We start from the raw sequence: 72,089 nt of genomic DNA, 5'->3' as shown, positions 1-72,089 counted from the left end.
TCGCCGTCAGCTCAGTTTGTCTTTGAGCTCGAACCTTTCAGATGAACTCGACACTGACGTTTCAGCTCTGTCCTCTCTGGCGTCTGTTACACCTGCGTGCTCTGAAGATTACACATCACTGCAGCGAACTGACATGGCACCCTTGAGGTTGGTGGAAGAAAAGGTGCCAAGTTGCTCTTTAAATATACGGCGAGTCGTCAGTGTGCTGGCATGGATGAAAGAGTCCAAGCGTCTGAAAATGCCAGCGAATAAACAGACAAACATTTTTTCTAAGGCAATAGAAATAGAAAAAAAGAGTTGTCTTGAAAAAGAGTTGTCTTGAAAAAGAGTTGTCTTGAAAAAGCCTTGTAGGAACGTCCGTGGAAGAGACGTGGGTATGAGGAAATGCTTGTTCGATATATGAACTTTTGCACTGAGCTCAGCTTTGGATTTCTCCTGTATGTCATTAGCCGCTCTCATGAGCATCTCAGCTTTGTCTTTTTATAGATAAAAAAAAAAAAAAAACAACAACTACCACGCGTGAAAGCTCCATAATGATGTAAAGAGCACGCGTGTAGTCATGCCTGCATCAAGATGGAGTTACTTGTTACCAGGAGACGAACCTGATCATTATTGGTGCCCACGCATATTACTGTCTCTCTACATAACTTTGTTTTTCCACGTATTTCATTTGTGCTCATGTGCCAGGGGAACACACACACACACACACACACACACACACACCCCACACACACACACACAACGGGCATGGAACGCAAGTAATTAAGTCTGAAAATCTGAAATTAAATCACAAACAGGCTAATTTCTCTGGCAGTGGCACGGTGAACACATCTCTCCACATAACTGGTCATTTAGTGTGGGCCTGTGTCATTGTCTTTGCAGAAAAAGTAATCAGCGTGAGTGAGATAAAGCCTGAATTAAAACAGAAAAGTGAGTGGAGGGAATAAAAAAAAAAAAAAAAAAGGTTGATAGGATGGGATGCTCATAGAAAAAAAATAAAGACAAAGTCTTTGTGTGCACGGGATGTATACATTTATAATCTTCTTAATTGTACATGCTGATTAAACTGCCAATCCATTTTTTTTTTTAATACTTGCTGTTTCCCTTGGCAAAGCACTTTTTGTACTGAGGGAGAAGAAGTTCCTCTTTACAAAACGTTTGCCGTCTGACTGGAGAACCGTGACACCGAGTGAAGGACTGGAGCCATTTATGTGACGACGCGTCACTCACAAACACATCTGCACCGCAAAATACTCCAATGAAAACAGACGTTTCTGGAGTTTAAAACAAATAAATCCCAGATGTACCAGATGTGGGTAGTGATGTAATAATGACCAATTATGTGGCATCTGCAAATAACATCATAATTCTGACCATTTTAAATGCATTAAAGCCACTGGTGTAATAACAAGTTGAGCCAGTATCATAACATTTTGCCAATGATATATACCAAATTATTTAACTATTAAAGTAGTACTTTTCACAGTTTTTGTAGTGTGCTGAGCCAAAATCGGTATAGAGGCTGGCGCAGTGTCCATGAGGACGCACACCTCTTTGAATTGTGCACTGTTGTCTTATTAGATTTAAAATGATCAAAATAATTATTACAAGTTATTACATTATTGGCTTTAACCAAGTGGTTGTATAAAAAGAATATCAGGTAAAAGAGCAAGAAATAGATTTGAAATTGATGCTGCCAATAACTGTCATTAATTGATTATGGATCAGCAGTTAAAAACTGATATCCTGCATCCTGAATAGCCCCGTTATCAGGCACATAATCAAAATGCATTATTTGATGTGAGGCTAATGTGTGAGTTTAGAATTAATCTCTTAATACACAAGAGACAAATACTTCCCTTTACTTTAACATTGTAAAATGATTTTTTCTAAAGTGATTTGGAGCGTTTATCCCCTCAGCTAAATGTACCAAGTGAACCACCATTAGTAGTATACCAATCAAGTTAAAAGCACATACTGTTATGCAGCTGAAAACTCCAGCATGAACACACTCGAGGAAAGTCTTATGGAAAATGTAAGAGCAGTGCAACAAGGGGGGGAGAAGAAAATCCAGTAACTCATAAAACCATGTACTTCTTGCAGCCGGCCAGCCCAACGCCTTCACTTCCAATGAAATTGCACATCAGTGTGTTCAGCTAAGTAGACAGACCTGAATGCAATGCTTGTTTTTGCCCCAGGAAATCTCCCCAGCGTGAAATGCGTTTCTGCCCGCGTGACCGCAGCGTCCAGCTCCGGGTGGTTCGACGTCTCTCCCTCTGAGTCGGCCGAGCCGGAGCTCCGCCGGCCCTGCCAGAACCTGACCCTGGCTCCCGGCCTGCCCCGGGGGCGTGTGGGACTTATTCATGAGCCAAGATGGCATTCTGGTGTTGGAGGCTTCCTCGTGACCGTCGAGGCCCGTCTCTGGCTTGTCTGAAAATTTGATTAGAAAAGCCACCAGCTGCAGCTTTACATGCTCCGAGCATGAGGATGGCGAGGAGGAGCCGTGAAAGATGTACAGTTTAAACATTGGCTGACAGGAGCTGTGATACGATGGCAGCTTAAAAAAACCCAAAAAACAAATGTGAGGACACTCCTCCTTTGTTATTTCTCATCAGTTTCCTGAACGTCTGTCAAAAAACACTAACGCTGATTACAAAGAATCTCTGTCCAGCTTTATGGTGAGAACAGAATCTCATCAATAATGCAGCTGAGACTATGAAAAAATTCCACACTGGGGAAGATGAACACAGGAGAAAAGTTACTGTACTTTGCCTTCGTACTTTTTCTTCTTTTAAAGGATGTAAATCAACTAGAAAACGACATCAATTTTCAGAACACTGGTTGAAGATGTGCATGAAATAAAGAAAAAAAAACTACTGTAAAAACTCCCACTATGTTTCATTCTCTGAACCAGTTCATGCCCCATAAAGTTACAGTTTAAAAAACAAAATATCTCACTGTTGTGATAACATCCTCTAAAGCTTCCCTACAAAGACACTCAGAGATTCAAGATTCAAGTCAAATTCATTAAAAAAAAAAAAAAATTAAGTAAAGAAGCTCAGGACTATTTAAAAACATAAAGTAGAAAAGGTCCCGCTCACGTGTTGGTGCCACAACAGCCAACAATCCCTCTCACTTGTGTTCTCGTCCAAGATATTGACGGGATGAGTCAGCAAAGCCTCGGCACTTTACAAATAAGAAAAAGGAGCTTGTGAACACCCAGAGAAGTCTGGTGGTAGAAGCCTTGTTGCTCTGGGTTTGTGTAAAGTCACTCAGTGGGGGGGGGGGGGGTGGGGGGGGGGGGGGCGGTGGTGATTTACACAGCGTGCAGGACCGAGGCTACGCATTGAGCCGACACAACTGAGCCATCAATGGAAGTTATGTCTGCCCAAACAACACAAGGCAAACTCTGAAGGTGGACATAAAGTAGACTTTGGTTATTACCTCTCTCTCTCTCTCTCTCTCTCTCGTTCGTACATTCGTACACACACATAAAAGCCTTCAGGCCGGCCCTCCTTCACTCTCTGTTTGTTCATCTGTTCCTTCTTTGCCCACCAAGAAATCTATGCATTGCCACGGAGCGTAAACAAACAGTGGGGCACACATGCACACAAGCAGAGGCATGGATGCGCACATACACATGCAATGCAAGAGCAAACAAATCCAAGCGCTCTGTAAATAGGCATATTTAAACACATGCACGAAGGCACACGAAAGTAAAATAGAAAAGAAGAAGAAGGAAAACTTATGGGCCGATTGCTGTGAGTAAATAAAGTGCCAGTCATGGTTTGGAGGTGTCGTTTTTCTGCCTCACGTCTGAGTTTCAAGTCAAACGGCTTTAATGCTGCAGCCAAATAATTGCCGAGGCGACATAGAACGACAAAGTCCACCGCAGCAGTGCACACAACAGAGTTGCCATTGGGTTACTTGCTGTGGTTTCTGAGTGTTGCTGCCAATTTGGTAATACGCCATCCAGAACTGGCCACGATTGCTGAGCAGGGGTCTGGCATGCAGCCAACAACCCCCCCCCCCCCCCCCACACCCCCAACGTTATGAACTACACATGCTGACAGAATAATACACAGCTGTGCTCGCGATGCCAGTGTAAAGCTCGATACGATACACAGAAGCATGTTTTGTATGCACTCTAAGCATATGCACACAGAGAGCCGGGCGCACACACCGACCTGCCGGAGCCCGACTGAGAGCTTTGACACAACCTTGGTTTTCTGGGTTTGAGGCGGTCTGGCGCTGACAATCACGCCGGCACAGTGTCCTGAGCGGCAGGTCGGGATGGAGGGAGTGACCTTTCATCATGCCGAGCCAAACAAAGCAGGATGGAGAGAGAGAGAGAGGAGGTGGGCAGGCGGCTGAACACACTCCAGCCTTTGCGTCTTGTCGGAGTGTGTGCTCAGGGCTACACAGGTCTTATTAGGAACGGCTCAGTGGCTCTTTCCGTACCAATAAACCAGCCTTGTCCACACTTCCTCCCTCTCTACGTCTTGTTTTTCCTCCCTTTTTTTTATCCCCCCACCCCCCCCCCCACTGTTTGTGCCACTGCTTCTGAGTACTTCTGAGCGGCGACACGTCCCGGACATCACCGGCGCTCATCAGCATTCGGGGAGGCGCGCAGCGCCGCCATGACGTCGGCGTCCCCGTGGAGACCCGCGGAGGGGATCGGGGTCAGGCTCACATTGTGCCACAATCATATTACTATTCATTCCGCCGAGCTGTCGGGGAGCACACTTCGAATAATTGTCCCGCGTTTGTTTTCGCCGCTCATAATAGCCGTGATTTACAATCAACGACGTTTCTCTGCGCGGCTGTAATGGTAAGCAGCGGCGTCGGCCCCAAACCTCACGTGGGGCCACGGCCAACCGCGGGAGAAATCCAGAGGCAGCAGCTCGAGGAGACGAAACACCTCGCCGACTCACTAATGCGCGTTTAATTGTCCAAACCAGCCCGGTGTCGAGTCGGCGGCGCTGCTAGCTCATGTCAGCGGGAGGGGGAGGAGGGAAATCAGCGCCAGATTAGTCAAACCAGTTCCACGATACGGGAGTGTAGACGTGGGTGTTGTTACTCTGTAATCGCCCCGCTGAAGCGGAGGGGGGGGGACGGGTGATACTATGTTCGGGTGGTTTTCGTCGTCAGCCAGAGGTGCACAACATTATAACCATCTGAAGTGCTGCTCTTGTGCACACGTGTGCCGTTACAGTTCCAATGTCTCGCTGAGGGAGTCATTATGAAAAGAAGCACGATTTAAAGACCGCAATTATATCAATTACACTTTCTTAAGAGGGAAGCTCGTTTCGGGATTAAATTATTGTAATTTCATGTTTTATACCTTGTTAAATGTCAGAACAAACACATTTGCTGTGGTTGGAAGTGTTATATCTCTCTGCTGCTATTACACATCCCTTTACTACGGTATTATTTACTGCTGTTGATATGATGGCACTGGTAGCAATTATTATTTCTACAAGCCTACTTTTGGGTCACAAATCACCATCATCGGCATGTTATTTGTGTGATTTCATCACCTATGCAATAGAAATATCATTTCAGATTCTTTTTGAATTAACAACATTTCCAATTATTTCTACTTATTTACTGTACTTAAAAACATTTCTAGGGTTAGTATCTGTATTTTACTTTAATGCTGTTTGGTGGCTGAATCACCCAAGTTAATGATTCAAACTTCTATATTGAATCTGGAATCAGGAGTCCGAGGTCAAGCTTAACTCCTCTGGGTCCCGCTGTAGGTGAATTTGAACATGACTTAAGTCAACTCAGTGAGAGACTCAGAGTTCCCAGAGTCCATAAAATGAACCGAAGTGACCACCATTACTTTGCCTGAGTACGTATTTTTCTGATTTAGTTCTGTGATTCACCCACTGTCGGCTGAAATCGACACTCGATCGCCGCACATGGCAAAAGGGTATCGTGTACCAACAACGTTAAAAATTCAGTTTTACTTTCCACCTTTTTCACTTTAATCTAAGTAAAGCTATTGAACCATTTCTTTTACTTTGACCATTGACTTCTTTTGTCATCTCACTCAATGCCCATTTTATTGTGAAGCCACAAAGCCTTTATTTTATCTACCGTTCGCCGTGTAATGGTTTGGCTTGTCCTTCACCTCAAGACTGGCCACATTAACCTTGAGTAGAAATAAATTGGGACAGTGTTATTAGCCCTTGTCTGGGTGTTCTGCGAACTTTACTGAAGCTTTATAATAACAGCAATGACTCCTTGGTGATTTAGACAGCGGCAGAATTGTAAAATGTCTGTCTTCCCAATTCATTTTCATGACCGGTCTCGTGGCAGATATACGAGGAGGTGCTCACAGTACAGGAGCCGTTTGACCCACCGACTCAACAGAAGTGAAAAGAAAGTTAATAAAATGTGACATTAAAATTTGCCCACTAAAAACTGAACTGAATCTGTTGTCATTATTCCACATATCCCATTTCAGGCTTGATTATCAGACTTGGTTCTTGGGTTAAAAAAAAATGTTATTAAAAAAATTTTATTAAAAAAATTCCATATATATCACTGCAGTGGTGAGAGTTCAAAAACAGACTTAATATTAACCCACGAGACCGACTTGACACTGCGATTTGATCTGGATTACCATAAAGAGTTAACGGGTTCTTCCTTTGTTTCAAATGCACCTGAGTACCGATTTTCATGAAGAGCCGCTCATTAGTTTTTGAGATATCTTATTAAGAGACAGGTTGACAGTAAGACAAATAAACGTGGGTGATCTAAAACATTTTTTTTAGATATAAATCATGAAACATGACAAAAACAGACAAAGCCTGAAAACACAAAACTACAAACTGACATCAGGGCTTTAACCTGATTAGCTAGTGCCAGAGTCCTGCTGCACGTGACCACAAAGTACTGCCGAAAACCTTTAGCAGACTAAACAGAACAGAGGCAGACAAAGGATTAAAATCACCAAGCACTGGAAGATAGGACGGTAACATGGCGAGATATGAAACATCAATGGAACCATTAGAAAAAAAATCCACTGGAAACAAATTTGTTTTTTACAAAAATGTTTTTGTTTTTTTTCAAAATCCAGAACAATACACCGTCACCGCCACTTTCCATCCACCATTACTTAGCATCCATCACTGCTGACATGCCAAATACCTCCATCCTACATTCAGAAGGAGGAAATTCCCTGGTCCAAGCCCTGGTGGAGTTTCCATGTTCTCTCTGTGCCAATTGGTTTAAAGACATTCTTGTTAGGTGCATTACTCACTGTAAAGTGTAAATAGGAGATGGATGCGTTTACATTTAAGTCTGTTGTGACACTTCTGGAGTCAAGTAAGCCCAAACCTGCTCTTATGTTCATGTCTGCATGCTCTACATGGTCTCACTGAACTATGAAATAACCAAATTTGAACAACTTTACGTAACGTGGCCTCCATTAAAGTACTGACACATGCGACGGTTTCTCTGGAGCTGCTCAGCGGCCGAACAGCAAACAGCGAAAAGAGCGTCTCCCCGACGTGCGACTATGCAAATGGCCGATGCCCGGCAGCAAACATGATAATTCCAGCTCAAGTGGCAGAGGGGGAGTTCAGTTTGATGTTGGGATTTATTGACCCTTTTGAAGAGGCACGGAGCAGACAGGGGGACTGTTCAAACAAGCCATCCACCTGCTACTTTACGGTTTTAATTGCCAAATTACATGCAGCCACATAAAAACAGCAGTTATGGCCACTGATTCAGTTTCTATGGTGATGTTCGACACCCGTATAGCAGATGGATCACCTCTGGTCCTGAAATTGGAGCGACATAAACGTTTAAACTCGCACAATCTCCTGATAATCCCAAAATAGAGAGCAGCTGTTTGCGTGGTGAGAAAGTACTTGAACTGTAACTTGCTGCCGTCGTCAACCGCCACATAATGAGCTGCTCTTTATGTGGTTCGTCTGCCAGCTCCATCACGCACGGCCTTCTTCTTTCATATTCTGCCAGTTTTTTAGGAAATTCCAGCACAAAATGTATATAATTTAACACTCTCAGTGAACTCGAAACCACAAATCTCAGTGTCAAGGTGATGACGGAGAAAATGTGGAAGCGTCCTTTCAAACCTGACGTTGTTGAATAGATGTTGGGATTGTGGACCTCCTGGTGCTGCCGCCACTTTTCTAAACCACATGGACGTCTGCAGAACAGTGAAAAGCGATCCATTAAGTAATTACAGAGGTATGCAGTTTCAGAGGGTTCACACGATCATCAAGCGGTTGGCATTCGTAGTAAAATACCACACAGAACTCCCTGAATGTCCATGTGGAGGATGCGTGTTCTCACAGTGCCTCCAAAACGAGCTTGATTAGGTCTTTGTTGAATTTAAATCTCCACAAAATGGGGCTGATTTCTGTGTCTCCAGTGCACCGTGATGGACTGTCCGCGGTGCACGCTGCCTATCGCTCACTGTCAGCTGGGATCTGACCCCACGTCGGATGTAGGTGAGACAACGCACATGGGTGGATGGGATTTAATTTTGGACTACGCGTTGTGCAACGCCCATCCCCACTGCTGTCCACATGAAGAACAGAAAACTGAGTGCGCTCTGTCAGCTGAGGGCTCGGCTTGCTTCGGAGCAAACTCAGAATCCGGGATAAACACCCCAAATTTGTCTGCCGCAGACACAGATAAAAGTCGGCTTGTTTTCCGTGAACGGCGTCTAAGATGTCTATCAGTATGTGGACTCCATTTAAAAAAAAAAAAAAAAAACTTAAGCAGTGGATGGTGAATATCACCACCAAACTTCTCCATCTTTTTTTTTGTCTTATCAGGCCTGAGTATGTTTAGCTCTCTCTCTCTCTCTCTCTCTCTCTCTCTCTCTCTCTCTCTCTCTCTCTCTCTGTCTCAACTCCTTTGGGAAATATCTGTGCATCCACCTGAAAAGACATGATGGAAAAAGCACTACCTTCTAAAATATCAATAACCCCTATCAGTCAATCTCTCCCCGTCCTATGTTGGCCGCTGAAAGACATAATGTTTTCTCTGTTGTAAGACGCTGCTCGCAGTTGTAAATTCAGACACAGACAAATACAGATAAAGACATATACACACCCACCGGCGGAATATATGAAAGCGTCGCGCTCGCACATTTTTAATTAGCGGCACTTTAGTGCAGAAAGCACTAAACTGTGCTCCAATTAATCTCCACAGTCTGTGTTTTCATAGCTGAACCCCCTCGGGGAGGGGTCCAGGTTGGTCTCCGCTCATCTGCTGGGAAACAGGAAACAATAAAGTTGAAAATCGTAAGCGGCAACCAGGGGGGGGGGGCGTCAGATTGATATGCAGTTGGAGGCATTTGCTTATGCAGTACACTGACGGTCAATTCCCTCACCGTGAATGTGGAATGCCAACGATCTCTGCAGGCTTCCCGCGCACGTGGGTGTGTGTGGGTGTGTGTGTGTGTGCGTGCGCGCACAAGTTCAGCTCGGTCACATACTGCCTCTCATTACCAATCCTCTCATGACTGTATGCAATTTGTGGCTGTGCTCTGTAGCCTTTTGTCGGCAGGCAGGCCAAGTAGCGTTTCTCTCTCTCTCTCTCTCTCTCTCTCTCTCTCTCTCTCTCTCTCTCTCTCTCTCTCTCTGTCTGTCTGTCTGTCTGCCTCGCTCTCCATCACCTCTCCTCAGTGCATCTGTGTCAATCGCCTCCATTCTCCGACTCTCACGCTGCCATTTCCAGGGACGTAACCCCATCTGCGAATAGTAGTAATTAGCCAGGAACGTGGAGGACTGTGCGTTTCCTGTGCCGGCTGACGTCAGCCCTGGCCGGTCGGGGATAAGATGACTGGGCTCTCTGTGCTTGTCGGGGGGCCGCTCGGAACGGCGGCGGAGAGGGGCGAAACTCAAGAATGCAAAATCAGAGCGTGAACCCACAGCGGTGCTTCTAATCCTGCCGGCGTCTCGGCGGTAAAGGGCAAACGTCTGATCAGATTGCTGAAATGGAGGCGAGACATCCTGCGGTAATAAACCTGCCTGTGAGTGGGAGTAGATTGTCGAGATAAACTCCGATGCAAGTCTAATTATACAAACAATCAGAGCCCGAGTCCTCTTTATCTGGCAATGGACACAGCATATGAGCTTGACTGCTTTATTGATGAGGAAATGCCCCCCCACCTCCACCACACACACACACACACACACACACACACACACACACACACACACACACACACACACACACACACTACAAGTGTCAGTCTGGACTGCAGGAGCACAGCATGGCCTTGTGCCCCCACTGTGGGCACTGGCCTGGTTTCCACTGCTCACTTCCTGCCCCGGGTGACACCGTCCTGCAGCGTTCTGCCATTCCCGTGTCCATCCGGAAAAAAAAAAATGTTCCGCCGCTATTTTTCTGCTCTTTTTTTCCCCCGAAAACTTTTGAGAGTAGAATGCCTGCTTCTCGTAGGGTTGAGATTCCTGAAAGTTTGGATGCTGATAACCAGCTCAGGGCCTTGCTGTGTGGAGTTTGCATGTTTTCCTCATGCGTGTGTCGGTTTCCTTGCAAAATTCAATACTAAAGTTTCAGGAAGACAGCTACTTTTTCTAAAACAAAGTTACTTTTTAGCATCATTATTTTTAATAGTCCTCAGCATCTTTTCAGCCAAATTCAATAGTCGCTAACATAAAACCACAGCTGGATGCTTCCAACACAATGTTATGTTTTGTTTTGCTGTGTTTTTTTCTTGCAACAAAGGGAAAAGAAATAAGTGTTGAAACATGTGCATAAAGCTAAACGTGACTTTAAATTATCGTATTGACAGTCTGTAAGTGGCACTACAAACCAACCCCCACATTGTGTTAATTAGTGTCACTTGCACAACAAATTAAAGTACCACCTTCACCTCGCTTGTTGTGAGTCACGTCTGTATGATAGCTACAGAAAATCAGTCGCAGTTTACAAGAGCTTCTTCAAGAAATACGGACGTTTCTTCAATTTTAATAGTCCCCTTTAATTGGGCCTGATTCATTAACATGTATCACAAAAAGAGAGACAGCAGCTCTGCAAAGTCTTTGATTGATTGATTGATTGATTGATTGATTGATTGATTGATTGATTGATTGATTGATTGATTGATTGATTGATTGATTGATTGAAGAAGGGGGTGGGTGAGGGAGAGCTGACTACTGGTTTGGAAATAGTAACCCTTTAGATCACTCATTACTGAAATGACTGGTCATATGAGAGTAACGTGTTACTAATGAACGTGTTACCGGCATCACTGTTCCAACAGTAGTTACAGTTGCTGTATGTGCCTGTATTATTATTTTGTTAAAAATAATATATACTGTAAGTAGGAAGTAATGATTTGTCACTCTTATATACAGTTGTGTTTGATTTTGACAGCCTTTTCAGACAGGATAACGTGAACCATTGAAATTGGATACCAGACACTTCCAGTTGAACAAGTTTCTCACCTGTAAGAAACCAAAGCAGATGTTTATGCCTTGTTATGATGGTTATTTATCTTTAGTTTGTGCGATTGACTATTCAAATGCCTCTCATGACACCAGTCCATTACAAAATTCGCTCATGGCAGATTTGAAACCTTCTGGCTGTTGCAAAGCCTTTTGGTCAGCATACAGCAGCTCGCCAAGAGAAAGCCTTCCTGCTCATGAAGCAGTGTCGGCGGACCGGTGGAGCATTTTAAGAAGGGAAAACAAGCACTGGACTGAACGCTTTGTGCTCTCAGATCTGTCAATTAAGGAATTCACATAATGTCTCCGAGAAAGCTTGTGAAACAGTACGTCAGTCCTCTGCTGCAGCTGCAGTAGAGTTCAGTTGAGTTTTCTCCAGTGGAGAGGTCTGTGTAGTGAGCACATTACCTTGAGGAGACTGACTCACTGCTCACACTGCAGCGCTGTGTGACTTGCAGGACAACACAACAGCACGGAGACGACATTATCACAAGAATAGCTGTAATTCACAGATAAATTGTTTTTGAAGGCTGGAAGAGGAATGGCGGCGGATATTGAAATGTTTGTTTTGGCTGTGCAGACGGGGGAAAGAGAGCAAAGTGAATGATTCATCTGCACTGTCACTCTGAGCATATGAAGTCCGTCAGATACAGTCCAGCATCCATCCATTAGGGCCGTTTGGGGCTGAAGACGACCTCAGCTGAAAGGACAGATGGTGTTTTTATTTCCATTCAATTATTGTGGAAATTGTTTAAGAATTTGACGAGTTTGTTAATTTCAGTTAAATTAGTGGGACAAAACAAGATAAAAAAAAATTAGCATTCTAATTATTGTCTATTTACCATTTTTACTTTATTCTTAAGGGATAATACTCATCAGTTCATTACAGATACAAACACGTGTAATTTGAAGCCCTAAATTATCCTAACAACCATGTTTTTGGACTTTTTTTCGGCATTGTTCACCACCATGAGAACTACACAAAATGGCATGGTACATATGCCAGGCGTATAGGTGGCACTGTAACTCTGCCACAGAAATACACCAAAACTGGACAAGGAGCATGAAGAAATCTTGGTATTGGAGAAATCTGGCTTTCTAAAACCAACTAGCATCAGAAGCTTCTGCAGCTCGACCTGCAACATTCCTCCGTCGTTATTGTTGTTGTTGTTAAGTGACGTCGTGGAAATGGTCGCCAAGCTGTGGCAATGACAAATCATAATTTTCAGCAAATGCCAAAACCGAGGCAGTGTTTTCAAATTTCTGACTCCTAAAACGTTGTGTGGATGATCGGACAAAAACCATGTGGTTAAATGATCAGGGCCAGACGACTGGGAGAAAATCTACCTTGGCACACGAAGAACTTGCAAAACTCCACGAAGTTCCATTTGTCCTTCTTTTATGCCACTTCATCCACATTCATCGCACAAAGAAACTGGTTGCAGACAATCTCACACACACACACACACACACACACACACACACACACACTCACACACACACGCACGCACGCACACACACGCACAGACACACAATCAATCACAAGTGCGGGTAATCTATGGTCACCAACCTACCCAAAACGTATGTTTGTCAAGTGCAAGGGAGAGCGTGGACAGAGGATCCAACACTCAAATAAGTTCTAACCAAAAGTGATCTTTTATTGAACACAGTGAGCAAGTACAATGGGAAAAATCTACAGGGATCAAAATTCATGGGAACACAGCAGACGGGTCGACAAAGACAAACAGAGGGACAGACTGGAGGCCTGAATACACACAGGAGGAGGACGGAACACAGGTGGAGACACTGAAGGAGCAGAGACACAAAGAAAGGGAATAAAACGTGAGCAAGATAAAAGCAGACACAGATTGGAACTAAGACCCTGATATGAATGCATAAAACAAATTGAACCAGACCAACAAAAAACACGAGAAAAGCAGAGACCATAAACACAAGAACCATGATGGACGACATGGAAACGCATGGTAACCAGCACGAACAGGGAGAACATGAAGACTCCGTCAGGAAATGAAACCGGGGAGAAGCTCACTGTGAGGCGAGAGTTCAAACCACAACAGCATTGTTTCTAAATGTCTGATCAAATAAAACATTGAAAGGACGCCTCGGTCAGACATCAAATTCTCTTGTTACAGTCAAACTGTTGCTTTATTTTTATTTATTTTTTTAAGATTTAGTGAAAGTACAACAAAATAGCCCTAACATTTTACCACTTTATTTTCCACAAAGAAAACACCTTTAAAATAGCGACAACAGCATTAATTTCAGTGGATCAAATGAATTACGAGTGGCGATGAGAAAAATGGTGTTAAACGGGCAACAAAATAAAACCAGATACCCTTGTGACTTTGTTCCTTCCTGAAAAGCACTTGTGGTATTAATACTCACGCACACTTTCACGATATCTTCGCACAGTCTCACAAAAAAAAAATCTCTTCTCCGGCTCTCGCCGAGCCACTTTATCGCCGCAATCCCTTTTCCAGCCTCGCTGTACAAACACGTCTTCCTCTACGGCAGCAGGAAGCGAGTCCAGGCCAGACAATTAGTCCTTGTGTCTGCCGAGCATCGCCGCCTTCCAAAACAACACGCTTCATCTTCAGACATCCGGTCCTCAGCGCTACCCTCCATCGCTGGGGCGTCACGCTGCCGCCGCCGCCGCCGCCGTGCCCTTATTAAGAGCCGTTCCAGGAAATGAATTCCACTTTAATTCCCGGGACGAGGCGGCCACGTCCGCCACCGCGGCTTCATCGTGTCGGTGGGACTCATCCCTTTTTTGCAAAACTACACAGATATGTAAACAACTCATGAATTATGCCCACACCCACGCAAACGAAAGCGTTTTTGTTGTTGTTGTTGTTTTCCACGTTGCAGTGTTTTTTTTCTTTTCTCACTGGTCTGCAGTGCAAAACAAACAAACAAAACAAGAAAAGAAAACACAAAGGGGAAAATCTGCAAATAATAAATAGACTTTCTCTTTTATATATTTCTGTGTATGTATATACATATATATATTTATTTATTTATTTATTTATCTCTCCAGACGGGTCCCTACATGAGCACGCAGCTCTTGGCCCGGTCCTTCCTCATGGCCGGGGCTTGGTCCATTTGCTCAGTCCGGCCGGGCAGCGGCGGCAGGGGCAGCTGCGACACTCTCTTCAGGCCTCTGCGGGAGCTGCTGCGCTTCAGCTGGGGCTTGTGCGGCCGCCGCACCGACGCCACCGTGGTGACGTGGAAGACGTCGCGGACGCTGTTCTCGGACACCTTGGAGGTGCACTCCACGTAGGCCACCGCCCCCATCTGCCGAGCTATCGTGCTGCCCTGAGGGGGGACGAGAGTTCCAAGAGAATGAGGCCAGACATCCAATACATCCATCTGATCACAGCCAAATAGCATCACGTCCCCCCCCCCCCCCCCCCCCCCCCCCCCAACATGATTCATCGACGTCTGTCCCCTCCTCCGATGTGCGAAACCATCAGATAAGTGTTGTGTGTAAGCATTCCGTTCAGTGGAGTTGCATTAAGCCTCGTTCGTCACGGGCCAGTGACACTTGTTTTTTTATCTTTGAATCCTCAGGCTTTCTGAAGTTCGCTGTATAGACCTGAGTCTCTGCTGCTGCAGAGAATTAAATCTCACCATACCATCTCTCATTGTGCCTCTGAATAAACAGGCCCGGCAGCAGAAGTCTAAATGTCTGTCCCCCCGAAACAAAAGATGACAGGAGCTTTGAGACAAAGATGGAGACTGAATGTCAATGATCCAAACAAGGGTCGGAGACGAATGAAGCTCCTCCACCTGAGATTTGAATAATGTAGCTCCTGACTGCTTGGTGTGTGGTAAACGGGAGGGATGAGAGGATGAGCCCACTGGGCCAATGTTGACATCGCGCATGCAGCTATTTAGAGACAAGAGACTCCACCAGCACTCCTCCTGCACTGGAGCTCACCCCTGACTGATGTTATAATTGAGACTGTAAGTTGTTTGCTCGCGATTAAATCGGAGGCAAATTTAATTTCAATATCCCCGGGTCCCCTCTCTGGGCTTCCACTGCGTCGTGACCTCGTCTCGGGCTTTCACCGTCGGACTTGAAAACTTGTGCGGCTCACAAAGAATCAACGCAGGCAACGGTTCGTAACAGATGAGACGGGACTGCATTTCCCATGACCCTCAAAAAAATTGCACGCTCTCCAGCACAGAAGGAGCTTTTCATCCCCAGTGGACGTGCTTTGATTTCGATCTGGGCCGAGGACTGAGCCGAACATGAGAAGCAATGAAGTCCTCATTAGGTGGAACAGCGAGATTTGGATTTGGTGGGGGGGGGTGGCAACCGGCGGGTTCGCAAAGGTAGAGATTGTCGTGACATGTCGAGGAGCTTGATCAAATCTCGGCCAGATTAGCGCGGAAAATATCGGAGTTCACCCGGTGGTCATTCTGGCTGGCGACTCCTCCCGCTCTGCCGGAATTCAATTTAAGATCAACGTCAGGATAACGGCGCGTGCCTGTTGGATTAGAGCACCAAAATATTTATTGTGCACAGCGTTGGCGTCTGCTGTGTGACACACATTTCCTGGGCGTATTAGAGAGACAAACAGGAGCTGCCTGGAACCAAAATAGTCTGAGAAGGAGCGAAACAAAAGCTTGATATCGGCTTGGCCACCGACGGTCCGCAGCTATTCTGCATTAGTCTTGTGCTTTGTCACTCTATCTTTTGTTTATGTTTCTTATTTACACGAACTGCCTGGTTCATTTTTTTGTTTGTTTTTGGAGGAAGCAGCATGCTTGTAGCCTCCGGCGGGTTCTCAGACAGTAGTGGGGAAAAAGCTCCTTTGTCCTTTGAGGGCTTTTGTGCGGTGGTGAAAAAGCCCCCGCCGCTTTTTGAATGTCCGACACGTTAGCGCACCAAATGAAGACGGTCAAAGATGATTTAAATCCACACGTTTACAGAAGACTGGAGGTCATGGGCGGCGGGTGATAAAACGGCTCGCTCATTTATCAATGTCCACTTTCTATTCATCCCACATTGAGGAAATCCTGAAATCTGCATGAATATTTCATTTCCTGGGGTAAAAAAAAAAAAACCTAGCTTACAAGGCTTGTCAGCAGATTTTGGTCAAATTGTCAGTCCAAGCAACATGGGGGGGGGGCTTTACACAACCCCTTTATGCCTCTCGTATGCTGTTAGATTGTGTTGACTGAGCCTTCGAGCATCTTTCTGCTCCCGTGGGACTGCAAAAGTGATGCAATGCCACTGCTGATCCAAGACAGAGAGAGAGAAAAAAAAACATGCATAATGGACTGAATTGCCATATAATTTATATTTCCCCGCTGTTGTTCTCCTTCCAACACTGTATCTCACACTCAAGCCCACCGTTTTCCTCCCGGCTCGTCCTCACCTGTTCGTGGGTGACGGGGATGAGGCGCTGCTTGGACAGTTCCCTCAGGGTGTTGACGTCCGTCCTCATGTCCAGTTTACAACCCACCAGCACCACTTTGGCGTTCGGGCAAAACTCTTGCGTCTCCCCTTGCCACTGCGGAGACAGGAAGTGACATAAACACGCATCACTGACCGGGGAAAACATGAGCGCTTGATAATTCTTTATTTCCTCATATAATACAATATATAAGAAGAAGGCCAACTAATTGACTGTATTTGTCAGCCGTTGACTATTAGGATTCTGCACAATACTCACAATATCGCAAAAGACTGATCGAGATCAAGACAGTTGCAGCCCGTTCACAAACGTGGCGGTGGAAATTCAGAAACACAAAAGCATAAAAATGGAGGATAAAAGAATAAAACCAACAAAGGCAACAACTGTTCTGCTTGTGAAAATAATCAAGGAAACCAAACATGGCGCTTGTGAAATTGGGTGCAACAAGAGAAAGAGCAGTTATTTTGTAGTACACAATAGAAAACACGAGGACATTAACATCATACACCCAAGTGTTTATTTATCCCGAGTTAACTGACACTGTGCAGCCCGCGTTCAGGTTTCTTCTCACTGTTTACGTCGAGGATTAAACCACATGGTGCACATGCTTTGATCAATCCAGTCCTAATGTTTGGTTAAATGCTGAACTTCCTAATATTTTTCATATAATAAGTAATTTTTTTAATGCTGTTGGGATCCATAGACTATGAGAAGTACGAGTGGAAAGCCTTTCATTTAAATTATTTGGTAGGTCTGAAACTGTTATATCCATATATGGATATACCATATCCAATAAACGTACAACTTCAAAGCCAAAAGAAAAACGCATGCTGGGTAGAAATCAACCCAGAATTAACCCTGTGACTTTCTCCGGCGCCCCCAGAAGAAACCCACCCACACTCTGAAAGCCACCGCTTCAGGCCAAACAAATACGGCGAGGACAACTTGATGGTGACCACATTTTGAAAACTAAACAGCGACTCTTTCAACTCTTTAAACGGCGGTCAGAAGGGAGTGGGGGTAAAACCATCATTCCCATCGTGACACAGCACTCAGGAAACCAACGACTGCTCAACAAGCCTGGAGTTTACTTCCACACAGGACAAAAGAAAGAAAAGCCACAGAAAGATCAAGACAGTTTGAAACGATCGGAATAGATTGTTCAGCCGAAGAGTTGCTGATCAACCAGCTGTGAAGATGCTCGATATTTATTCATAGTCTAATTCGGGGGTGAAAACGTCAATATTTGTACATAAATAATTTGATATGGCTTTTATTTGATCGTTGCTTGAAATTCTTCATCTCCAAAGTTAAATCTTTTCAAATATTGCACTAGTGGCAGGTTGAGGAAATGTCTGACTTGACTTCCTGTTCTCTTCTTTCCCCATAAGAAAGAGCTGTTACGAGGCAGGAGCGAGTCGCAGGGGGGAATGTGTGATTCTCCTTCATTGTCAGCTGAGTGTTTGCTGATTGAGCCACTTGTGTGAGTAACAATGGTACAGTTTGACTCAACTTCCTGTTTGCTGCACTTTATCTAACTCGCACCTGAAGGAATCTGGATTTTTGTTGTTTTTGGAGAAATGAGAACAAATCCATACATTTTATTATCGCAATACAACTTTTGATCAAACATCGTGTGGATTTTTGCCTGATAGCTGAATTTCGATGATTTAACAAACATGCTTCCTCTCTCTTTGTTACAAATGTCTGAGAAGAGATTACAGCGCTGTCGTCAAGCAGCCAAACTATAATGAATCAAACTCCATGTATTGCAATTTGTGTCACGTTGCCAGATGGTTGCCCTGCTTACAGTCTCTCTTCAAAAGCTCCAGCAAAGTGGCAATATGTCATTTTTACATGTGTTGGATTGGTTCAGGTGTGTTATTTTTTTACTCACACAAGCCTCCGTCAACAAATCTATTTCAGCTTCTTCACACAGAAAGGTTGAGCAAGTCTTCTCCCTGAAATCACCCTGATATTAAATGTCACTCCTGAACCGGCTGCAGCCTCGCCGCACGGCAGCCCTGCAATGTTCCACATGCCGTGTGCAGAATGTCAGGGCGTCCATTCAACCTTCACAGCACAGAGTCCACCTTTGACCTTTCCGGCTCGTCTCCATTCTTCCCAAAAAGACTCATCCAATCAAACGCTTTGATTGTTTAACCCTCTCTCTTCCCCCAGCTGTCATCTGGCACCCCCGGTGACCTCCCCGTTCGTGGAGGTCAAGAGTCTAATTTGGGATGGCGACTGGACAGCAGGTTTTCCGTGCGCCCCTCACTGTCGGGGATTAGCGGGATGACAACCAGAGAGCAGGGGTCAAGGCAACCCCCTGCTGAGTGATGCATGGGAAAGACTAATGCTGGTTGGCAAGGCGCAGCCCCCCCCCCCTCCCAAAAAAAAAAGAAAAAGGTCCTGTGAGGCTTGTAGGACTTTTATGGGTTAAAAAATGGGTGTTAGATCTACAAAGTCTGCAAGGACATCTTGGCAACTCCCCTCAGACCACTAAACACGTCAACAGCCCCGCCGTGGGAACCGCCTTCAGCCAGTGCAGCCAAACACACACACACACACACACACACACACACACACACACACACACACACACACACACACACACACACACACACACACACACACACACACACACGGTGTCAAGATGAGAGAGCAGGCCTGTTTTACATGACACACATGCTTGCATAAAAAGCCATTAAGTCGGGCACACAACGCACCGCAGGTATTTCAGTGTGCGCCTGTAAAAACACATCCAAAACCACAGGATTGGCAACTCCACCCCGTTCTCCAATCCTGCATGACGACTCCTCAACCATCAACCACCTGACAAACATTAACTGCCGACATCTGGTCAAAGAGTCTGCATTAAAGCCATACTTTTACATTTTAAATGGTTACGGGGCGCCTGTCTTCAGTATTCACGATCAGGAACTGCAGAGGCTCTTTTGATAGGGCTGCTGTGGCTAATTTGCGTATCTGATGTTCCTCTTGATCCCGCCTGGCCGTGAAGCCTCTCCTCTTATTCTTCTTCCTGACCTCCAATTCCTCACAGCAATGTGGGTCAAGTATCCATGGAGGATTTTATGAGATAAAGAAATGGGGGAGGCTTTAACCTCAGTGCTGATTTGCGCTATTGTTGAGCCATGAAAAGCTGCTGGCACGGAAATCTGAGTCGATACAAGATGCTGATGGTGGAGAAAAAAAAAGAAAGAAAGGAAAAAAAAGAATTGTTCACAGCAGATTTTAAAAGCTGATCCAAAGCGTGGAAACGGGGGACATGGAACAGTAGAAGAGGAAATAAAAACACTGACCTTCTTGATGACACTGTCCAAAGTCTCTGGGCGGCTGATGTCAAAACAGATCAGAACCGCATCTGAATCGGGGTACGCCAGCGGCCTCACGTTGTCGTAATAAGAGGAACCTGCGGACACACAACCACAGATGGCATAAGGTCACGGCGTCTTCAAAGAAATTCCTGCGAGTACCTGTTTTTAACCGTACCCCCCCCCCACGAGAGCCTGCGTCCAAACCATATGGCTCCTTCTGTCAATTATAACACGCCGCACGTCACACCGGAAGGTGGTCTAAAGGTCATTAATACATGAATAACATATTACTACAGGCACTGTGACATGCACTTGGACACGCTTCAGCTTGATTGCACTCGGCTGATGCAAATGAGGGTTGATCCAAACAGTAATGTGCACATATTTGTGTATCCTGCTCTCTCGGGCTTCCACACAGCTGTGGCCTCCCGTTATCACAGCGCTTCACCAGGAATGTCGAGGGGTTACTCAGCAGTGTGCGCAAACACACACATACACACACAGACACATACACACAAGTGAATTATAGTGGGTTGAGAACCAGAGGACTTGAGCACGCAATCCATAATCATCCTCAAACGACAGCGACTGCCAGCACAAAGGGCAAAGTAAAGGTTGAACCCCTTAATTCTCTCGTCTCATCCCTCTTTCTGTCTCTCCAGCAAATGGTCCTTGTTTTATTTTTTCCCCCGTTCTTTTAAAGGTTTTTCCATTTGCTGTTGGGTATATAAGACTCACATGCTTCTCTCCCCTCTCGCTTTTCATTCCCGTACCTTGATCAAATTTGAAGGCAGAGTGGCGCCTCTGCAGTCGCACGGTTCCACGGTCCGTGCTCGCTCACAGCTCTCATTAGGGGCCTCGTAAAAAAAATATCTGGGCTCTCTGCTAAAACGTGTGGCTGTGTGCCGTCAGCAGGCCTCCTGAAAGCCACCCGGGGAGGACCTGATCTCCTGCACTGAATGAATTAAGAGCCACAATAAAAGCCATGAGCTTTGGTGACAAATAGCCACATTTGTTGTTGTTGGGGGTTTTTTTGTTTCTTTTATTTAAATTGTGCAGGAATCGGTAATAATGGATGGCACATTTTGACAAACTGCTTGTTAAAGAGCTGCGTGGTTTTGTTTGGTGGAGTAAATAGAGTCCACACAATGGCACTACAGCCTATTTTAGCATTACTATGTTCCCTTTGTTGATGGAATGAGACCACGACAATAGCTGCATGTGGCACACAGCGACCCCCCCACCCCGACCCCCCCCGACCCCCCAACACATCATTCAGCTTGCTGTCCGATGGCGACCTGCTTCTTCCCTGCTGAGAACAATGCAACAGGCGTCACAGGCTGGACTTTAATGAATCACACTCTTTGTGCCTCCACGTTTTGTTTACATTTTGATTCTCAAAAAAATCCTCATTTGCCATCAAAGGAACGACAAATATATGCGGCGCCTCTTCAGTCTTCAGAAACCGACGCTGGCAGGCATTGTTCCACGTGACTTTCATGACACTGGTTATTCACTCGGTTGTTGTTTGCGGTCAGAAATACTCCAACTATAGCCACAACGTGACAGTTTATGAAGAGACCCCCATTCATTTCTCATTCAGATATGAATTTGTGAAGATTGATTAAAATAAAACACAAAGATTTAGAAGATATTGTCTGGGGGGGGGTATTATTTCCCCACATGACATCATAAAGGTAAAATCTCTGGTTCGCCTGTACAGGCAGCCTTTTATTAAGAAGTGGAGCAAAACCAGAGAGGGAGATGACAGACTTGCTTCACTTCTGGTGCCTCATACACAGACTATGGGGACACGTTAATGTTAGAAAACCATTATAAAGTGAATTTTGCACCTTTAACGTTGCACAACACTTCAGGAAGCTGAGAATAATCTTTGACAGAAACACATAATGTCATTTTGCCCCTTTTCAATTGCATGTGCAGTAATCACATTTTCCGCTTAACACAGTAGTCTTTTGCACACACTTCACAAGACATTATCAGGAATAATTAGCCTCCTCTACATCTTATTAACAGCAGACTACCACTGTTGTGCCGAGAGCGCAAGACGAGCATGCTCGCAATCCCTCCAAAAGAAAGTACAATCGCGCCGAAGCCAAGTCCAGCAGTCAGCAAAGCTGGCATTGTACAACAGTGAGCTCTGATTGGTAGCGGTCACACATGAGGGGCTGTAGCTGCTGAAGTCAGTCTTTAGTATGTATCACAGTGCAGCAGACCTGTACCGAGGTAAGAGCTGAAGAAGAAAAGAGGCAGAGCACATGGAGGTGGAGGTGGAGCGACGGTGCAAAACAAAAAAAAAAAAAAGATTTAATGGCTTTGAAGGTGAGGCGAGGACAAGGTGCAGAAGCTTTCAGTGATGAGCAAATCAACGGGGGAATTAAAGCAGAGCCTGGATGAGGGGAAAGGGGGCATGTCAGATGAAGGAAAGTTAAGACAATGGTGGTCATTTGACTCCAGATGTAATTAGAAGCTGGAATGAGGCCGTTGGGATCAATTTGTCAATCCCGGAGATCAGAATGATTGGCAGGTCGCGGTCACGACGGCGCCCGGTCCGCAGCGCAACGACTCAGAGCTTTTCCGTCCCTGAGCGACAGCACGGCCGCCTCAGCACTTCTGCAAAGTCAAGGCAGGAGTCCTCTGGGGGAGCGGATAGGCGAGAGAGACGAAAAGGAGCCGAGCAGGCACAAATAAGAGCCAGTCGCCGTAAGAATCAAGCATGTGAAGGGGACGAGGACAAGAAAGTGGAGGGGCGGTTTCTCCTGCCATTTTCTGGCGCTAAAAGGAGGACTGGGCAGAGATAAAAGAAGATATAGCTGTGGAGGAGTGCAGGGGAAGGCGGGAGTGGGTGTTTGGGTTGGTAATGAAAGCGGTGGACTCGGCAGGACAGATCAAATAAAGAGGTATGAGAGCTGCGGGTTGGCTATTGGTGAGGCTGGCCTGTGCCCATTCACTGTGAGGTGGAACAAAAGGTCAATTGAATTTCAGACAGAGGCAGGATGAGATGGATTGGGGGGGTGTGAGGCTGAGGCCGGGGGGGGGGGACTCAGCCTGGCAGGGACCGCGGAAAAACCGTCACACCTGGCAAGGAGCGGGACCGGGCCACGCCGAGCCAAGGGCGGCTGTAAACCATCACTCACAAACTCTCCTTGAGCGCCAGCCTTAACCAGAATTAGCGCCGTCAATCTTCCGCCGCGGAGAGTGGCTTCCCGTCCTTACCGCCGCGGGGCTAATTAGCGGCGGAGCCGCGGCGACGGGCTTCGGCTTCGGCTTCGGCGGGGGCAGAGGTGACGGAGGTGGGAGCAAAGCGCCGCTCAACGGCTTCATCAGAGGCCCCGAAACGTCCTGAAGGACGCCGAGGCGGACAGCAACTTAGCAAAGCACTAATGTGCCGTAATAAGGCCTGAGGGTGGAGTGGTAAGACTTCATTTATGGCTCCTGCCCCCCCCCGACACGATCCGCTTTAAACACGACAGCTCCTTTATCTGCTTGGTCAGACGCTCCTCTGTGAAAAGCTCATTCTGCGAGTAAAGACAATGAAATGCACTTTATGGCGCAGTTCGATAGGCGGCGGTTCTCGGGGAGTCCTGTGTAATTGAGTGTTTATCTCAATGCCTTCCGGTCCTCCACCACATCAATCTGTAGCATCACAGCAGGAATGCTTCGTCTCTCTCACTCTGTTTTGTTGCATGCTCATTGCCGACGCAGCCAAAAAGCAAAACCATTATGAGTGAGGGGAAGAGAATGGTGTTTGCCCCAAGGGGGGGGGGGGGGGGGGGGTGGGGGGGGGGGGGGGGGGGGGGGGGGGGGGGGGGGGGGGGGGGGGGGGGCACTCCGGTGTGTGCATGCACATATGGCAGAGAGTCAACAACAACTAACAGCCTCATTAGGCCATATAGATACTGTGAAAAACACCCAGGCACACAAAGGCAGGGGAACAACAAAAAAGAAAAAGAAAAAAAACCTCACAAATGTCACCACATCAGTAAATTAACAAAAACAGCGAGTTTCCCAATGTTTTCTTGTCTCCTGCAGCTGTTTTCTTCTCGAAAATTCACCTTCAAAGTGAAGGCAAAAACATTTCAAGTCGGGTCGGCGGAGTATCGTAGCAACCCGGAGGGATGCAAATGGCTTCATTGTGAGGAGCTGAAAGACGTAAGAAAGGGGAGAGAGGCAGAGCGGCAGAGCGGGGATTGTGGAGGCACTCCTGCTATATTGATGATGACGGGAGAGACGAAGACGGTTTGCGCTCCGTCCTTTAAGGGGTCAAGCAGACATTTCATTGCTGCAATTTCAGGTCCTGTGATGTGAACTGCACTGACTTCGTCTCAATCAGGGATGTGCTCAGACAAGGAGTAAACAGAGCTGCAGCTGCTCCGACCCCATGTACCACTCCAGTGTAACGCAATGAAAACTTCTGAAAACACTGACCTTGCTCTCAATACCGAAGGAGTGTTGATGGAGTCTGAACGCCTCAATGTTTGTTTCCTTGCTCGGGGTGGGAACAGAACACTGGTTCTTGTTGGGAACCGGTTCCCAGGGTTTCGTCTGCCAATTTTGCGAATGACTCCTTTATCGATTCCAGAACGAATCTCAACCCAGTCACGGGGGTCACATCCTCTGCTGTTACCGTACTTTACGGACGATAAGCCGATACTTTGTTTTTTATACATGCTTTGAACCCTGACTCAGCTTTTTAAGGGTTAACGAGCTTAATGTTGCTGATACGGCGATGCGTTCAGGCGCATCACGTAACACCGACATTTCTTTTTCTTTTTTAAATTTGGTGGGTGTGGGCTTACATTCCAGTTCGCTCAATAGTCTGGAAATCATGGTGATAATGCAGGTGACTGGAGGTCCTTTTTTTCAAATGAGAATCCGTAAGAAAATCAATAAAGTACTTGATGAGTACTTGATGTATATTTCCAAGACTTTTTAACACTTCTTCTTATTCATCAATGACAAATCATGTGACCATTTTCAAATTCATTCATTCATTCGCTGAACCGACGAATGATGTCACAAGCGACGCAACGTGTATGGTGACGAGATAAACCATCCAAACTACCAGCTGATGTGAAGCGGATGTTTATGTAATACCAGGAGGACTGAGAGACAGCAGCTGTGCAACTGATTTCACCAAGGTCACATAACCAAGCTTTTCCTTGATTTTCCCTCCATTAGAATACTTGATCATAGGAGCTGCATTCAGAATCTGCTGTGTCTATGTGAGCTGGACTGGCTCCGCCCACACACGCCCATCTATGGGAAGAGGAGGAAGTACTTCCTCTCGTGGTGCCATGTGCCAGAGCAGAGCTGCCTGATTGTGGGAGGAGTCAAAAAGGAAGGAGCCTACCTTGATTGTTATTGGCTGAACCCCTGATGACACTATAGAGGGTTTGATTTCTGATTGGCTGGTTGGAGCAACACACTTTTTAAAACCTGGGAGAGAGAGGACACTCTTTCTTCACTTCTGGGGCGTCATTGCAAGTATGAGGACGATTAGTACTGTTGGAAAACCATTAGAATGGGAATTTTGCATAATATGACCCCTTCAATAAGGAGATATTTCAGCAACTTCACAACGGCATGATGATCTATACATAAAGAGCTAGAATCAGAGACGGGAAGAAGACGTGGAGTAAGAAATCGTGTGACTCCCACACAGCCACCACTAAGTACACTGTATTACTATTGTGGCCTCATTTTTAAAAAAAAACACGATTAACTTTCTGTCACTTGTCCGGTGCAGTTTAATGATTTCTTTCATCAATGCCAAAAAGACCTTTTCACATGAGGTTGTGCATTATTGTATTTATATGAGTGCAGCAGCCTCCGCTTGGTTGCATCACCGCTGTGACTTTTCCCGGGGAGACGAGTTAACTCAATTTCACTTTTTCCAAAGGAGCGACTCAAAATCCGAGGCCAGACACGGCACAGTTTCCCGGAGTCACATACTTAAAAAAAAAGAAAATGTAATCCATACATTTTTAATCACCTCATTAACATGCTGAGAGAAAGTTGTCGAAAAAGAAGGTCGATCCTGTCCTCACAGCAGTGCTGGATGCAAGGAATAATATTGCATTTGCAATATTTGGATTGCAACTATATTTCAAAGTAAAATCTGCATGAACAGACCACTTTACAGCTCGGATGTGTTAAACACTCACTCGCTTGTGGCTCGTGGCTTAGGTGAGTTAATAAGCCAGCTGGATCCCGGAATGGCACCTGATGATTGTTGCTCTGTCAGTGACGTGAAGATTGTCGAAGTGTGCACACACACACACACACACACACACACACACACACACACACACACACACACACACACACACGTGCACACAGATAAAGCTGTTGATCTGTAATAGAGATGGCTGTATCAAGTTTTCAAAGGCATTAGCACAGAGCCAGCACTGAGGGGGCGACACCGGGTTAAATGGCCATTAACCCTCCACGTCTGCAGCCCTTCACACAGGAGATATTGATCAAATGCCCCCCGCTCTCCCTCGTAGGACGTGCTGGCTTTGAAGGGCGTCAGGCACCTTCTGTGGATCCGCTCCGACTTGAAGTGTGTGTCTGTGGTTGAATTGCAGGTTGCAAAGCGAAGCTGTGGCTCAGGCCGGACACAGAGCTGCATTACTGTCCATTTCCTGCTGCCCTGAGGGTACAGAGATGGAGTGCTGGTTCCGCTTGCAGTTTCTCGTCACCTTGAGCTACTCTCTTTTATAATCACACACACACACACACACACTCATTCCACTGGGGCAACAGCTACGATTTATTTCATCTCCTGTTGTTTGATCTCCGGCTCTGTCCGAGAGCTCGGGTTCACGCTGCACTTTGCTTTCAGCGAAAGCTCTGCTTCTCTGTCACTCACTTCCTCCCCTTGATTCATGCGCCGTTCAGCCACAACATTAAAACCACTGACAGATGAAGCGAATGACACTGTCACTTGTCAAGGAACGTGATTGCTTTAGACCTCAGTATGAAGTTGGAAATAGAAAAGAAATGTAAAGATCTGAGCGAGTGTGACAAGAGGAAGCATTTGACGACTCCATGGTAATAATAGCCTTTTCAAATGACAGCTTTTTCTGTTGCACAGTCACATCGACCCAAAATTGGTTGAGGAAGAACAACTGGTGAACGACTAATGTTCTAGAGTCATTGGACCTGCTCTATTAAAATGGCTATTAAAATGTGTGTGTGTATGTGTGTGTGTATATATATGCTGATTTTTGGTGGATAACTTCCTCCACCATGTTGTCCTTGCTATCTAATGCAATCTATCTTCTGCATGTGGCCTCTCAGCTCTCCACCCAATCGGTTATTAGCAAACTGTTAATCTTGGTTGATTACTTGCAAAACATCCAAACTGAAAGCGCGCCCTTAATGCAGAATCTTACTCATCTCGGTCATCGACGCTTGTGTCGTGAAGAAAGGGAGTCTTGTGGTTCTCTGATGGAGGATCACGCTGAAAATATCAAAACTGAGGAAGGAACAGAGGAAGAGTAGAAGGTGACCGACTTAATGAATCATGTATTTCACATTACAAAGAAGGCCAGGTGTATATGGGTAATTTAATATAATGTGGCTTCTAGCTCAACATGTCCCACCTGTATGCACACTGACGCATTGAAATCCCCCTCGCTGAAAGCAGTAAAGGGAGTAAAAGTATATTTACGACTGAGAGTTACCTTTCCCCCAATGTGGAAAATTTCTCTCTAATCGAAACTTTGCAGGAGGTGCTGCCCTCACAAAACGACACCTTCGGGGTTCTTGGGAAATCCGAGAATCGACAGGTCAGACAGGTCGTGGTGGCAAGAAGAGAATCTATGACACTCTGCAGACGTTTCTAGGAAGGTGTGAAGCGACACTGCCGAGTTTGTTTTGAAGGCGAAAGGTTGCTCACTGGCTTGTTTCATACTTCTGCTCTCGTCACTCACTTTGCACAGCGAGGTGTGTAACCACATTTCACCCTCCGATTCCTGCTGCTTTAGCATGATATTCTTGTTAATGGTTACTGGGATCGACAGACAATAAAAGGCATATTGCATGTAAATGGATCTATTGATCATTTAATTTAGTCTTCATCTATAGTCTGCAACTGTTGTTCCCATTCCACTTACAATGGATTAAGTTAAAAACAAAACAAAAATTTAAAGTGTGTTTCTGGCACTTCCTCTAAGTCCTTCTCAAAAATGAAATGTGATCGCAGCAGACGGAGATATGATGTCCGCCAGCTGGCCCGGAAACACAGAAATGACCACAGACCGGCGTGTCAGTCTACAACTACAACCCTCCAAGCCCCTTGAAGACTCCATACCGGCAGCACCAGCACAACCACGCCTTTTTTTTTTTTTTTCTGTTTCTGTGTTTCTTCAGGCACACCAGGACCGTTAACATCTCTTCAAATCAGCAGCGACAGACTGTTTGGACAAGATCCACCAAATAACTCAGATCAAACAGACAGAGGAGGGTCAAAGACGGGAGCAGGAGCAGCTCACATATTCATTTAACTCAGATTGAAGGCGCAAACAAAGAAATGAGGACAAATGAATGAGGGGATTGTGAGAATATTAAAGGATGATCAAACTGTTGCATGGAAATACAGGTAAAAGACGACAATAAGCTTGAATCAGATATAAATAATTGACTATACTGTGGTGCGCTAAGAGACTGTGCATGACCTTTAACTTAACAGTGTTTTTTTTTACAGACCTCTTTAATGATTTAGGAACTCGACCAGTCATGTTGATGGTATCAGGTCATCTTCACATTATCTCTATGTCGCTGGTTTTCAGTGGTCGGGATGCCGGGAGCTTCAGGGAGATGCCTTTTTCACAGAATGATGAGGAAAAACATAAGTGGAGAGGAAAACTGTCACGTAAATATTTTTCTTGAAACAGATGTCGTGAAGATGTAAAAAAGTAAATGGATGATTTGATCATCAGCAATGTTTTGAATGAATGTACTACACCAGCAACCTGGAGTCCTTTCATAAGATTATACAACATCTTGTCTTGTTTATATATTATTTGTGAACACAGTCTTTTGTCAAGACGACTTTTAAGTCTCGTAAAAGCACGGCTTTTCAAAGAGGCACAACTAATATGGTTCAAAAGTCAGAAAAAAAGCCAAAGAAAATAGATTTTCAAAAGAAAGCCCTGGGATTTCTAAAGAAAAAACACAGAAATGGTTGGAAAAAAAAAAAAGAGCCAAAACAGCTGAAGATTTGAAAACAAAACACTGAAAAACCACAAAAATCAGGTACACAAACAGTTGAAAATTAAATGTTTACCATCCTTGAAATTGAAACTTAATAAATGCAACATAAGACACAGTTTATGTTCAGACATCAAAAATAGATATGAAACTTTAAGAGCCGTGTTTTGGCCTCATTTGAAAGGTTAAACATGTTTTGCGGCTCCAGTTAAATTTGATTTGGTGGAAAGTTAAAAAAAACAAACACAAAAAAAAGGCTTTTTTTAGTCATAAAGGTTGCAGTTGTCTGGACTTGATGAGCGCGGCAGATCACAATCTCTCTTTCTTTTTAATGGTAAATGGAATTTTACTGACAGAACACATCGAACTGCTACAGCAGTCTCAACGCACTCAGTCACCTTCACTGATTCACTTTCATACAAATGCCATGCAGAATGAATCACCTCCCGGCATTTCTCTTTCTGTTAGTCAGCCTCGTTATGATCCCCACCGTTGGCCAAGAAAACCAACAGCCAAGACGCGAGACATTGAGTTTAGTGTTAAAGAGCATTTCTGGGTTCTCCTCCATGTTTGATGTGCACGGTGCCCCACAGGTGCCCTACTTCTTTGACCACTGGCTGATTCCCATGCCGCGGTCAATTCTGCTCTGAAAAGCCTCAAAGGACACCACACACACACACACACACACACACACACACACACACACACACACACACACACACACACACACACACACACACACACACACACGCACACACACACAGGTGTTCATATTCATCTTTCTGCTACTTTTCGCTTCAAAAAAAAAGTTGGGGGGGGGGGTGGTTGGAGTTCACATCCTTTATTTCCGCCGCTTTACATCGTTCGTTCTCAAACTCTCTTTTTGAAACTTGTAGGCCCACTTGAAGGTTTTCATTCAAACTTGTAATATCACTGACAGCCAGTTTTCGGATTTAGGGTTTGGTCAGTAGCTGCAGAGGAGTCGTGTGAAAGTTTAAAAAAATAAAATAAAATAAGAAGACATCGTCTGCTCAATGGACTCCAGTTCCTCCAGTGCATAACCATCCAAACACATCCCTATCACGGTGCTATCCATACCCAGGCCCCACTCTGCAGACCCCCAGGGACCCCCCCCAGGGGAGACGTGGCACAACTTCAAGTGCAATTTCACTTCCACAAAAGCCGCCGCCGTGGCAGCGAGGACGGCGGTGGATCTTGTTTATAAATAAAGTCATCCATAAATGATGGGATCTGTCGAGTGTGTGTGAGGGGGAGTGCAGGTGGGGGGGGGGGGGGGGGGGCGGACGGAGGTGAAACTCAGCCCCTCTCTGCCTGTATCCCCTTACGCTCGGATGGGTAGCAGACGGATGCTGAGGGGGTTTTGCTCCTGTGGAGGTGGTGGTGGTGACGGGGGGGTTGGGGGTGGGGGGTGGGGGGTGGGGGGGGGGGGGGGTGGTGAAGCTCTGGGAGCAGCAGAACTAGTCAATGTGGCTGTTTGAAGTGAGCTGATCAAAGCTGGTGCTGCACCGGGTGCTGTTGCAGTCGGAGGAGGGAGCCGCCGTTCCCCTGGTGGGCTTCCTGTCGTCTGCCCCGGCGACGACATGAAGAACTCGCCGCCGCTCAATACGAAGAAACGGCTGGTTTAGCGTCAGGCTGGATTAGTTTGTGTCTCGGCTCTGAGGGGGAAGTTTTATGTTACTGTGATCACACAACTGCAGCTTGGAAGTTTGCCTCTTCGAGACTGAATTGATGAAAATGCATTTTTTGCTGGTTTTTATAGCAAACTAAATAAGTATGTTGTTTAAAATAAACCCCAGTGAAAATGACTAAAGGCATTTATTGTGACTTGCAACTCAAAATCAATGACATTAGACACAAAGCAATTATCTACTTTTGTATTTACAATTACATTTTCACAGGCTGTGGTCCCGAAGTCCTGGAAAAATCCAAGAGATTTCACCTGCATATTCGACAGTCCTTCCCGATAAAAAAAGGGCCTAAAAATTCTTTCGCAAAAGTGAGAGGACGTGGCCGTGGCGGCCTGCCCAAAACCTGACGGGTCGCCATGAAACAGGAAGTGATGTGTGACTCTTCATTCTGCAATCAAACTTTACGTGTGTGATCACTTCCTGAATACCACACACCAGTATACAGTCACAGTGAGAGCGGACAGGACAGGAAGTGCTGCGGAGCTCACATGTACACGCTTCAGTCTGCCTCATTCTTTGCATGTACGATCACAGACGGCCCTCATGACACCAAAATACACTGCAGCGCCACCTGGGGGGGACATGATTCCAATCGCTGACTAGCAAGGACACGAGGAGCCGCTCAGAGATGTTTGCAGCTTTAACGGTGTTTGTATTTCAGTTTCAACCCCTCACATACAATCCATGGTGTCAGCTGCCTCACACTTGTGCCCTCACACCACTGGGACAAACGTGGGGATCAAGGATTTACCAGAGGACACTCAGGAACGCTGAGATGAGGAATCGACCCACCAACGAGCTGCGCTTTACCGGCTGAGCCACGTTCAGTCTAATGAGAAAGGATTAAACACGAAGGAGTCAGGTTCTGATCAAAAGCCCTGGAAGCCTTTTGAAGTGAACACACAGCTCGGTCCAAAAGAATTTAAATAAAAACACGACGCATATTCTGGACGCGCCAGCACGTTGAAGATAATTGCAAGGACATTCACAAATGTTTTTGGGAAAATTTCAATTTCAAAACTTTCAATTTTATCTCAGGGGATCTTGGTGTAACCTCCTGGCTCCATCTCACTGGGCAGAAACAAGTCACATCTAAAAAAGCACAAATAAAATGACAAATGATAAAATTATCAGGAATTTTCACCTGAAATCCCTCTGAAGTTACAATCAAATGTTGCAAGAATTTCACATGAACTCCTGAAAAACTATCATGATCTTTGCTGATTCTGCATTCTTTTGACAGGGTGCCCAAGCTGCTGTATGAAGACCAGATTGACATCGTTATGCCTTATTTCTTTCCAGTCCTGCAAACTTTAATAACAACAGTGAAGCTAGTGTGAAAGATAATAAATAAATCCTCGACATTCAACCGAAACATTTGCAAGGAGATCGTGAACTCCTGCAAAATGCTTTTAAAGATTATTCTGGAAACCCTTGGAGGTTTGCAATTTGTCACGGACCAATGAGGTACGGCGTTAAAAAATACAATTGTAAACCGATTTATCTAATATATGTGCATTTTCTCTATTTATCTATTTATGTGTGGGTTGAAAATGTCTCCTCGAGTACTTCTGTGTGTATTTATTCTGTCTGATAGAGATCTGACTCCATAAAGCACCACAACTCTTTCATAAATATTGTGAACAGAGCACACGGTGCGAGAGCAGGACGGCGCTGTTTGATAAGCGAAGCCACTGCTGTGATATGAATTTAGCAGACGATGTCCTTGTGAAATATAACCTGTGGCCAGATCAGGTCTGCTGCAGTCACTTCCCCGAGGAAAATGTGCTCTAATCAAAGTGTTTAATCAGATATTTATAACAAAACAAAACACTTAACATTTAAAGTGTGAATGCTCTGCCGTTATTTATGAACAATAACTTCCTGCTGTGTTGGTGAAGTCTTCTGCATTGTGCTGTAGATCAAATTACTTCAGGTCATCGACGACAGGCCTCACAATTACGCCACGTTTTCCCCTTCTCTTAATAGAACAAAGAACTGCATTAAATCCTCAAAAGGACCGTTTTATATTGCCACGACCCTCTGTATAGATGTTGCCGTGCGTGCAGGGTGTAGCTGGAAGCTGCAGTCGCTCATAAATGTGACACAGTTGGCATTTGTGCGTCTGTTTCCCCGAGGACCGAGTAGGTCAGGTCCCAGGGGCGCCGCCGGCAACCCTCACTCGCAGCACAAAGCCTCGGAGGGTGGGGTAGTGGTGGGTGGGGGGCGGCGGAGGCACAGATGAATACTTTTCCTTCTGCGAACTCCTTCTGTCTTCTTCTTTTCTTTTTTTTTTACCCCCAAGTTTGAATGCTTGCTGCTCTTGTCACCCCCTCCAATCAGTCCCTTAGCCGATTAGACGGGGGCAGCAGATGCACTGTCCAGCCTCATTGTGCCCCCGAGCACCGACCCCAGCGCCCTCGACAGCCCCCGTCACGCCTCCAGTCACCCGGGGGACAATGGGGGGGGTCAGCAGGTCAGGGCAGGAGGGATTGTCGTACACCCGACCCTACACATGCCCACACATGACGACACCAATTCATCAACTAGTTGAGCTTTTTTTTTTTTTCAGATGCAAAGTTAATACGGCTAAATCTCATATGATGAATTTTCGTAACATTAAACGTGTGTCAAATGACAATATAAAAACAGCAGGGAAAGTTAAACTGATGAAATCTCACGCTTAACACATTTAACGAGCATCAAGTCCCGGCATGGGAATCGAGAGCCGGTTCTTGCTCAGAACCGGTTCCCAGTGTTTCAATTCCTTGGAATCAACAACCAAATTTGCTAATTACAGTTCCCTTATCGATTCCAGAAGGAGCAAATAACGTCAACCACGCATGTTGTCTGTGGCGACGTCATAAGATAAGGTAAGACATCGATAAGAGAATCGATAAAAGAACCGAATCATTAAGCAGAATAAGGGAAAAAAAGGAATCAGAATCGTAAAAATTTTTATCAATTCACCTCCCTTAATCAACTCAATGTAGCCAATCAGTAAACAAGAAAGAAAAAAAGAACAAAAAAGAAGTGAAACACACACACATTTTATTTTATTAATTAATTTCTTCTGGAGTGGCAGAGGAGAACAATATCTTGTAAAAGCTCCTTTCAAAAAGACAAAGTCAAACTAAATTATACACAAACAAGAGCAAGAAAAGAAAAAAAAAAGTTTCCAGATCCCCCCCCCCCTCAGATTTACTGGAAGCTTCCATGACCTAGTGTCTCTCCATAGTGAACATTTCAACAAAATGTTATTACCTTCTTGGTGGACGAAATAAAACTTCCTAAATATCTTAACTTTATCTTTATCGGATAAAGAAAAGCCCAGCCTGGAACTTGAAATTCTGACTTTAAGGGTCTTTTAAAAAACTCTTCCCCTTCAACTCACAATTCCTGGTTCAAAGTTCAACTGGGAAGCAAGGCAATAAGAGAATGACACCGGGAATTACATCTTCCCCGTCGGTAGAAAAATATGTTGGCGAACGAAAGAGGAAGTGGTTTGACCTTCACGGGTTCTGAGAAGGTGTTAAGGGAGGAACCAAAGCTTATCTCATCGCTTCTCGCACGCCGGTACGTATCTTTAAGCACAGCTTGTATTTCACCCGCTGAACTGCGAAGGAAGATTTGAAACAACTCGGGAGCAACTCGTCTCCTCTTGCAGCAAGGGGTTTTTTTTTTTATCAAAATAGCTTCACAAACTTTTCACTCGCTTTCAGTTTGATCCCTCTGAATTTTGTCTCCTGAGGTTTGACGGTGAATTTTACCGACAACGTCCTGTTGGAAATGGCATTGAAGCAGAGAGAGCTCATGCAGAGCAATCGCGACGAAGCCTTCGTATTGTTTCTTGTGATTTGAGTGCATTTGAACAACCAGACTAATCTGAGTTATTATTAAAGTTAAAGCTGTGGGAGGTTAAATTGTCAAATAGTGGCATTTAAATAAACACGCTTCGACTGAGCTTCGTCACCATGAACACCAATATATATATTTTTCTATCCATTCCTCACTGTTTCCATCTCTTTATATACTTGCTTAAACAGTACAAACTCTCCATTTCATCCTTTTATTCTTGCTCAGTCGTTATAACAAGCAAAGTTTAGAGTTGGTGGCAAGTTTTCTAATCTGAGTCGGCGTGAGCTCGTCGGGGCTCGTTTTCTTTACGACAGCAGGAATAAAAGACTCTTAATTCTGTCCGGTCGACTCTCGCTCCCCAACAACTTCTCACTCTTGGCTCCTACAATGGCACATTAAAGCAAGTAAAAGCCACACGGCGCCTATCAGCGGCGTGCAGCAGCGGTTCGGCGGTGGACACGCCACTTAAGCAGATTACGCGCTTCTACCCAGGCGCTCGGCGGTAAGACGGCAGTACGCGGAGGCCGAGAAGGAACGTGGTGCTGGTTCTCCACTCCAGCGCCGACTGTGGCGGGAGGGGAAGAGAAACGGCGGGCCGGATTCTCGGGGGGGGGGGGGGGGGGGGGGGCTCCCAGAAGAGCTCGTTTGAATTGTTTACGAGCGGGTGGAGGCGCCGGGCCTACCTGACGTGATGTGTGTGCCTGGAATGGACGGAGAAGGAGGATGTGTTGATCACAGATATTCCGCGTGGTTAATTACAGCGTGTGCGCCGTGTCAACGTGCCCGGCCGGTTTGCATGTGGCCCTTGTGCACATCCCCCTGCTTAACATAGTCCCGGTGACCCCGGCGCGGCCGCCTCGACAAATGGCCTATCAGAGATGAAGGAAAATCAGCGGCGGGGAAAGAAAATAACGAGGCCACGAACACAAGCGCCGAGATACCTGACAACCCGCCTCCATACCGGCTATAATACCCTCTCATCTGCCGTTTATTTATGCTTCCCGCAGTTTTTCTCCGCTCCACTTTCTTTTGTTTCTCCATCTTCTCGCGCAGCCACTGTAATGTAGCAGAAGCCATTTCAATTTTCGGGCACGTTGACTCTTTGTCATCAGTGTGGAAATGCGCTTCACAACGCTGCCACTCGCCTGCTTCAAGAGCCGAGGCATCCGGCCCCACTTCCCCGCCGCCCTATTTCCATATAACGTCACTAAAAGACACTCGCCGCCGCAGCGTGTGCGAAGTCAGAGAAGGAAAAGATGTTGGTGTATTTCTGACAGGTGAGAGTGGGCTGCACATTGCGGGACAAGTTTGCATGTCGTCAGCTTTGCATGCATGTATATCCTCCGTGTACTCTGGTGCCTCACATGGGACTTTGTGTTTGTGACGCACTAATGACTTGTGCAAATTACCTTCGCCCTCAGTCAACAGGAATCGCCTCCAGAGGATTGTAACGTTGAACAGGGGGAAGTGGTTATAGAATATTATATAATATTGCAATGGATACAAACACTTCTCCAAATGTTTTCATGTCTTGTGCTTGAAACGGGAGCAAATTGCTCAAATTGGAGTGACGGTGCCTTGTACGGCTGCAGCCTCCGATGGTGAATGGGTGAATGTGATGAACTCATGTAAAGCACTTTGGGGCTGCTCGCACAGCTATAAAGCGCCATATAAGTGAAATCCATTTTACCATTTGATTTCTGAAAATTCGGTGTAATCCCCGGGATTACCAGCCTGGCAGAGAGGCTGCAGGCTCGTCCCAAACTCCACGCGCCAAGAGGATGACCTGCAGGGAGAGCTGCTGAAGATTCTCTTATCAAGCTTGTAAAGCCTGTAAGGATAGAACGGTACCCCCCACCCCCCCACCCCACCCCACACCCCCCAATGCTTCAGCTCATGCTTCAGCTCACAGATTGGAAAAGGAAACTTCCATTAAATTTGCATAGAGGGTTCTTCCTTTCACCAACACAATGCACGCCGCGACACCCGCCGTGTCTTTCCACGCGTCATCAAAAAGCCTCCGACCCCGTCAGTCGCTCTCTGGGGCTGCATGACAGCCCAGAGACACTTTGCACAAACACGTTTCAATTGATTTCTACCTCGTTCGCCCTATTAGTGCCAAACAGGCGCCGCAGTCGAGGCCGAGGGAAATGAAAATAGTGGTTATTAAGCAGACAGGGGTTGTAATTATTACAAAGTGATCTGCGCTAATTCATCCAACCAAGATGTTTTACTCAGAATCTTTAAGTGATTCGTCAACTGGTAAACAACTGTGGCGCTCAAAGGAAACTAATCAAAACATCATCAAAAGTCCTGATTCTCCCTCTGTTGTCCACAAATGTTCAAATCCATCTTGTTGTCACAGTCTGGAACAATTATGACAAATTATCCATGAAGAAAAATCATGATCTTTTTAGGGTTTTTTTTAACAATCAAAATCTATTAAAAGAAAAGAAATGTGGGTGTAACATAGTTCCAGGATAATTTAACACTGTGAGAAGAAAAACAAAGTATATTTATGTTTATCTAGTGAAAAGTATCTTCTCAAATATGACTTTGTTGGATAAACGTACTGGCTTATGGACTCTACTTCCTGAAATCAGGTGAAACGCTAAAGATATCAGTGAGGTCATACATATCACTTCTTAAAACAAAGTGTTTTGTATCATGGAAGTACTTATTGTTTCTGCGACTCAATTAAAAATACATTTTCACGTGCTTTGTGAAACTCAAAATAAGTCATTTATGACGACAATAAAACCCTGTTAAAAGTCTGTCGGTCAGGTTTTGAGTCCAAATATGGTGTTAAACCACTGAACTTGGAGCTCACGTTTTCTGTCAGACTGGGAAATTCCCACTTGAGAAAGTGGGAAGTTTCACACAGATTTCGGGAAAGTTTAGAAATGTTCTCACACCGTTTACAAATCCCCACGACCCATCTCACCACTGAAACCGACTTTAGGCTCTTAAGTTACAGTATCGACTGTATAATAAATATACTGTACTTCCTGAACTTCATCTCTGCTGCTGATGTCAGACTAAAGCAGCTGTTGTTGCCATGACGCGTCTCCAGATTTGGGAAATGGGAACCTCCAACTGGTAACGATCCCAGTTCCCAGTTGGGGGAACATTCTGAGACACAATCTCACTCCGGGGAGGTTCGTCATGTTGATTTCAGAGTCACTGCCAGATGTTGTGGTAAACATCCTCGTCACACCTAATAGTCACCTTGTTATGCTTTGCTTTGCCGAGGAACATCGGCAATTTAAAGGCTCCGGCTGCGTGCTGACATTTCCCACTATGATCTACCGTCTAAACAAAGCAATTTCAAATCATGCAGCAATGAAAGTAACCATTAAGGATAAACTGGTGGGGGAACGCTTCAATATGTGTGTGTTGCTATGTGTTGGCCTAATTGGACAGAGACAAAGAGCAATTTCCACTTACAGTATTTCACCAACCATGCGCTTATCTTCTGTTTGCTCATTACCCGAAACTATCATGCGGGCATTGTTTCTGTGGTGGTGGTGGTGGTGGGGGGGGGGGGGGGGGGGGGGGTCTTTCCAGCCCGGTATGCATCATCAAAACAGGTTTGGTTGAGGCGGTTGTCGCCCCGGGCGGGTTAGGAAGAGAGGAGTGGGAGCAACTTTCAGGGGCCGAGGCCCGACGTGTACACTGGGGCCTGTAAACAGCAGTTGAAAAAGGACGTCGTCATCCTCCCTTCAGGATCCTGACAAAAGATAAACAATTGCAGGGATATTTACAACTGCATCAGCTGCTTTCCGCCGAGAACAATCGCCTTAACAACAAGCTAAATTTAGCATCTGGGAGAAAAAAAACAAAAAAAAATGTCATTACTGTGATACTAGAAAGAGGCACAAGCCTCGCTACTCAGATCATATTCGGTTTAATAGCACTTCCTGTACATCCTGCAGCTCCAGTGAGCCGGAGCTTCGAGGGCCAATAAAGGCCGTCTCCTAATTTCTTTTCCGCCGTGCGTTGTCGTTCACCCCGATGCCCATTAAGGATCGATCAAGCGGAACGTGTTGAGGAACGGAAAGCCCACTGAACCCGGCGTGTTTTCACAGGCCGCTGGAAGCCCTGCCGGTCGGCTGCGTCCAGAGAGCCCGTTTTAGAGAGCATAAAGACACCAGGAATGCTGTGAAGTCGCTGAGAGATGAGCGAGACAGTGGCCACGCACTCGGACGTCAAAAACAATCACACCTCTCTCGATGAAAACTCAAGAAGGCTTCACACACACACACACACACACACACACACACACACACACACACACACACACACACACACACACACACACACACACACACACACACACACACACACACACAAAAGAACTGATGAGAAAAACACTCCTTTTACGTGAAGGAAATCCTCCCAGACACATCCAGTCAAATGTGTTTATCCTCTCGATCACTGAGCGGCACAACAGTGATCCAAAACTATCGCCAGTTTAAAAAAGGCTTTTCTATATTTCCTGTTAGGAACACCCGGTGTCAGGCAGGGCTGGTGGAGGGAAAAGCAAGCGATGCGTTTCATGTTCCCAGCAGCAACACCACTTTGTTTGGAAATAAATAAAGTTGTGGGAGGTGAGAGGGGAGGGGAGGCGGGAGCCGGGCTCTGTGGATCACACGGGGGATGAAAGTCAAACAGAAACTCACTTTTCATCCACAGGAAAAAGAGTAAAGGCAGGCAGGTAATCTCCGGGAAGAGTGCGTTTAGAAACGTGCTACGGCGGGGGTGATTAGCACGAGCAGATATCAGCAGAAGAAGAAAGGAAAACATTTGCCCACTCCGGCATGACAAAACACGACGCAAGAGGTCCGGGGGGGGGGGGGTTTATGTGAGAACCAGGTCGGGAACAGAGACGTGAATGTACTGCTGGAGGAAGTTTGGGGAAACCCGAGCTGTCATTACGCCGCCCTCTTAGAGGGTTATATTATTCCCAGGCCGAGGCTACAGGGAGTCTTTCCCAGCCATCGTGGCCATATTGCGAAACGAGGATGAGCTGCATTAATGCCTCGGGCTCAGTAAAAAAAAAACAGACTGGCTCCTGAGCATCACTGCAAACAAACAGCAGCAGGCCTCAGACCAGCATCGCAGAGCTGCAATGACCACTTGAACAGGGAGTTACATTACATTACATTGCCCACCATTACTAGAGGTGGGAAGTAACAAAGTACAAATACATGTACTTGTACATTCATGACTCCATTCAGTTCTTTTTCACAGATTTAGAGTCACTTTATGCTGTTCATGCTTATTTCTTGTCTTATTTCACAGGTTTTACTTGTTCTCGTCACATTCATCGTGTCATATTTGAGCAAAATCCATAAAATAAATCAGTTATAATAAATCAGTAAATCCAGTCTAGCCAGCTGGTTTTTTTTGTTTGTTTTTTTTTACATTAAATCAACGATTTGGTTCAAATATATGATAGAAATCCAAATCTAATGTGTGACAAACAAAGTTTTACAAACATTAGTTATAATGTGTGTATTCAAAGATTACAGATAACTCAAAAGAAAAGAAAAATCCCTTTTAATTGTTATTTTTGTACTGACATACATTTTAGAAGCTGTATATTCATGCATTAAAGGAGTCATCACTTGGTCTCAGACATCTGGAGTCCCTTAAATTGCCTTTAAATCAATTCTTAAACATTATTAGGAAAAGAAAATCAAAAATAGAGCTCGTTTTGACCATTTTTCATATTTCAAACTTCTTCTCAAGGGAACATAAGAGATTTTGACTGGTTATATTAGACGCATGTTGATTAGCTACAAGAACTGTCAATTATGGCGATTGCGTAGCGATAGCATAGCGATAGCATAGTGATAGCATAGCAATAGCATAATGGTCCTTTGCGCACGCAAAACATAAAAATAAATCGATTGTGGAGTCTCTGAGATTTATAATGAAATACGGGGACACAAGTTTAGACTAGCCACGTCAGCAGTTAGCAGTTAGCCGTTAACCGTGGGCTTTAACAAAGGTGGGTTTATGATATTAGCCCTCTTGTGTTGACGACAACACAGGAGCACAATCAAAATCTCTCGTTTTGTGTGGCGCCCCCTTGTGTATGATTCTGGTTTGAACAAAGAGAAAAAAGAAAAGAAAAAACACTTTCAAACTCCGGATTTTCAAGACAAGTTTCAACTTGAGGTCCAATATCCATGCAAGGGAAAATGTGAATTCTGTGTGACGACTCCTTTAAATGAAATAAATCAATATTTCTACTTTATTTCTCAAACAAGTGTCTGTACGCATACTTATTTAAGAATAGAAGCAGTTTGTTATCGCTGCTGCCTCCTGGATCTATACACACAGATAGTGTTTTTGCTCCTTTTACATTCCATTCAATCATTGATGTGATTTTCCAGAGGGTCACGAGCCGAGCGCCACTTCAGAATACAAAGTAGGGCTGAAAGTTGCCCTCTGCTTCCAGGAAGCTCCAGGACTTCCCCGCTCCGGTTTAATGCTTTTTAAATCACCCATTTGTTTTCAGGCGCAACAATACACGCACAAACGTACAGATTCGCACGCAGTAATGACCTCAATTAGATAAACAGCTCACCCTTGTTCTCGCACATCCGCCAACGAACCAGACCTGGTGGAGGAGGTGGAATTAATGAGCGCAAACTAATCAATGGCTGACTTCCTCGCTCAAATAGGGAATGCTGGGTGCTTTTTTTTTTTTTTTTTCATGGCAATACACATCTCATCATACCGGATAAATGTGAACTGGGCAAGTTGCTGAAAAAAAAAAAAAACTCTGGCCTCCAACAACAATCAATAATGTTTTGTGAGCGGAGGCAGGCCACAGCAGGCACCCCTCACCAGCAATTAGCAGCAAGACGATTGTTTACATGAAGACACACGGAGAGCAAGGAAACAGCTGGATGCGCGAGGTGGGAGAGAACGGCGGCGGGGAGAAAAAAATTGATTGATGCAAATGTCAGGTCAAAGTGAAAATCTCCAGCAGGCTGTGGCTTGTGCTGCAACAGAAAGGAACCAGCAGGTGCTGAGGGCTGAGCGAAGCAGCCGCCCTGCAGCCGCCCTACCGCACGGCTTTGGTAAAGACCAGGCGGATACAAGGTTCCTACATTTTGGACTCTCTGTTCCTTCCAAAAAGGTCAACGCTGCCAAGACCGCTTGGAGGCAACCCACAGATTGACTTCAGGTGCGAGTTTACTGGCAGCAAGGATCAACAACTTCTTTTATTATTTTTTTTTTTTTTAAACCTTTATTTTACACATTTTTTTTTATCTCTTTCACAAGCGTGACATGACCATTAGTAGAAGCCGTGGAAAAAAACACAAGAAAAACAAATACACCTACTTAATAATGCACAGTGAGTACTGAAGTTACTTTACTAGTTAGCAAAATAAAAAGCTTTATTTTTAATTGTCTTGAACTACTGCAGCTTTTGTGTAAAAAAAAAAAAAAAAAAATACCAGAAAGTACAAAAATAGAGCGTTGTTCACTGATACTAGCTCTTGGATGGAGCTGAATCCAGGCCAAAGGGTTTGTTGATTTGGAAGAAAAACATGCGATTGAAAAGGTTTATTTTGAAACTCTTCTAACTGAATCCCTGGAGGACGCGGCAGTAAAAGGCGGGCTCCTGCTAAACACCAAGAAGACGGCCGTCAACCCCGTTACCAAAGATGCGGACCGGACCTCCAGTCCACACCAGGGGAGGGTTTGGCTTCACATATCTGGGGTTGTACCCATCGTGGAGACCAAACAAGGACTTCCTGTCAAGAACGGGTCAAGTCTGGACTGCTTCCAACAAAACTACACAATATTTCAGAAATCTCCAATTCTATCAAGCTCTTCTTTAGAGCATTCTCCTCTGCGCTGCAGACACCCGGACAGTCCGTGAAAGAAATGGAGACACTTCTAACGTGAGCTCAGAGTCTCTCTGAGAAACGCTATTTTACGGCAAAGTTCCACCAATATCTAAAGCCCAGAGGAGAGCCGGCGTCTGACAGCGAAAGACTGAAATAGTTCTGACGTGCTCCTGCGGAGGCGACCTTGCTAAAAGAGAGGTCGCAGACCTTTTGACATGTCCAGACAGCGTGGCGAGAGACACTGGCCTGAACTTTTGAAGAGTTTCCATGTCGGAAAGAGCGAACCGGCACCAAGTTGTGGCTCGCATGGTGATCTCCACGGAAGACCAAAGACGAAGACTCTTGATGGACCCGAGGTCTTTCCACAGTGCAACACACACGCGCTTTTGAATCCGGGAGAATTTCATGTACTTCTAGTCAGAAGAGGCTCATTAAAGTCCACGTTATGTGTGCGCAACACGCGTCGCTGTCAAATTAGCGCCGCGCCGCAACAGGTAGTGGGAGGAAGACACTCCGTATTCCTGTCGAAGGATTTTCTCAGCAAATGTCAAGAAGTAAAAACCACAGCAGGCGTCTCTGACATCAGCTTTATGGAACACGCAGCCACTATTAATAAAGGCCGTCTGATACGTGTGCATCATATATCAGAGTTAATTGAAATAATAACTGTTAGGAGCTAACGCTAAAGTTGGTCCATGAGTGGGAAGCAGAGACAGAGCGTAACGTGACCAAAAAACGATGGAGTTTTATTCAATTTAATTACTACCGAGTTACTAATTCTCTAGCAGTAGTGGATTACTGCTGTTTTCTAAGTGATGTTTGGTTCCCAGCAGGTGTGAGTGAGTCCAGACAGCCCGGCCACTGAGCTTAAAAAGAAACGCAAGCATCAGAAAAATAGAAGCTGGAGGGGGAGAGAGAGTGAAGCAATGAGAAATTACACCCCAAAACAGGAACGGTGGGAGACGTGTTATTTTCTTTGGATGAAAGACTCCTGTTTTCTTTTCTTTTCTTTTTTTTCTTTTCTAATCCAAGTGTGGGCCAATTATTTTTCTTGTTGAGGGAAAATATGAACATCTGTGTTTGCTGTGAATCAGTGAATAATGCCACATTACACAAGGACCTCTGAGTGTACACACACACACACACACACACACACACACACCCACACACCCTGTGGGCTGGGTGACGTCATGTTTGTTGTGGGCTGGTCGGCTCCCGGGTGGAGATTAAAGTCTCACACTGCCAAAGGTGGTTTGTGGGTTTTAAAGACGGACAGAAGCAACAACATTCCCACAGCGTCGTTACCCTCCTTCAGCAGGGAGATAAGAAACTCCTCTCAGTCGTGGCCCCGGGGCCCCGGAGGACTCCGACCTCTGACTGACAGACTGGAGCACATTTACTCTCCGGGTCGAAGAAAAACAACATTCTTTCACTGACTGATCGCGTTACACACACACAAAAATGTTCTCCCAGAAAAGATAGTTTGATATTTTGGAATGTTTATTGCTTAAAAGCAATAAATACCTCTGGGGAAAAAAAAAAAAAGTCCCACGGTCCTACTGTGCTGCCGGTCAGATGTCGTGCCAGGCGCCTCGGGCCCGACGCCACCGTGACATGCAGAATCTCAGCGCGGTGGAATCCATCGGAGCTGACCAGGCTCTCTGGAGCCACACTCTCCAATACACCCTTCGGCCTGAACTACCCCCCCCCCCCCCCCCCCCCCCCCCCGAGAAAACTTGTTATTTCTCCCACTTTTACCAACATGTCAGCCACTGAATCAGAAATAAATACATAGTTTTTATGGTATTTTCTACAAAGGGGGGAAAGGTTTCATTAGAATATGTTTTATTTGACCATATTTCTTATCAATTATCAAACAAAGTAGTTAGTGATAGTTCTCATTACCAACGTGTCCAGATCCTTCATTACAGTAATCTGATTTCTTTTTGCCTGGAATATCCGCACTGTGCCTTTAAACTGACTGACGACACGACGTCCATCACTTCCAGCAGAAGGTTTGAAATGGACACAAGAGTAGTCTGCCTCTCTTTTTATCACATTTTGAATAATTAAGTTGTTTATTTGTTTTTTATGTTCATGAGCATAACCCAAATAAACAGACACATATTTCAAATAAAAAAAAAAAAACATCTTACGGGAATTTATAACATTTGGATCCACCAGACATAAACAATGATGTCTTATAATGTGAGAAAACTTTACAAGGATTCAATCAAAAACTAAGCAAAAAGCATGACAGTTGGTTTTCTTTGCCTTCTATACTAAACTAAGGATCATTTGTTTCCATAAAAAAGTATTTTTTTTTTAGAAGCGGCACTGGATTCCTGTGAGTGGGACAACAATACTTTGACCCTGACATGAGCGCCGGTTGTTATTTAGAGCATGTTGTTTAGATTCTGTGTTTCTCTCAGAGTCGGTCAGGCTTCATAAACACACATGAGATTTTCCACACAAGTGAAACTCTGAAACGAAAACGTGACGCGTGAATGTGGAGAAAAACAAAATGTGATGAATGAATTTCTTTCAGATCTGGGGGGAAAGTAGGGCAGCCAGCTGGGTAAACTCTGGAAATATAACTCTTTACATCAATCTTTAACAAAAACTAATAAATAAAAACCTACTGGGGGGGGGGACACGCCACTTTGTACAAAACTTTGCTTTTAGCAGCTTCCAAATGTGGCAAAAGGCAGAAAAAGAAAACAGTCAACGAACAGCCACATCCCTGAGAGTTACTGGTACCTTCAGGTCCATCCTTAACTATTCATGCCCCAAACTCTTTCTTCTGACCTGGAGTCAGTTTAGGGGAAGTGCCATACACACAGAGAGAGAGAGAGAGAGAGAGAGAGAGAGAGAGAGAGAGAGAGAGAGAGAGAGAGAGAGAGCAAACCTGGAAGGAACGCAAACACACCGAGAGTTCCTCACAAAGACAACAATCATAAATAGCAGACGCCTCTGGCTGAAATGAAAGAAGAAGTCTAAAAAAAACAAAAAAAAAACACAAACAAAAACAAAAGACGGGTGAATTTGTGGAGGTCAAAGCAATTTGTCAGTGGTGGGGAAGAGGAGAAGGGGGCAGTGTGAGGCGGTGCTCCCCTCGGCAGCAGGCCGGGGGAGAGAGAGAGAGAGGATTGATTTCACCTCAAGCCTCCGGAGAAGCCGCAGACTTTTCAGACTGAGGCGACATGAACCCGTCCTCTTACCTGAGGTGTCCCACATGTTCAGCTCGATCCGGTGCTTGTCGATCTCAAAGCTGGCGGTGTAGTTCTCGAACACCGTGGGCACGTAGTTCTGGAAGTGAGAGGCGCGTGTCAAGTCATGATCGTCTGCGTTGTGGATGGTGATGGTGTTGTGGACATTGTGGAGATGCTTTATTTCGCACAGCACTGTTTATGGCAGGTGAAAATAAAAAGCCTTAAAGTTTTATGGAGACATCAGCCGATAAAAAAAAAAGGCCATTATGGGGTTATTATGACAGTCCAGTCTGGATTTAACATTTCTGGGTGAAAGCAGGTGGATGTGACCCGCTGTAATGAGTTGAGCTCATAAACTCCAATTCTTCCAATCAATAAAAAAAAAAAAAAGCAGAAGACGGACTAGTAAGTTGAGACCGATGTCACACTCACCTCTGGGTAGCAGTCCTTGGCGAAGACGTGGAGGAGCGCCGTCTTCCCGCACTGAGTGTCCCCGACCACCACGATCTTACACCGGCTGCCGAGACTGTCCATGGTTTTTTTTAGTCCGTCAGTCGTACGTGGTTGACACGGGGATGGATCGCATCCAGCATCCGAGACGAGACGCGGCGGGATCGGAGGACGAAGAGAAATCTGAAGGGAGACATGCGGCGCGTCCGTGCGCTTTTTTCTTCTTCTTTTCTTTATTCTCCTTTTAAATCCAGATCCGGCTCGTGCGTCCGACGCTCTCCGGCTGCGCTCACACACTCTGAGAGACTGAGACTGGAAGCACAGGGCAGGATGCGCACACACACACACACACACACACACACACACACACACACACACACACACACACACACACACACACACACACACACACACACACACACACTTTGATGACTGGCCACGCCTGCCTTAATATTCATGTCTGAGGCAACAAAGCAGCTCCTATAGGAAATTAAAAGTGGATAAACCTTAAATTCTCCCTATTATGCATCATCCTTATAATAAATTCAATGAGTTAAAAAGAAACTCCAACACTGAATCAAGAAGCCAAAATTGTGCCGTTTTGGATTTAAAAGAAGAAGCACAGTTGCTTCCCGAAGTCTCATAACGCACTCGTTCATGAAGAAATAAGAACGTTTGTTAGTTGATAATGAGACACATGGAGATTTCTGGTTTCTGAAACATCTGTGATCTTGTAATGTCCACAATAACCGGTCTTTCTCAAATGGGTTTCTTCATGAATTCGGACTTTATGCGCCAGTTACTGACTCTCGTTACGGTAATTTTTTTTACAATTTTTATTTTATTCTTCATCTCGTAATTCACACGAAAATCCAAATAAGTAAAAAAAAATGGAGTCTGGACACTTTTCCGCAAGAAAACTAATAAGTCCTAATAAATTTTGTGGACTTTATTGAATTCAAATCTATTTAAAAGTTAGACAGCGTAAAGAATGACCTTAACATTTCATGTAAATCCAATTTTCTTCGAATTGAACTCACAAAAGTTCACAGATAAGTTTACATTTCGAGGGCAGACTACTTACTTTAAGTGAATCGAGATCAATATTTTCTAATTTCTCTCATGCATTTTAATTAGCATCAACTTTGTCTGATAATGAAATCTCACTCGTGAAACTCTTCTCCCCTTCACTTTTGGCAGAGCCGCGCACATTATGCCAGTTGACGGAGTGCCAGTTTGACCTTTTAATGGCGATACAATAAATGCATCCATCAAATTAAGGAGCTGCAGGTGACCGATCTGTCTTCATGGCTCCGGGAGTCCTTCTAGCAGTTAATATTCCCGGGAAGTGACGACCCCCCGCAGGGGGAGTACATGTTTTTTTTTTTTGTTTTTTTTTTATTATTATTTTGTGAATGATTAATGAAATGACGCAGCACCTAGTGCCAGGACAGGTTACCTCTGTTGACTCGTCTATTCTGTCCTGCAGGGCAACACTGACCCCTGGTGGACACTCGGGATATCACCTCACAATGAATTCGTATTACAGTATTTTCAATCGAATTTATTTATTAATCAATTAATTCTTAGATTAAACAAAGGAAAATATTATTGCATTACTAAGGAATCACAACCTCAAATTGGAGCGATTGGTTTGTGAAACAATAATAATTTGCACTTCTAAAATAGACGATAAACAAACGACATATGTTGATTGGAAGTAAGATATTTTACCATTTCTTGAAAGCTTTTGGTTTATTTTGAATTAGAGGGCGCCGGAACATCAGCAATGCGTAATTAAAAAAATTTTTTTTAAATGTTTGGGAAGAGTTTGACAACTGATATGTAAAAGTTCAGAGGTACAGTCTCAATGTGACAAAATAAAATTGGAGCAATTCAAATAAAAATCCTCATAGGAAATTAACTGAAGCCTGCAACATGAATGCAGAAATGTGTGTTTGTGTGTGACAATATTGGTTCATGAGCAAAATAGGCTTTTATTTAAAAAGAGTAAACTGTAAACTGTTATTAATTTAAAGTTGAAAAAGAAAATCTGTACAAATGTAAGTATTCCAATCAGATTTTATTTATATAGCGCCAGAGAAAGTACTTTTACAGGGGAAAAACCCAGCAATGAGCGAGTATAAGAGATGGTGGAGAGTAAAAACGTCTTTAAACAGGAAGAAATCTTTACTCAAGATCGTATGGCACTTCTAAAGTTACTTCATATGGGAAAACAAAAAACATTTTCGTCAAAAGAAAAAATGATTTTAGCTGAATTGTTCAAATAAACAGTTATAAGTGGAAAATACAAGCAGAAGTGGAAACAGAATTCTTTTTAACTTCCGTTATTTTACTGAAGTTTTTCTCAATTGCAAGAATAAAAACTGTTGTGAGCACTCAAGTGAAAGTACAACGCAGTTTTTCTCATAAACGACTCAAAGTATTAGTATTAGTATTAGTCTGCTCTTCCACCAGCAGGGGGCGTCGTGCTCTGCCCTGCTCGCTGTGCAGTGAATGAGTGACGCTGCTGATGGCTGGTTTCTGCTGATAGAAGCATTAATAACAAAAAATAATCCATTAAACCGGTGCACAGAGCAGAGATGCCAGATTCAGCAGCGGAGAGAATAATCAAGAAAACAGGGTTTAAACAAAAAAAAGTGCTTCGACGTCAAAGAGGCTTGGAAACACTGATTTAAAGAGAAAGCACTTCCTCTGAATTATCATAAAACCCGGTCACCTTTGTCTGATAGGAAAGTAAAGATGCTGAATAAACTTCCAGTAATAGAACACAAGTCAGAATCATAGGAAGGTATTCCATCGTGTGGTGAATTTGATTAATTCATCTTTTTTAATCTGAGATCTATTGCAAATCTCAATATTTGGCCAGATATAATGGAAAGCACACGCCTGGATGCCGGGTGGGGTTCATAATCATATTATTGCAGTTAGTGTTTTTATTCAGATATCTTGGTTTAGAGTGTATCGGACTTGTCAGCATTACATTTAGGTTCATTTAGGTTGGATATGTGACCTTAGTCAGGCTGTTCCACGTCTGATTCAGTGCAGTTAATTCAACAGAACCCAAAGTAGCTTCACTGATGCAAAACAATAACAAAACTGTCACAGTGTCAAATAATAAAGTTTAAACATATAGAAATATCATGTACACTTCCTGTTCTTGTGTGTGTGTGTGTGTGTATGCAGTGCTTTATCCCGGCTGACGTACTCCACCAGGCAGTATTACACACTCAGCAACCTACTTAGACGCCTTGCAGGCATCCAAACTACAGCAGGTGTCCAGGCAGAGCGTCTTTGTTCCTCCATCCCAGTCCTCCTCTCATTCAAACCTGCTACAGACACATTTCCACAACCTGTTCAGCTGCTGGATCAGGTTCTGACAGAGTTCTCTCGGCTCCACTGGGCAGTGGAACAGAGATGGCGTTTGCATCTCGCGTCCTATTTAATAATGTTTCTGGGCTCCGGCCTGGCGGTCCGGGTTCTTTCGCCCACTGTGCCTTATTGGTGGGTCACCAGGCCGGAGCCGTCAGGGCTCGTGTGGTGAAGGAGCCACTCTGTGGGCTGAATCCAAAGTGGATTGGAGCGGATCGGTGGGGAGGAACAGACGTCCCACTTGTAACTCTTTGCCCGTGTCAAAGCAGCACGTCGATAATGTCTGCATCCCATTTGGTTAAGATGCTGGGGAGGATATTGATTGAGACAAAGCTGACTGCGGTCTAGGAAATGCTGAGTGGCACTTTGCAGCCACAAGGTGTCTCACCACTCCTCTGGTGGCCACATCTCTATTTGAAGCTGGAGGCCAATAAGCTCTGGCGTCCATCCATTTACATACTTGAGGGTAACGTGTGGTTAAAGCTCCTATTTGGCAAATGCCTGTACAGACAGCTAAGTAATTAACCTTGAACACATGTTTGTGGATTGTTGGAGGCCACGTTTACACGACATCGTTTCACATCGTGTGTTTTTACACTGCAGCAGCGGCATAGACACCGATGTAGTTAGTATGCCGGGCCACAGGGGGCGCTGTGGCTTGATTTTGTAGTGAAACCACACAGATGTATGCAGAGAAGAATTCGCTATAAACGTGAAGAAAATGGAGAGAAACCGACGTCCGTATGGACTGATGAGGCATCGGATGTCATGAGGGGTGAGTCTCAACTATAAAACTACTGATATGGACGATAAAACTAGAATACTGACCGCGGGTCAAACCACTACACGGTCGCCATGTTTGTTTACAATTGGGTGAGCAGGGGAGAGAGGCGCATGCGCACTAGCAGTCTCTGCAGGAGGGAATAGACATAGATATAAACACGCGTTTTTTACCTGCGGGAATAGCGGCCGTGAAAGAATCTTTCCACCTTGGGAGCATAAAAACTTAGTGCATCCGCACACTGGAGCCGTGTTAAACAGACCCCCAACCCCCCAAAAAAGTGAAGAACATTGTGCAGATACACTTGTATTCGTTGTCGTGTAAACAGGGCCTGAGATAACTGGAATACATCGAGAAAGCCTTGTGAATTCCATGTCTCCACATGAGCCCAGCCTCAGTGGAAGAGGTCGCCCTGCCCCGTCACTCCGAAGCTCCAATTTGGCTGAAAAACAAAAAGCGGGTCATACCGTTTTTTTTTTGGTCAGAATACTGGCACGACCTCAACACAAGCTCATATTTTACGGCGCTGCCTGTGCGGGGAAGTGACAACAATGAGCCGCACACAAGTCCAAAGTTCCTGCGAAGCCTACTGTACAACCGGCGGCGTAAACAGACATTTCCTGCGGCTCCTGGTGGTCTGCACTCCACACTAACACACAGCCAGTGGTGAGATAATAACCTCAGTAATCATCACACTATTTTATTAACACACTTTTATTTTACACACTCAAGTTTATTAACCCAATGGCTCAAGTGTGGTTATCGAAGATTTGGAACAATGGGCTCCAAAATGAACATGGGATATTTTCCCCCCTGAGGGTCGGGGGGGGGGGGGGGGGGGGGGGGGGGGGGGGGGGGAAGCTTTTCCCGTAACTTTTAAAAGATAATTCCTGATAAAAGACACAAGTGGGTGGTATTTATTGTATTAAAACACACATACAGAGCTTATGCTAATGTAAGTGAAAAGATGTTTAAAGAGATATTTCAACTTTACCCTTTATATTTATTGCGCTTCTTCATGTTTTCTTTTGAACTTTGAAGACAATCATATAAATACATGAACTCTATTTTTAGGCAAAATTTGAAGCCTTTGGATAAAAAATATTATAAATAAAGTATGTGAAACTTTACAAGGGCAATGCAGAGGTCATATGAAACTATTGCTAGTTCTAAAACACATCTACTATACTTTAAATAAGTCATTTTTATTGCACATTTCTCTAAATAATCCAATTCACAGCAGGACAGTTGAGCTTCTGCATCACTCCACAAAGAAAACTCAAGATTTTAGAGACTTTTTCAAGTAAACAAATAAAGTAATATGTGTGTTTTTTGGTCAGTGTGGTACTTTTTGATGAGTTTATCGTGTGTATATGGCACCAAGAGAAATACTTTTTAAAATATCATATTGTATTTTAATGAATGCCCTATTAAAGGGTTAAGAGCTAACTAGCACAGAAACGTTGCCTGTGGACACCAAGAGCCGTAAACAATGTTATCTAATAATGTGAAAAACATGAGGAAGTGAAGTATTACTGATACGTGGGGCAGAGCCAAGGCTTTTCCTCAGATTCTCATGGAGATTGACAGAATTTAAGAAAGTCAGACATTGGTTGGATCAAAAGTTTTCATTTTAGCTTGATTTCATTCTTAAAATGCTTTTTTTTTCTGCAAATGATGTAGATAAATAAAGTTTTATTTTCTGATTCTGATGCAATGATATTTTGAGTCTGATCCAATCAGATAAGACGTCACATTGCACCGCTCGTATGCATATTTGATGTGGGATTACCTTCGTATTTTTCACATCATAAGATATACTTTAATTATTAACTGACACTGAAACCATCAGGCAGTAGAGAGCAGAGGCTATCTCAGAGTAGATGCTTTTAATTTGGCATTTCTCCTTTAAAACCAGGCCTTGAAACGCTACACAGCAACCTGTCAACTCACTGCAAATATTTATCACAACTTAATAAAGAGCATAATCAAAAACAAAGACTTTTTTTTAATCAAATGTTTTATTAAGACCTTAATGTAACTAATGGATAATTCACCACACTGATGCAGTAAAAGATTGGTCTGGCTTTCATTGAAACATATTTAAGTGGGCCTTAGAGATAAAACTATTAATAATCTATAATTATAATAAAGAATGGTGTGTAATGCTGGTATGAAATAACTTCATATTCAGTCAAAATTAACAAAACACCTACATAATGGTATAATATAATTGATAATGGTATATATAGAAAAAAAACAGTTTTGATGCATCTATTTAAATGACTACATAGTACTTTAAACTGCATTCATGTAGTGTATAGAATTATAGAGATATTGCATTAATTTCTTAATAAAACATTTGTTTTGCAAAGAATTATCTTAGTTGGTTTTTTTTATTCAGTTCATCATTGTGTTCTGGTGGGGGGGAAAAAAGATGTGCAGTGAGTCGATAAGGTGCAGTGAGTTGAGCTGAAGTGCAGTGAGTTTGTGTGCAGTGAGTTGACCTGCCCCCTCCCCACACTGAGAAGAAAGAAAAAAAAAAAAAAAAAAAACATCCAATCACACAATCCGATCCCGGATTTGCGCGCTCCGCGTTTTCCAGTGCGCCGGCGCCGCGTCCCACTCGCACCGTGTCAGAGCGCGGCGCTGACAGCCACCGTCCACTGATCAGCCCACTTCGCCAGGGTCTGTGTCTCCATGCGAGAGTGCTGAAAAAGAGAAGCCCACCCTTTTCCTTTCTCTGAAAAGCAAAACTTTGCAGCCCCACTGACGAGCCCCAACCCGGCAAAAGACGCACAGGTAGTGCCCCCTCACCCCCATCCTCCAGAAGAAGAAAAAAGAAAAAGCCTCCCAAGTCATTTTCTCGCCTCCCATCAGTGTCTCGCAGCCCCGCAACCATGTCTGGAGAGGACGCACCTGCCCAGCAGCAAAACGACGTGGACCAGAAGCAGGAGAAACCCACCGAGGAGCCCAAAGCGGAGACGCCCAAGGCGGACCCGGCACCTGCCGCCGCCGACGCCGATGCTGCTGCCGCACCGGCGGCGGCTGCAGCCGCAGACAAGGCTCCCGAGGAGGAGACGTTCACCTACCGCGCACTGGTGCTCACCGGCTACGGGGGCTACGACAAAGTCAAGCTGCAGGTGAAGAAGGGGAAGCCGGCGCTCAAGGCCGGAGAGGTCCTGGTGCGGGTCAAGGCTTGCGGGCTGAACTTCGCCGACCTGATGGCCAGACAGGGGCTGTACGACCGGCTGCCGTCCCCGCCGGTCTCCCCGGGGATGGAGTGCTCCGGGGTGGTGGAGGCGGTGGGGGAAGAGGTGACGGATAGAAAAGTAAGAACGCGCACCACCCTCCACAATCTTTCACGGTCTTTGTCGTGTTTTGTGTGATTTAAAAGTGGCGACCGCTGGTCTCGCGCTCCGTGTCGGCGCCCGGGCCGTCACATCTGGATACATGGGCGTGTCAGGCACCGGGGCTGTGCGCTCCTCACCGGCTCCAATACCCAGCACCTAATTCATCCATTTCATCAACCTACCAACAACAACCCCCTCCCCCCACCCCAAAAAAACAAAAAAACAATTGTTACTAAAAAGCATGAAATATAAGTCTTAAGAGCTTTTCATCCTTTTATTCCTTGCGCAGAATGGACACGGCGCGTCTCTCCGAAGTTAAATACAAGTACGCATGTTAAGTTAATCATGTTGCGTTTTATACCCGTAAAATAAATCGAAATGGAAAAAAAAGAAAGAAAAATGCCCAGATGACATGTTGAGCACAGTCCAGTCGGCAGCAGGCGTCGCCCCTCTTGCCTCCCTTGCTTTGCAAAACTGGACTTCAAATTCACCAACTTCAAGTTGGCCACAGACTGATGGATTCGATCGAGATTAATCTGGTGCTCATATCCAACATGTATGTGGGAAGATCGATTTTAATTAAACACGTGGTTAATATGTGGGACGCCTTTCATTTAATGCCACACCGACGCCGAGCGCCGCGATGTGCGCCACGGTGCGTAATTTTGCGTAAAGTTAAACAGCAACCGCGATATTGAGACCGGAAACGACTGGGTGTTCTTTCAGAATTGTAGTCGCGATCGTGGCTCCGAACAGTGGTTTAATTATTAATTGTCACTCTTATACGCTGAGAAGCGAGGCGGAAAAGAGAACTAAAGGGAGACATTATTAAAAAAAACAAAAAGCTGTTACACGCCACTTATCGCTTTTACACTCTACCCCGTCGCTTTAAATGTTAATTAACAAAAGGACTTTATTCTGAAAGTATTTGGAGCCATACCAAGGTAATTAATGGACTTGACGCCGGTGGCGGAGACCGGAGTCGCCGACGCCTTTTGTTACCGGGAGCGACGGTGGCGCACGGAGAGGAAAGGGCGCGGCGCGACGCAACAGACGGCTGCGTGTTCGAGAGGGGATCACTCGCCCTCTTTTGTCAGTAGATAACACGTCGTTTGCTATTGTGTGCAGGAAATATGATCGGTCATCAATATGTCATGGTTGGCGTGTCGAACGCTCCCAGACACTGAAGCCAAGTCAATTAAATTACAATAAAATGCACATTTACTGTCCAAAACAAGAGGATTTCGACGGTGAATACATGAGGATTACAAGTATTCCATGTCTACATTGCGCGATGAGCCACAGGAGTATTTGTCTCCTGGCGTTATCACCATGGTAACGCCTTTGAGATGCAATTAAAAAAAAAAAAAGAACAACTACAAAACCCGAATGTTACGCACAAGTCGAGTGATGACTCACTCTGTTTCTTCTCAGAGCAACACATTTGCTCACATCGAACATCCACTCCGATCACACGTGTGGTGCAGAAGCGTTGGCAGGGAGTGGCATGGTGTGTGTGTGTGTGTGTGTGTGTGTGTGTGTGTGTGTGTGTGTGTGTGTGTGTGTGTGTGTGTGTGTGTGTGTGTGTGTGTGTGTGTGTGTGTGTGTGTGTGTGTGTGTGTGTGTGTGTGTGTGTGTGTGTGTGTGTGACAATAGGACTAATCAAATGATTGTTGACACAAACAGCCTCCATAGATCAAAACCCTCAAGACCCTTGTGTTTCCCAGGATGCTTTATTGCTTCTTTCCACATTGACAGTGTTGCTTATTGAATTTAAAGGTAAGAAAAAAAGACTAGACACATGCTCCGACACACGGCCTGTCCTCACTCTCCCACGTCCTCCTTCCTTCAGCTTATAGAATTAAGAGCAAATCTTCCTAATGGATGGACACCTCGGACATCTTTTGACAGCTGACCCTTGTTGGTACAGGATTTTAGGGAGGCTCATCACTCGCTGCTCGCCTCTCTATCTGCCGACTTATCTCTGCCTCCTTCCCACATACACACCCATGGATGCACACAAAGACAGCCCAGAGAGTGGGTGTGTCTGACGGTTTGAGAATAGAACCTACGACCACACGATCATTAACTGATGCAACGACTACATTAGAACAGTATTGATTTCTATTTCTTTTTTCTTTTCTTTTCTTTTTTTCCCCCAAGTGGAGTCATCTGAGGCTATTACATAATCACACGTGTTTAAATTTAGGAGTATCAGAAGTTTAAAAGAAAAGTCCTTCTCATTCGACCATGTCCTTGGTCTCTTGACTGTTTCACTGATTACGGCCATTTTTTTTTTTTATGAAGTCTGTATTTTCCACTGCATATCTCATCTTGTTTGGCTGTAACTGTTGCAAACAAGCATTTCTTCCCGGGACAATAAAGCTGAGTGAAGCAGCACTACGGTGAAATCACCCGAAATGACCTCAGAGGATGGAGGGGGGGGGGGGGGGGTGCTGTCAGACTGAGTAAGCGAGGGGTGAGTGGAAATATCACAAATCACACCGAAGCTCCCATGACACCAAACATCAGCATTTTTCCCCCCCCCCCTCCTCTCCTGGCCTGCCTTTTAAATATTAAAACAAATCCCCTTCCTTGTTGAGTCCTTCTTGGATCTTCCCCATATGGTTTTAATTTGTATCACGAGTCTGGTATTTCAGCACAGCTTTTTTAGTCATTTCTTTATATTTCAGAAACTCAATGATTAGAGTGTATCCCCCCCCCCCCCCCCCTAAAAAAAAAATAGAAAGATAAAAGTAAATTGTGAGCATGTCATGCTAATTAAATAACCAGTGATGCAGCATAATGCAGGAGGCAGTGATCAGGGCGTGGCCTCCATCCTATTAAACCATGTTATAAAGCACAGTCAGTCATATACTGACAACACGGAAATCACGTATTTCCTGCGCTGTACGCGGGTGTCAGATTCCACCTTTAATCTTTCGCCCTCATCCTGATTCAGGAACTCTGCATCACAAATTTCCTGCAACCTTCCCTTTTCTTCTTTTCTTCTTCTTCTTTTTCTTCTTTTTTTCCCCCTACCTGATCATTTTTTTTCGCTGAGATCACCAGAGTGAGGCAGCTGACTCGGGAGTCCTGCATGCCGTCAAATTGAATCACCATATGATTAAGTCTATTCATATACGGTTAACTGGAAGTGCCTTTGTTCCGCGCCCCCGCACCCCCTGACCCCGACTGTGACTATCTGATTCTTGTATGAAGGCTGAGAGGGGGGGGGGGGGGGGTGGAGAGAACATGGTTGTGTGTGTGTCATATTGGGAAGCCGTTGTAGCAGAAGTGTCACAAGGCCTGTCCACTTGGCCTTGGACGTTCCCGCCCAGCGTCTGTGTGACTGACAGCAGCTCACATGCTTCACGGGGCAAAGGAGAATTAAGTGCGGCGACGCAGTCGAACGCGTGAGTCATGTTTGCTTCCCGAAGGAGTCCTGAACTCCCCCGCGTATCGATTTGTACCTCGCCGTACCCCCAATTAAACCGCTGCCGAGGCTTGATGAGATTGAAGTCTCCCACCGGTTGATAAAAGCCGAGGGAGAGGAGGGAGGGAGGGAGGGAGAGGAGCTGTGAGGAAAGCTCGTCAGAACGAGTAACAAAGGGAAGAGGAGTCGGCCGCCGTGTGAAAGTGAAAGTGTAGAGTTGAAATGGACCAAATGACTTGACCTCGAGACAGAACGATGGGGGGGGTATGAAAAGAGGAAGAGGAGAGGGAGATCTCTCTAATTGGAGAGGATAGACGGCGAGGCGCACGGCTCCCTCCAGACCATTAGAGAGGCCCGGGCGGAGAGAGGGTTTGTTCCCAGGAGGAGAGGGAGAGCTCGTCTTCTGCTCAGCCATGGGGAAGAATCTGGCAGCGACTGTGACGAGTGGAGAGGAGCCGGGGGGGGGGGGGGGGAGAAGATGGGCCCCCATTGTCCTGTCGCACTGATGAGGAAGAGGGGATACGGGACGCCCGTCGCAGGGGGAAGGAGGAGAGTCGTGAGGACAAAAGCGAGACAGCGGAGGGTTGTGGGACGAGAGGAGACGGGACAGACAGGGGAACAGACAGGGTGAGACGGAGGGGAAGGAAGATGTTCTAAAGTTGAGAGAGAGGAAAAGGAGTCAGGAAGTGAAAGAGAAAGGAGGGAAGAGAGAAAAAGTGAGGAGAATGCTGGGGAGGGGGGGGTGAGAAGAAAACAGGAAGAGAGTTATAATGCTGCAGTCGTCTCCGTTTCCTGTGTCCCTGCAGTGGACGCTCCCGATTGGTCGGCGAATTGATATCGCGGTTCACGACGACGGTCCCGCCTCGATAAGGACGGGCAGGACGAGGCGCCGCGGCGGTGCGAATGTCAAGAATATATTTTTAACAACATGATATTCACCTGTTGTGAAGAATTCTCACACAGTTCTGACATTTTCACCGTCGCCCAACTTGCAGTGAGGCGAAAGTTTGTATTGTGCGCATCTGGCACACGAGCAGTGGTTTTCTTTTCTTCTTCTTCTTCTTCTTTTTTTTTGGCATTTACATAAGATGAAGGTTTGTTTTCAAGGCTCAGTGCAAATCCAATAAAACAGTATCAAGAGCGGCTCCGTTTCATGTTTTGGGAAGCAGTCCTAATCCCGACTCGTCGCTGGCGATCCAGTTCCCTTCCCGTCCCGACTCTTCACCCACTTCATTCTCCTTCCCCGACAAGTCTGTGCAGCGTTTGGTTCCGTTTCTCACCACAATCCCGGCGAGCCCTCAGAATTTACGAGTGAACTGTCTTGAGGTTTGGAGGATGAGGTGGATCCCTGTTTGCATGTCATGTCGTCGTATGCAAAGCAGCAAACCTCTGTTATACTTTGCTTCCGACATGATTTGCATTGTTCACGCACTCCCAAAGACATATACTACACTGTATATACCATCTTCTATTTTCATTTGTTATTTATTTAGAGGGAATATAGTAGAAGATGGGAAAGTTCACATTGTTCTTGTCCAATTACACATTGAAGGTACAATGTCATTAGTAAAGTTGCATTAAGTTGACTGAGAATCTCAAAATAAAGCATATTTGGATTTCATGTTTTCTTCATCAATAAGCTAAATCACTACCAAGTAGAACAGAAAAGAAACAATTGATCCCAGTTACGGGATCGATAAATCCCAAATAATGACGACGGCTCCTCGCAGAACGGGGGGGGGGGGCATTGCTTCACAGCCCGTCTCATTGCCGTCCTCCGCTCTGTGCTTGGCGTTTCAGGTCGGCGATAAGGTGATGGTGCTGAACCGCTTCGGGCTGTGGCAGGAGGTGGCGGTGGCGCCGGCCAGCCACACCTTCCTCATCCCCGACGGAATGAGTTTCGAGGAAGCGGCGGCCCTCCCCGTCAACTACATCACCGCCTACATGATGCTGTTCGACTTCGGCAACCTCCGGCCCAACCAGAGCGTCCTCGTCCACGCCGCTGCAGGTACCAAGTGATCAGACAGGTTGTCAGCGTGTCTTTGAAACTGTGTGGTGTTCTTCTTCATATTCTCTTGCTGCAGTTGAAGGTTAAAACCACTATATTCATATAATTATCTGTCAACTGCAAACGGCTTGACCGTTAAGCAGCCAGACTCTTGAATTTAGTTTATAGGAGGATACATCAAATAAATCTTGGATTTGAATTTATACACTCTATCATTCTATCTGGGTTTGTCCAAATTCGATCTGCCTGTCCAGAAACACACGTATTACAATTTTTCTGGCCTCCAAAGCACACCTGGGAAACCTGTTTAATGAGGTTTGGAACCACCACTGTTTATCATTTTCTCTCAACCGAAATGTTGCTTTGACCTGTTTGTTCATGGATGAGCGACGAGGCGCGACTTCAGCGGCAAAGGAGGACGAATTGTCAGTACAAGACGTCTTCCTTCTCTGCGCCTCCTCCTGTTTACGTACTTTATCTTCCGTGCGAATTATGTCCATTTGGCAAACGTCCCGCTCGTTACGTGGCTGAGACACGGCCCCAGCGTTTCTCCTCTCGGCAGGACTGCACCAACACTGGAGCACCTGCCACCTGGAGGGGAAGGTCAGAGTTCAGAGTGAGTAGGAGGGAGAAAGACGGGGATTGAGGGAGTAAAAGCACCTGTTTAGGGGTGTGATGCACCAGAGCCTGAGAGCATTTGAGATCTTTTTTTTGTTTTTTCTGTGTTTACCCAGCCAGGCCAGCTGGAGAAAATGAGCGAGCATGAGCCAAAGAGAGATTGCTCCCCTCTTTTTTTCCGTTCTCTATTTGCTGATGTACAGCTCCAGCTATGGCCGTTTCTGCTGTGCGGGGGGAAACAGACATGGATCCTTCTGGGAAACGAAATACTCAGCCAGTCTTTTCTGTGGGAAGCAAACAAAAAAAAAAAGAAAAGACAAAGAGCTTTGGGACGTTACTAACCCAGGTGGATAAATCCTGTGACATTAACACCGATAATGAACAAGTCCAGATGCAGCCAGCAGTTGTGGGGCTGAATGAGGTCTCCACAGGAACCCTATGGGGTTTTGGGTTTTTTTGGGAGAGTTTGCTGGAGGAAGGAAGTGGAAGTGGGACGTAAGACACTTCGAGGCGGCGTCTCTGGTCGGGCTGCCAGCCGTCCTGACACCGGGACCGTTGAACAGCACATTACCGCGCCGGAGACACAAAACATTTGCTGCGCGGCCTGTCATTCCCCCGCACGTGTAAATAATTACAGCCCCTGTAGGCCCGTCGGCTGCAGCTCTGCCGAAACCTTCAAAGCACTTCTTTCCCTTTTAATATCGCCTGCCTGTGAGGTGGGGGATGGCGTGTTGGTGTGCGAGTGTGTTGGGCGGTCACACCTCCTCCCCTCCCCTCCACCCCCCCGGTCTGTCAAAAAGTATCCTGATGTTGTCTGATTAGCGTGATCAAAGGCATCTGCTGAGACAGGGCCAGCGAGAGAGGAGGGTTTTGGGGAGGGGTTGGGAGGGGGTGAGATTGCGATTGTGTGTCTGGGCGTATCTGCGCCGTCCTCTGAAACCTGACATTTTTTTAATATGATGTAGGAAATTGCAGCCAGAGTTTCAAATATTTTATACTCGACGTTTTCCACTCCTGAAAAAAAATTGTGACCTGATGTCAACATAACAAACGCTCATTTGAATTAAGGCCTAACGGGACAATGTGACCCAGTTCTCTGCCTGGCAGGCATGCAGGACAAACTCGCTGCCGGTCGTTATGTTACGTCGTTACAAAAAAGAATCTTTTAGGATTTGGCACATTTAGTAATCACGTGCGTTAGCGTTTCTTTAATGGTGCTTCCTACTGTCTTCTAGAGCAGTTTCCCTGGTCTGCTCTCGTCAAAATAAACTATCTCATATGGCTTTTCTTTCACATCGACACATTTAATTAAGACTAGCTCAGATCAGGCACAGCCTCGGGCTTCATTTGTGATCTCCGGCAACCCCAAGGGGGTCTCCAAGCACCGCCATCGACCCGTCTTGTCCATGTTCATGAGTAATGGAGCCGATTCCAGCTGCCAGTCAACAGGACAAGACACACCGGTCCATCACAGGACAAACACAATGAGACAGAGAGTCTCTCACACACACCTAAATACCATTTAAAGTCACCAGTTGACTCCAAACACACATTGTGAGGGTTGACTGAAAATATATGAACAATTTATGAACCTACTCTATTAACACCCGTTCATGGCTTCATGTGAAGGAGAGTCTGATCGTTGGCTCTCTTCACAGACGAACCTCAGATCATGTGCTGGAGCTGCACACACGGTTATCTCCTGCTAACTACCTCGGTTACAAAGAAGATGTGGTTTTCTTTATACAAGTTATCATAAGGCACTGTTATTTCGGCTTACTTAGAAACATAGTAAGACCAATCCATTTCAACCGCCACTTATTTGCCTGTAAAGCCTCACATGACAATGTTGAACTTTATCAGTTTATACTGCAAATGGCTTGTTTGGATTCTCCCATGAACTCGGCTCTGTTTTTACAAGAATTCAGTGTAACAAGCTCTCAGTAGCTCATCAAAATAATAATGCGCGCTTTGTATCCTCGCTGTGAAAGACCAGTCTATCCCTGTATTCGTCTGGTGCTCCTCACCCACCTTATTTAACCTGGCGACAATAAACTTGTTTAACTGGCAGAAGGCGTTGCAAACAAATATTGTTGTGCAAAGAAAAGAGGGTAAGCTTTTACATGACATTATCTGGATACGGTGATTTGATAAGTTATGATAATCCAATGATAGCACTTTATACAGCTATTGGAAATGTTCTCAAGGGTGCAGAATCATCGTGGATCTTGTTAACCTTCTATCATTTTTTTTTTTTTTTTTTTTCTAAATGAAAAGTAGGTCAGTTCAGTTTCCTCTCAGCTTTCCCAAATGAACAAACCAGTCTGCTAGAAAAGCTTAGTTTTGGTCGGACAAGCTTCTCCTAAGATACTGTAATAGGGAGGACAAAAAGTACTTTATACACATTGTAAAGAGATATGGGAACTATGGAAAGCAACAAAGTAGGTATACTTTTTGCTTTAAAGTTCAGTTTACATCTCAGGTACGACTGCTGTTACAGTGCTTTAATTGTACTCAAAGGAAAAGTGCAAAATACTTAGAAAAAAATTTAAAATATTACATTTATTGCTTTTAATTACATTGTCACTGCAGAGTGACCAATGCAGGAATTTACTCTTTTATGAATTTATTTACCAACAACAGTGCCGTTCAAATGGTTTGAATATGAATATGAATATTGATGCAGTAATCGGTCGATGTTCTTGACTTTCAAATGAGGAAAGTTGTTCACAGATTACAAAACATAATTGGGGGAAACACCAACAAATTATACTTATTGAAAGTGAAATCAGTTATCCCTGAATAACATTTAGGGCAACATTTAGGGAAGCCTGAGCTTTTTGATGGGTACATAAGGTTTTTTTTTTTCAATGTATTGGATTGCATAGAGCAATGTGGAGCAGTAGCATTTCCTTTGTGATATCATTAGGGACGGATGTATTCACCATGCTGACGTGTCGGTCTTTATGCAGAGGGAGACTGCAGACAGCGAGGTTAATACATCCGTCCCTACTAATTTGTTTGGTTAAAAAAGAAAGAGCATCTTAAAGTTAAATGAACATAAATCAACAATTCTTGTCCAGCCGTTTCCCAGTCAGCGGTCCATGACCACTGGTTGGGGGTCAAACATCACATGAGACCTTTGGATCTGCACTCTTGCACATATCAACGACAATCTTGAGTTTGGTGAACCAATGTAGACGTTTGATGAATGGATGAACATAGAAGAAGTATGGAAGATTTCAATTTGAGCGTTTGTCTTGTTGGGCGTCAGCATCCAACCCCTCCACTTACGGTCGAGGAAATAGGGAATCGTTGAAACTAATTTACCTTCAGTCAACATCATGACACTTCCACGCTGCGTCTTATCGGCGTTGCTGATGTAAACCGCAACAATGGCCGCTCTGTACGGCAGGTGACCTGTTGAACTCCCCTCCGAGGCACGATGGGTGGCCCCTCCGTGGCCGTTTGCCTCCCCATTGTTCCCTGACTGCAGGTAATGTCACATCAACATAAAGAGCATCATTTCCTCCAAAGCACGGTGACCTTTGAGCGTCAGCGAAAGCAGCGAGGAATGTCTGGTGTTTGGACTCCAACGGGCCCTCGTTCCTATATGTGAGAGTGTAAGTAAACCCTGGTGAATAATAATCCTCAGCTGCCTCTCTCGTGGTTCCATTCCTGTCCTCTCCTCTCCAAAACAATAGCTTGTTGTACTTCCTCCCATCGTGCCTCTTTTCTCCACCACACATCTGCATCCTCCGTTGTCTCCCCCCCCCTCTCCCTCTTCGGCCCTCCGTAACCTCCTCCCCCTGTTCGTGACCTCGCCACATCCGTGCTCGAGTCCCCCGTCATCGGGGAACGCATTCACGCTTTCCCTTTTGTCCCCCCCCCCCCCCCCCCCCCTCCGGAGGGCCCGGGTGGGAAGTCCAGCGACATTTGGATAAATCTCGCGGGTCTTCCCACTGTACCAGGCCAAGTGCTTTTCCTCTGACCTCTCCCTGAACCGGCCCCCGATGTTTAATACTCCGGCCAGACGCTCGGCCACCACACCCACACTACAGAATTCCTGCATACATGTGGCGCTCGGCAGCTTCCAGCAATGACGTGGACCATTCTGTTATTTATGAGCTCAAGTGTCGCGGATCGGTGAGGCAGATGTTGGGACACGCCATATCAATACGAAGGTGCTGTAACACGGTGGGTCTTCCATTGTTTCTGACTGATCTCGCCTCGGGGCAGGTCAAGACCTCCTGTCATGTTGGCGTGGACGCTCCTAAAGCTGGAGCCTCACTCACAGTAAGAAAAGCTAATAACAGTGCATGGTAAGACCTACTAACTAACATATGTTATCAATCATCTTCTCGTAAAGCTCCACAGAAGTGTGTGTGTGTGTGTGTGTGTGTGTGTGTGTGTGTGTGTGTGTGTGTGTGTGTGTGTGTGTGTGTGTGTGTGTGTGTGTGTGTGTGGAGGGGGGGGGGGGGGGTTGGTTTGTGTGTCAGATTTCATTTTTCCCACCCGCCTGTCCAGTGACTTCAGTACTTTTGCAGCTGCTTCTTCTTCCAAGTGATGGAACAGGTTACGTTTGAAAATTAGCCGCTGAGGCTTCATACGAGACGAATCCAGCTGCTGCGTGGGGGCAGAACACAACCTGGGGAGCGCTGGGCCACAGCACAGTCACAGCCGAGGAGGTTTAATCTCTGTGAATGGTGATCCGAAGAGCCCTTTGCTTTTTTTTAATACATCCGAACATCACAGTCTGAGACTGCTGTGGTTTAGTGCTCAATTCCAACACGAGCACTCAGATAATTTAATAACACTATATGTTTATGTACTGGCTATTTAATAGTGTTTTAATGGCTTTGTTGAGTGTTTTTTTTCTCTCTGTGCGGCACAACAGATGGTCCAATACTCACTTTACAACAAATAACACACCATAAGCAGCAGGTTCAGTCCAAGTTTATTCAAGAGCAAAAAACACATGAACCACTAATTTTCAGCTTTTCGCGTCACTATGGGTGAAATCGGGGCCGACACCAAGAAGTCAAGCCCAATGCAAAACGCGAGACCTCCACCGCGACTCCCAGGCAACCTTTTCTAGTCACGAGACAAGTATTTGAGATTCTGTCGTCTTGCCTGGTGCCCCCAGAGGCACGCCAGCTGCCAGTCAGCCACAGTCATTCATGGTGAGAATGGTTAATTAGACTAGAAGTACAATATAATTATGGCCTCGCCGTGTTTGTCAAAGGAGAACAGTTCCTGGCTTCGAGCGTACCTCTTGCCACACGCTTTGCAAAACTGCAACTCGCAAATGCGCTCTGGGCGCTCGGCGCGAGCGAAACAGGCGGCCGCCTCACTTTTGGTTTAGCGACTGATGAGAACCTCATCCTGGTGTAGAGCTTCACGGCGGCTGTCAAACCTGCAGGCGGGGCCTCGGGGCGTATGAGCCCTCGGCGCACAGCTGACTGCAGGCAGAATGAAGAGTGACTAGCACACACACACATAGCAAAAAATAAAGCGTTCTCCAGGTTGGATGATTGCAAGGCTCTTGTGAGCTATACGGGAAGAAATAAAGATTTCTGCGTCAGTGTCTTATTTCTCCCAGGACTCCTTGCCGGATTATTGCTCTCATTCATTATTAACGGCCGAACAAACTCCCCCCCCCCCCCCCCACCCCCCCCCGCTGTTCACGCATTAGCTCATGTGTGCTTACATTTCTTCATAGATCCGCTCTGTTCCCCCGATAAGAACATAAAGAAAAAGACTTCTCCTCCTTCCTGTCTGTTTACTCGGGAGGTTCTTACCCTAGTTCTGGGGGGGAAATGCTAATTCACTCTGACCACTAAGCAGGGCGGCTGGGCGGCGTGGTTGAACCGTCTCGGCGCCGCCGGCAGCAGATCAGCTGCACCGATAGGAGAAGGAAACCAGGGCAGCCTCTCACCCCACCCGCCAATCACACTGCCTGCCGGCACCCTCGCTGCCGCAGCCGTTGACAAGTGACCCCCATCTTCCTGCACCCCAACCACAACTTGCAGATGCAGGTGTGTGTGAACCCTTTGCTGGGACACCTGGGTTGTTGTTTTTTTTATTATTATTATTTCTCTACAAACTGTGAGAGAACAAATGCAATTACTTTCTTTTGACGGAGATGCATTTTGGTTGTGCAAGGGTTTGTTTATTTTTTTTTGCATGTGTGAGAAGGAATCACAAGGAACCTCCTTCACACATAATCAGAGGTTTGTTTGTTTTGTTTTTTGAATAAATATGGGCTTCCTCCTCAACACATGACGACAAATTCAGAGCACATTAAACTGATCTTCACACCCACAGTGTGCACACACACACACACACACTGACACAGCCCAAAAAAAAAAAAAAAACCCCACCACCACGCTTACATAACACAGTGCAATACCTCAACAGTTCACAACCACAGCTCCAATTTAAAAGACTGCAAATCCGAACAGTGAACGCTAATTTTATTTGTCCCGGCGTGTTGGCGTTGTAGCGTTGCCATGTCGAATCTCGGTTTCAAAAGAAATGCCTGTGTCCACGTTTCACTTTGGGTCTTTGTCGGCCACAGGCTAATGATAGGTTCGGATAGACACGAGTCCTTGAGGAAATGTGCAAATCGGTGCAGAAAATGTTTTAAAAAAAAACACACAAAAACTACACGGAGTACAGGAATGAGGGACTCGTCATCCTGCGGCGCTGACAGCGACCAGATGGCAGAAGTCTGTCTCCGGACCGGCACCTGAGATCAGAGTGTGGCTCGTACTATCGAGACGTGCTGCGATGGTTGCTCGTATGACAAAGTGTCTCGGGAGGAGATTGAGCAACGTGGTGACAGAGATGACGCAGACGTTGGCATCTCGCCTCGCTGTTAATTGTTTTTTGTGGATCTAATGAACATTTGTGATGACTGTTGAGCTCTGGGTGTGGAGCAATAACAGTGGCTTCAGTGTCAAGGCTGCATTTCTGGATTCCTATGTGTTTTCGGGGGGGGGGGGGTTGAATTCCTCTTCACTCCAAACAGTCAGGATATGGAAGCCAAGCAAAGTTCGTGCCAAAATGTGAGAATATAAGGATTCGAGGGAAGACAAAAACCCCTCTTGTGTATCAGGTTTCTCAGAAAAAGAGAGAAAGTAATGAGAGCAAATCAATTGGCGGCTGCATTTTGACATTTTACTAATTTCCAAGTGAAAGCCACTCAATTGAATTTCACGGCGAACAAATGCAATCAAGAGCAAGAATTTGCTTAAGCTGCTTTCTCTTCCCTCGGCAGTAGTTAAGCGCCGATGGCTGGTCTTAAATCACACCCTGTCCCATGTACGCACCAAGTTCAAGAAGTAGAAGGAGGGGAAAAAACTATATGTGTGTGTGTATATATATGGCTGATATATATATATATATATCAGCCAAGAACACACAGCAATAAAAGCGGGCGGTTAATGAAAGACTTGTATTTTAATCTTTGCATATTTGTGGAGATTAGCAGATACCAGTGACCATTCAATGTTCACTGTTTGAACCTGTGGCCGGGCTCCTCTGTGTGTGTGTGTGTGTGTGTGTGTGTGTGTGTGTGTGTGTGTGTGTGTGTGTGTGTGTGTGTGTGTGTGTGTGTGTGTGTGTGTGTGTGTGTGTGTGTGTGTGTGTGTGTGTGTGTGTGTGTGTGTGTGTGTGTGTGTGTGTGTGTGTGTGTGTGAGGTGCAGCGAGGGGTTCTTGGCACAGCTCAGCAGTCTTGTGATGGAAGATCAGGAGTTTCTTCTCATGGGAGTCAGAAACAGGTACCTGGTTTTTGGTTTTGGTTTTTGGTTTTTTTCCTCCCCTGTCTGACGACTCTCTCTCTCTCTGGCTGCAAACGTTTTTACCCAAGGATAAAGGAAATTGATTTTCCTCGTTCTGTTGTCGTCCCAATGGCTATTCAAGGCTGGGGAGGACAAATCTTTGTTGCTATGTTGTTGGTGTCTTGTGAAGGTGGTCAACGTTTCTCCCTGTGTGGCGACACCAGCATCAGTCTGATGTTAATGTGGGGGATTTATGAACGCATTCGTGACGCCGTCGTCGTGTCAGAGCAGGTCGAGCTACGATATGTGACAAATCCAAATTTCGTAAAAACAGTCTGAAGCCACCCACTCACACGGTGCATGTTCAATATTTTCTCACGTATTTCCCACGTTCCCCTCTGAAAGTCAACTGTTTGCAGTGACACCATTGCTGGCAAGCAAGCTTTTATTGTGCAAGTCACCATGTTTGATAACTTCTGCATTTCTCCCTTTTTGTTCCCAACTAACACCGGCGAATGAACACTGACAGAAAACACGATGTTATAGCGGTGGCGAATGCCAAGATTTAGGGAATTTGCACGTTTGATATGCACTTTGCAACTCGTGCGAGTAACTGTACGCTCATTTTCATACTCATCCAATGCAATGTGTAGTTTTTATGTTGACATGTGCAATTTTCATAGAAACCTGTGACAAAGTCAATCCATAAAGATGTAAATTTACCCTTGAAATTCTGAATTATATGTCATTTTTGGGCCGTCTGATGCTTGCAAGCTGACAATATTATATGCAATTGACATATATGATGGGGATGATTCACATTGACTTAAAGTCAAACACATGATAAAATATTAATATACCTTCAAGTATCATCTTAAAAACGCCCCTGGGTTTGACTGTTTCCCAGTGAGTTCAGTATACTGTCGTTAAAGGGGTACACCCTATGAAAAGATAGCTGTAGTGCTCCTCTTTGAGTTTTGATTTGATGAAAAAAACAACAAAAGTTTAAAAGCTGTTCATCACTATATATATATGCACAGTTTTACATGGTTGCAGTTCTCTCGTCAAACCCGAGCCGGTGGCGATCGCCCCGTTGCGACGACGCCAGGTAAATGCCCAAAAGCAAGGCCAGTCAATGAAACAAAATGGCTCCCTTTGCTCAGTCATTGCCGGCAATTTGTCTGCGGTTTCCCTGGCAACGCAAACTTGGTTTTCTCACAGAGGACGAGGAGAGATGGGGCCGTTATAACGGCGCTCACATCCAGCAGCAGCAGCAGCAGCCTTGATTTTGTTTTCTCCTCACTTCTACCTTTTGGGTGTCAGCAGGCATGATCGCCGTCATGCAAAGTGCTCCGTTTAGCTGGCCGTGGATCTCGGGAAACAAAAAAAAAACAAATTCTGCTCTCTACACCGGAATAAAGGTTACCTAAAAGGTTGCCATTGAATTATTCAAATGTGCTGGCAGAGAAGAAAAAGCTCTCTGATACTGTCCTGCCTCCCTGGATGGAGCTATTTCCAATTGGCCTTGATCTCGGTGACGTCTCTCAGCTTTTATTTTGACATGATAGTGCAACCTCAGATAGTATCAGCCAGGGTGTTTCTCAGAAAATTCACACTCCTCCAGTGGCACAGAATCTGTTTAAATATTTTCCAGGAGTGCGTCGGTTTCATCCAATCCGCCAACATTATTGCGTGAGAATTAGTGCAGAGACGACGCAAACGGTTTATCAATGCAGACGCCGATTGACGGGAGATGATTCTCAACGTTAAAATCACATTTAAAGGCGTTACATTAGGCCAAGGGTGGACTATGGATTTTTTACAAAACCACAAGAAAAACAAGCCATTCTGCACAGTGTGAGTGTTTTCATTAACCACTGTATGTTATAGAAATGTACAAAGTATTGTCAAGTTGTATTTATTTGCACGTTTTGGCGCTTTAAACCTGAGATTTAAAGCACTCGGCTTTCTTTGACTGCAGAGATACGGATTGTTAAATCTACTCGTGAGGGTCGGTAAAGTAAAAGCTCAAACTCCATCCCCCCCAAAAAAAACAAACAAAAAAACAAAGCAAAGCAGTTGTGCTGTATCATGTTTGCCATTTGTCCTCATTTCCACAAAGGTCTAAAAGGAATTGTTTTTATTTGAGACGTAATTTTTCATTCACCTCACGCCCTGGGGCCGCGCGATGCAAAAGGTCTGCATTCGTTCTAATCAAACATGCCTTCCCGCTTTTCTCATTATCTCAGACATTTGCAGAGTAAATCTTTGGATCAGATGGCTTTGTACGAAAGCAAATCGTTCATTTGTTTTCCTCCAACCGGTCTCACAGGCCGGCATCCCAGCTATGCCGTTAAAAATGGATGTTATTTAAATGCACGTGTTGCTTTACTCCACCGCTATCAGATAAGATTTTCCTCCGTCAGGCATGAGCGACCTTTATGGATGTCTTTCGGTTCAAGTCCTCCAGTCGGCCTCCGTTTCAAACAAACCCCCTGCTTATCGGTAACCTATTACTTCTTTTGACAAACACTGGCGCAGACGTGCGCCACATCCACGCACAACGCCTTAAATAAAAAAAAAATAAAAAAAACAGTAGGCAATAACACAGATACCCAAAACATCCACTCCGTCTTTCAAGTCTTGGACAATGAGGCGCTTTCTGTTTTCAGCTGGCGCGCTCACACGGAGCCACGTTTGTATAATTTGCAAGAGGTTTTTTTTTTGTTTTGTTTTGTTTTTTATCCAATTCCTCCTTTCCAAACAAAGCAGATAACTCAGCTACATTTTCTCCCCCTGTGGAATTCGAGGCAGGCTTGTCTTGATTTTAGAAACCACAAAATTCAATGTGTCATTGGAGCTACAATGGCCACTTTCTCGTGTGTGTGTGTGTGCGTGTGTGCGTGTGTGTGTGCGTGTGTGTGTGTGTGTGTGTGTGTGTGTCTCTCTCTGTTCTCTCCGGGCCACTCAGAGTAATGTGATTGTGTTTAATGCGCTCCTTACATACCCCAGAGCAAATCACATCCACCTTCTTATTGACTTGATTGTTTGGGACAATAAATAATGCAAATCACATTTACCTGCCACACAACGAAAAATGTGAGGAATGGAATTTTTTGTTTTAGGAGCTCCTGTTCCACCGAACGTTTTCAGGAGACATTGAATCCGGTGTGTTATTATTTATAGCCGTTAGAAAAGAATCTGTTCCGCGGCGTATCCTTGGAACACGTCTTTTCTTTCCAACACGTCTCTTATTTGAAGAGTGTGGCGCTTGGTGATGAAGTGGTTAACACTCTGGCTTCATTCTGAATGCTGCTACACACCCTGGATTTTGGGCTGTCCGAGGCAAACGATAGCAATCGTGGGAGAGTTGTGGCACAATCTTGTGGTCTTGGCTCTGAATCGCTGGTCCTCCGTCGCACTTTGAGACCGGTTCAAGGACTGCCTTCGTCACGGTCTTGTGACCAAAGACAACCTGCGATAAAATTCAGTTTTTATCAATTTTATTGTGATAATGACTGCTGCAATGTTTTGTTTTTTGTATTTTGTTACATTTACATATAAAATAGAAGAAGACTCATACTTTATAAATCCTCTTGGGATAATGTCTTCACTGAAACGAGCCACCGGGCGGCAGCTATATAGCGCAGTGCTCAGGGGGGAGTGAACCACTGCACCACCTCAGTGTTTTGTTGGAAAGGGAAAGACCGTACCAGTAAATGTTAGTGTAAAATGCGAGGAGACTCCTGGCTTGGAGACCTCCTATGTACAGGAAGTTGGATTATCTCCAGGTACTCCAGCTTTGTTCTACGTTCCAGAGAAGTGTTCTGCTCACTGGAGACTCTGAATTGCAACTTGGTGTCACACGTGCCATGAAGATTGTTTTCATTCTGTATACTTTATTATTCGTCTCTGCACTTAACCCGTCCTGTTCATAGAGAACCTGAACTGCTCAGAGCAGTGTGCTGCCATGTCACGGCACCCTGGGGGGGGTTAAGAGTCTTGCTCAGGGAGTCACAGTCATCATCAGGTGTGGGATTGGAACCTCGACTCTCCAGTCCACTTCTCCAGCCCGACCCAAACCCAAAGTGTTTATCCATCTTCAAGCCTGTTTTGCTTTTCCAC

The 72,089-nt window shown here is 45.2% G+C and overlaps 2 protein-coding genes across 2 annotated transcripts in view; one reads left to right on the top strand and one right to left on the bottom strand.

Moving 5' to 3' along the window:
- Positions 1–13,139: 13,139 nt before the first annotated feature.
- Positions 13,140–46,870, bottom strand: LOC308141412 (rho-related GTP-binding protein RhoN-like). The gene is made up of 5 exons (XM_080511570.1): positions 46,573–46,870; positions 46,150–46,237; positions 20,233–20,342; positions 16,871–17,005; positions 13,140–14,798 (listed from the first exon to the last, which is right to left on the bottom strand). The coding sequence occupies exons 1-5, from the start codon at positions 46,672–46,674 to the stop codon at positions 14,529–14,531; spliced, it is 705 nt and encodes a 234-aa protein (XP_080367696.1). The 5' UTR covers positions 46,675–46,870; the 3' UTR covers positions 13,140–14,528.
- A 6,574-nt stretch (positions 46,871–53,444) lies between these two features.
- vat1 (vesicle amine transport 1) overlaps positions 53,445–72,089 on the top strand; it is a 24,202-nt gene continuing 5,557 nt past the window's right edge. Inside the window, exons 1-2 of the mRNA XM_080511984.1 lie at positions 53,445–54,096; positions 59,354–59,561. Of these exons, the coding sequence (XP_080368110.1) occupies positions 53,665–54,096; positions 59,354–59,561 (640 nt within the window). The 5' untranslated portion in view covers positions 53,445–53,664. The remainder of the gene's footprint in view (positions 54,097–59,353; positions 59,562–72,089) is intronic.

The sequence above is a fragment of the Blennius ocellaris genome, assembly GCF_963422515.1.
Source record: "Blennius ocellaris genome assembly, chromosome: 16".
Classification (NCBI taxonomy): Eukaryota; Metazoa; Chordata; class Actinopteri; order Blenniiformes; family Blenniidae; genus Blennius; species Blennius ocellaris.
This window is presented reverse-complemented; position numbering and strand designations above follow the sequence as displayed.

Bases quoted from the DNA above. Each gene is read 5' to 3' on its own strand.
- LOC308141412 (XM_080511570.1), bottom strand. From the start codon at position 46,674: ATGGACAGTCTCGGCAGCCGGTGTAAGATCGTGGTGGTCGGGGACACT. The intron at 46,238-46,572 runs GTGAGTGTGACA...TCTCACTTCCAG, and splicing joins CCAAGGACTGCTACCCAGAG to AACTACGTGCCCACGGTGTT. The intron at 20,343-46,149 runs GTAAGAGGACGG...GTGTGTCCGCAG, and splicing joins GAACATGTGGGACACCTCAG to GTTCCTCTTATTACGACAAC.